Here is a 72,089-nt window from a genome sequence, read left to right on the forward strand (position 1 = left end):
GAAGCCTTGGAAACCATGTTGAGTTCATATTTAATAATATACATACAATTATTATTATTATTATTATTATCTTTTATTTATATAGCGCCAACAGTTTACGCAGCGCTTAATACAATACATAAATTCAAGGGATATGACAAGACAAGAATTGACAGACTAAGACAAACCGATACATTTGGTGGAGAGAGCCCTGCTCGCAAGCTTACAATCTAGAGGGAAAATGGGGTGATAAACATAAGGCATAGAGAAAGGGTGAGAGGTATTGTGGGGGTATCAATGACAAGGATGTTCTAGCAGCTAAGATGGTATGCTTCTCTGAAGAAGTGGGTTTTTAGATGTTTCTTGAATGTCGGGAGGGAGGGTGAATTCTGAAGGTTCCTTGGGAGCAGATTCCAGAGATATGGGGCAGCTCGAGTGAAATCTTGTAGACGGGAAAAGGAAGAGGTGATGGGTGAGGAGGAGAGCCTTAGCCCATGGGAGGAACGTAGGGATCGAGTAGGAGAGTATTTGCTAATGAGGTCAGAAATGTACGGAGGAGCGGTATTGTGGATGGCCTTATATGTCAGTACCAGGATCTTAAATTTAATTCTAAAGGTAATCGGAAGCCAGTGGAGGGTTTCACAGAGGGGGGAAGCAGAAGAGGAGCGACGTGCAAGGAAGATGAGCCTAGCAGCGGCATTAAGGATAGACTGTAGTGGAGAGAGTCGAGACAGTGGAATGCCAACCAGAAGAGTGTTGCAGTAGTCAAGACGGGAAATGATAAGTGAATGAACCAGAGTTTTTGTGGATTCTTGGGTGAGGAATGGGCGGATACGAGAGATGTTTTTTAGGTGCAGGCGGCAGGATCTGGCGAGGGACTGAATGTGAGGGATGAAGGAGAGGTTTGAGTCAAGGATGACCCCAAGGCATCGGGCCTGGTTAGTAGGAGAGATTGTTGTGTTGTTAATGGTGATAGAGAATTCAGGTAGTGGAGTGGAGATGGAGGGAGGGAAGATAATGAGTTCCGTTTTAGAAAGATTAAGTTTCAGGTAGTGTTGTGACATCCATGAAGAAATAGTAGACAAGCAGCTGGTGATCCGGGACATGAGAGATGGAGAGAGATCAGGAGAAGACAGGTAGATTTGGGTATCATCTGCATATAGATGATACTGGAGGCCAAATGAGTTGATTAGTTTGCCAAGAGAGGAAGTATAAAGAGAGAACAGCAGAGGGCCAAGGACTGAACCTTGGGGGACACCAACCGAAAGTGGAAGGGGCGAAGATGTGTTGCCTGAGAAGTTGACAGAGAAGGAACGGTTAGACAGATATGAGGAGATCCAGGAGAGAGCTGTATCTCGAATGCCCATAGAAGCAAGTGAGTCAAGAAGAAGGTGGTGATCAACAGTATCGAAAGCAGCAGAGAGATCCAGTAGAATTAGAATAGAGTAGTGACCTTTAGCTTTGGCAGAGAGCAAGTCATTGGAGACTTTTGTTAGAGCTGTTTCAGTAGAGTGAAGGGGTTTGAAACCAGACTGTAGAGGGTCAAGGAGGGAATTAGAGGAGAGGAAGTTAGTGAGGCGATTGTACACAATCCGTTCAAGCAGCTTAGAGGTAAAAGGAAGCAGAGAGATAGGGCGGTAGTTAGTCAAACAGACGGGGTCTGAGGAAGGATTCTTTAGAATTGGTGTGATTAGCGCATGCTTGAAGGCAGATGGTACAGATCCAGATGATAGAGAAAGATTGAATAGGTGGGTAAGTGATGGACCAAGGGATGGACATAGAGACTTTGTGAGGTGTGAAGGGATGGGGTCAAGGGGACAGGTTGTTGGGTGAGAGGAAGAAAGAAGAGTGGCTATCTCTTCTTTGGTTGTAGGGGAAAAGGCAGTTAGTATAGTAGGAGTAGAGAGGGTGGTGGTGAGTGGTGTAGGAGGGAGTTGTAAGGAAGAGAGGTCTTTTCTAATAGTCTCGATCTTCTCTTTGAAGTAGGTAGCAAGATCTTGGGCAGTGAGAGAGGTTTGTGGTGTGGGTGTGGAGGGACAGAGAAGGGAGTTGAAAGTAGAAAAAAGGCGTCGTGGGTTGGAAGAAAGAGAGGATATGAGAGTGGAGAAGTAGAGCTGTTTGGCGAGAGAGAGGGCAGAGTTGTAGGTGTGAAGCATGAATTTATAATGAGTAAATCATTACAATTTATAATAATAATCAGAATTTATAATAAATACAATCATTACAGATTTGAGCAGACTCAGAGAATTAACTCCTCTATTACCAGACATTACACACACAGTCACGCAAATAGACAAACACAGTAACACAAACTTCCTTGGGTCCTGCTCCATGCTCCCTAGCATGCAATCACTCCCACACCAAAAAAAATATTTGCCACACTGGATGCAGATTAGGGGAAGACTGTGAGAGGTCCTCTCCCTCGTAATCATCCCCAGAGTCCCTTTGCCCCCTTATTTACTAATCCATGCCTCTCATTTACTTACTCCCTGTAGTTCAGGTATAGATCAAATAACCAACACATTAAACAGCACTTGCATGTATAGATCAACTGAATAAGACATACAAACCCTATATTTGCAGGTATACATAAATAATGAATGGAAACATAGCATAGCAGGTATAGATCAACAGAATAACACAAAAACCCAGCTTTGCATGTATAGATGAATTGAAATTCACATGTGAACTCAGCACTGAAGGTATAGATCAAATAAACAAAATCAGACATACAAATCCTGTATTTGCAGGTATACAATAATAATAATGTATGGAAACAGCATTGCAGGTATATCAACTGGAAATCACATGTAAACTCAGCACTGAGGGTATAAAGGGTATATTTCACACACATTTACACATATTAATTAATGCATTCTTATTAATTCTGTCATTCACACCATTCATACACACATTAATTATTTCATTCTCTTACTCATTCACACAATTCATACACACATTATTTAATTCTCTCACTAATGCCCACTCTTTATTTATTTGAATATTCTTACTACCCCCTTTCTCACTAGCCTCTCCCCCTTTGTAAGTACCTTGTAGAGGTCCTGTGGTGGAAGATCGAGGCCTCTGTCTCGTTGCTCTGCCGCGGTGCACGTGCTTCACTGCTGAGCGCCGGCATATTACGTCATATTCCGGCGCTCAGAATGAAATGCCGGCACCGCGACAGAGCTACAGGCCTCGCGGAGGAGAGTGAGGGGCGCCGATCGAGCACTTGGCGCCCCTTTCTCTCGTCCGCACCAATCAGTGCTGCCTTGGCTCCCCCTGCCAGTGCCACTGATTCTGGGACCCATTGTCCCAGGTTGAGGCAATCCGGGACATGTGGTCACACTACCTTTCACATCATCCAGCAAAAAAATGACTGTATGCATGTTGTTTAGTGCAGGCTAATACAGGAATTGCACTGCAGCATGCAAGCAGCAAGTGGGGGCCCAATTTTCCCCTTTGTTAATCCGCCCCTTGGAACAGCACTGCGTATTTGTAGAAAACGCTAGAATATATTGAAACATATATAACTCCACAGATGAATGGACTTATTGTGGTTACTAATTGCTGGCAACAGAAAAAAGGAGAAAAGTATAAACAAAAAGGTATTATTGTGGTTAAATCAACAAAATCAAAAATATTAGTGACATAGGAAAGTAACATCTCTTTTACTTTTCCTTTTCAACCCATGCACATTTATGAAATGTTTTTATCATATTAATCGAATTCTTCTAATGTTTTCCAGTTGTCCACTCTCCATGCATAGTCTAAGTACCACAATGCCTTGCTAACCGAGCTTCTTTGTAATGGATTCAAACTCATTAATTTGCTTAGCATATCCATAGCCTCTGTTGTTAGTTTTTTCCAGTGCCGGGATAAATCTTCAATATTGCCAGTTTCCTGCCAAACAATAAAATCTTCAAAGAATGGGTCAGAGCGAAGGGTTTTCTCCCATGGGAAGTATCCTGTCATCAGGCAGAAGAGAAGCACACCTAATGCCCAAGCATCAAGGGTGAAATCGATTGGCATCCCTTCACCATTTTGTGTATTACTTAGTTCTGGTGCAGTATACGGGATGATTCCAGATACAAGTTTCAGCATTGTGCCTCTTGGGCGAGTTAAGCCAAAGTCTGTAAGCTTTATATTCTCGCAGTCTCTGCCAAAAATCAGAACATTTTCTGGTTTCACATCTCTATATACGAATCCACGACTATGGATGAAATCAAGTGCGCTGACTAACTGCTTGGTACACTGCTTAGCAGCTGGTTCCGGCACTCCTTCCTATGGTTGAAACAATTGTAAAGATAAAAGGTGGTGTATGGTACAATAAAATACCAATTAAAAATCACACAATAACCAATATGAAAATATTTAGAGTTTATTGGTCACACTTGATGTGCATACATGGGAACTTTCAGAAATGGTTTACCCTGAGACTCCCCCAAAAAGCCATATGTGTCTTATATAGTTGCAACACTTACGTGCAACTTAGTTTATTTATAATTTCATCAACAAAGTTGCCAATTGTCACGTTTTTCTGAGACTTTCAGCATGCCGTGGCATGTCCTGGGAAATTGGCAGTTGCTGGTGTCAGGTGTCCCAAAATTAAGGGAGCATGGGGTATGTTCCTTCAGAGTGTGTGTTTCGGGGTGTGTCAGTGTACATTGTTATACTGTGATATGGTGTTAAAGTGAGTGTGTATGTGGCAGTGGCAGTATACAGTATTAGACTGGATGGAGTGTCCATGAACAGTGTTTGATCTTAGACTGAGCATGTGTTTACATACAGTGTTAGAGTGTAGTGAGCACTGAGCAGTGAATAAGCTGTAGAGTGAAGGGGCAGCACAGTTATTTCCTGTGCCTGGGTCTGATGCATTATGTATACCTGGCATGCTGCACCTGCATAAAAAATAATTGCTCTGAACTCTCCTGTGTATAGCTTCTTCACTGTTTAATCCTGCTAGGCTTTAAAAATATTCTGATCTATGTAAAAGAATGGCGAGGTGTAAGAAAATATTCTTGTCCGGGGTGCCACTTGGTCAAGGATCGTCCCTCGGCGCCACTAAAAGAAAGGCCACTAAAACAAAGTTGAAACGGCTACATTAAAAAACAGGCTGAGGCATGGTAAGTGAGTGGCATGAGTGAGTGTTTGATTGTGTGTCTGGGTATGATGGTGTGTGTGTCTCTGTATGTTATTGTGGACGTGTGTTACTTTGTGTGTGTGTACATGTGTGACATGTTATTTATCTTAGTATTTGTGTGTTATAGTATGTTAGTGTGGACATGTGTTTGAGTATGTGAGTGTGGCAAAATGATTATGAGCAGGATGATGATGAAGAAACTGGTGCAAAAAACTTAAATAAAAAGTTAACAGTATGTTGTAGCTAGAAGAAAATTGCACGGATGTCCCCCATGAATGTTAGCATAAAAGAAAAGACTAATGCACACTCAAGATTGAATTATGATGTGGGTTATCACATTTGTAACCAAAAAAGTAAATGCAGAAGTACAAATAGGGTATATTGGTCATGGTCATGGTATATGGTCAGTCTGTGTCCATGTCCTGTTTTTGGGACATCTTTGAACCGAGCCAATTTGATTTACCCCATCAAATCATACATTTTTTAAAACATGACACCCCATGGGAATTTAACACGCCAGTATTTTAACTCTTTCCATGCAAGAATTTTGGTGAAGATAATAATGCTAATTTTAGGACTTGCTCTCCGGAGCGACCCCATCCTGGGGTGGGTGTTCGGTGTCGCTGAATGCCAAGCTATCGAGGCATTTCAGCAACACCATTGAAGTTTAGGAGGCGAAAAAAGGGCGTCCACCGCCATACAGTGTATGGCGGATGTTGACACCCTGGGGCCCCTGATCTCAGTGTTGCTGAATGCCTTGACATCGAGGCATTACAGCAACACCGTTTGGGTGCACAAAGCGAAGGTAGATCGCTTTCTGCACCCGTTTGAAATCATGACGGTCCTGGCACGTCAATTGTCGTAAACCGTTTGTTTTCATGTGGCCCATCAATTGTCATCAAGAGGTTAACACTTTTAATTTAACATTGCATTGCCAATCTGCAGTAAAATTTCATTTTTTGCATTTTAAACAAACACATTGCAGTATCTCAGTAGATGTATTTACCAGGGTATGTGCAACCAGGGTATAAACAACTGTTTATTTGTATTCAGAACACACCTCCTAGTACAGCAATATCCAACACGCATGATTATAGCATGTGTTTGGAATTTTGCAAGGTCAAAACTGAAACGTGCATTTCTATTTCTTCAAGTTTGGAAATGTGACAGATAACTTTCCTGGGTCCATGTCTCATTTGAGGATTGGTAAATCATTTTAAAAAACTAGACAACAAAGAGAATCTGACTAGGGAAATTTTTGCCTGTTCCATGCAGCTGATTACACACCAATGTCTTTCAAATTTAGTGGTTAAAAAATAAAAGCAGATTTTTTTGACAGATCACCTTACTGGGACAGTTGCCTTGTCCCTGAATGAGTAGTCTGAGTGAAGGAGGTCTCAGCCAATCAGGAGAGACTTCTCAACTCTCCGGATTGCCTGAGAGTTCAGAAGCATCTCCTGATAGGCTGAGTCCCTCCTTCACACAAACTCAGAGTAAGCTGCAGCCAGCACCGGGTATGTGTGTTTGTGTGACTGTGTTTGTCACTGTGTTTCTCTGTTTGTGTGACTGTGTGTATAATGTCTGGTAGTTAATTCTCTGAATCTGCTCATGTCTGGTAATAGAGGGGTTAATACTCTCAATCTGCTCAAATCTGTAATGATTGTATGTATATTATTAAATCTGGGTTTCCTAATATTTAACAGATTATCACACCGGGGCCCTGAGGCTTTTAGTTATGCCCCTGTGAATGAGTGTATATATATACCTGTGTGTGTAATCTCATCTGCTTCATAGTGTGTCCCTGAATGGCAAAAAAATATGTGGTCACCCTAGAAGACACATCTCACGCTGATGATTTGATGATTTCAAAGACACAGAATTTTGTGTCTCTATCTTTTCACAACTTGCCACTTGTTTGGCTTGGGTCCCTGTTTAGTCTGCTTGCAGCTACAGATCTCTTGCCTTTGCATTGCTGTGTGTTTGGGCCCTGATTGTGTTAAAACAGTCATTTAAGGCAGCAGGCTGCCTACCTTAAGCCGGAGTAATTTATTGCTCTGGTGAAAGGAAAATGCTTGCAACCATCAAGTTTACGTCTGTTAAGGACGGGAGACTTAGAAATTCAATCAAGATTGAAGTTCCTGAGAGAGAGAAGGAAGAGAAAGGAACAAAGTATGTTGTAGAGGAGGTGCTAATGAAAACACTTGGACTGGATCTTCAAAACATCTACTGCCTGCAAGACCAAGTTAGAGGTACATATATAGTAACATCACTGAACATCGGTGTGTGTCACAACATCTATAAGAATCTCAGAGAAAAGAAAGATGACCCTTGTTTGGATGGACTTTGCTTTACATTGCTGTAGGGCGGTGAGGAAATCCCTCTTACTGTTCATATGTATAACCCATATGTATCTGATGAAGCTGTCATAGCCTGGTTATATCGATATTGTAACAAAGTATCTAACCCACAGAAGGTATGGAATGAGATGGGGATTTGGAACGGTAAGAACAGGTGCCTTGTGCAGCTAAAGGAGCACAAGGAAGGGGTTCGTGGAATAGTGCATCCCCCCCAGAGTTTCCTATTCCGGCGCTCAACATGAAATGCCGGCACCGCGGCAGAGCGAGAAGACGGATGCCTCCCACTCTCACCGCAGGACTCCGGCAACAAGGTAAGTGAGGGGGGGTGTAGTTTTTAGAGGCAGAGGGGGAGGGTGTAGTTTGAAGGGGCAGAGGGGGGGTGTAGTTTAAAGGGGCAGAGGGGGGTGTAGTTTAAAGGGGCAAAGGCGGGGTGTAGTTTGAAGGGGCAGGGGGGTGTAGTTTGAAGGGGCAGAGGGGGGTGTAGTTTGAAGGGGCAGAGGGGGGGTGTAGTTTGAAGGGGCAGAGGGGATGTAGTTTGAAGGGGCAGAGGGGATGTAGTTTGAAGGGGCAGAGGGGAGGGGTAGTTTGAAGGGGCAGAGGGGGGTAGTTTGAAGGGGCAGAGGGGGGGTAGTTTGAAGGGGCAGAGGGGGGTAGTTTAAAGGGGCAGGGGGGGCACCAGAGGAGTAGTCCGCACAGGGCGCCACAACGCCTAAGGCCGGCTCTGGACATAGTCATAAGCTAGAGGGGCAAAAGTTTAATGGTAACATCAGAAAATATTACTTAATGGAAAGGGTAGTGGACGCATGGAATAGCCTTCCAGCAGAAGTGGTAGATGTTAATACAGTAAAGGCATTTAAGCAAGCACGGGATAGGCATAAGGCCAAGCTAGATATAGGATAAGGGCAGGTACTAAAGGAAAGTACTCAGAGGTTGGGCAGACTGGATGGGCCTACTGGTTCTTATCTGTCGTCACTTTCTATGTTTCTATAATAAAGCCGCTGGGGTTGGGATCCTTTTTAACCCCTTAACGACAATTGCCGGTCCTGGCACGACACGGAAAAGCATGTGCTTTACGACAATTGACGTGCCAGGACCGGCACGTCTTTAAACGGGTGCAGAAAGCGATCTGTTTTCGCTTTCTGCACCCAAAAAACGTTGCTGAATGCCTCGACCTCGAGGCATTCAGCAACGCCGCGATCGGAATGAAGGGGCCATCTCTGGCCCCTCCACGGGGCGTCAACATCCGCCATACTTTGTATGGCGGCGGACGCCCGTTTTAAAAGCGTTTAGGAGGCGATCGACGATCGCCTCCTAAACTTAAATGGTGTCGCTGGAATGCCTCGATCAGGAGGCATCCAGCGACACCAAACACTTACCTTTCGATGGGCTGTGACCGCTCCGGAGAGCGGTCACAGCCGCAGCTGCCGATGATCTTCGCCATCAAGCAAGATGGCCGCTGCCCTGTAACAGGAACCAACAAATTTTAAAAGTTCGCTAGATGGTCCAGACCATCTAGAGAACTTTGGCTCCACTTGCAGGTTGAATACAGGTACTGCATTCACCATGCAAGTCAATGGAACCCAGCTTTCTAATCACAGTGTGATTAGTAAAAATAAATTAAAAAATAAAATAAAATTAATAATAATTAGAAAAAAAATAGTAAAAAACTAGTAAAATGTAAAAATCATTTCCCACTGATGTCACTATCAGGGGAACCTCCAAGTTGAAAAAAAATGTTAAATTTTTTTTTTTAAAAAGACAAAAAAAAAATATATATATATATAAAAAATATATTTTTGTGAGCAAGTCCTAAAATTAGCATATTAGCTTAAAACAATTCTCGCATGGAAAGAGTTAAAATACTGGCATATTAAATGCCCGTGGGGTGTCTACTTTTAAAAAAGGTATGATAAATTGAATTGGCCAGGTTCAACAACGTCCCAATTAACACCGGGGGAAGGATGGCCACACACCTAATTTCCAATTAGAAAAATGCACACGTACCAAATGTGGCCTTTTAGTTCCCTCAAAAATGACAAACCCATGCATGTGGGGTATCACTGTACTCAGGAGATGTTGCTGAACACATTATGGGGTGTCGTGTGACAGCGGCATATACCAGGAGCTGTAAATTCATACATAAAGTAGGTGTGTGTGGGAAAAATACACACACAAAAATACTACTGCAAACTTTGAAAACATGCTGGTGGTAAAATGTGTGCATGCAAAGAGTTAAAATACCAGCATTTAAAATACCCTGTGGTGTCTAGTTTTGAAAAATATATGGTTTTGTTGGGCACACTGAAATGGCCCGGCTCAAAGATGTACCAAATAGGGCATGGGCAGTGGATCCCCAAATGCCAAAGTTCAACATTGAAAAATGCGCATGCCCCAAATGTGGCCCTTTTGCCCCCAAACGGCCAGGCAAAATCATTCATGTGAGGTATCGCTGTACTCAGGAGATGTTGCTGAACACATATTGGGGTGTTTTGTGATAGTGACATATACGAGAACTTTTTAATTCATACCTGAAGTAAAATGTGTGTGGAAAACCAAATGCAAAAAAATGACTACCACAAAGTTTGACAAAGACTGGTGGTAGATATGGTGCATGGAAATAGTTAAAATACTAGCATTTGGAATACCCTGGGCTGTCTAGTTTTCAAAAATATATGATTTGATGGGGTAAATTGCATTGGCCGGGTTCAAAGATACCCGAAATGGCACATGGGGGGAAGAATTACCAGATTTGGAAAAAATGGCTTTGAAATAGCAAAACGCTACCTGTACTTATTGCCCCATAATGGGTAGAAAAAAGCAAAAAAACATAAAAACATTGGGTATTTCTAAACTCAGGACAAATAGTAGAATCCATTTAGCAGGTTTTTTCATTACCTTTTATAGATGAGTAAAAGATTTTTCAACTAAAATTTAGAAACAGTCATTTTTTTCTAAATTTTTCACCATATTTTATACTTTTTTTAGTAGTAAATAATATGATACAATCAAAACAATGTCATCTAAAGAAAGCCCTTCTTGTCCTGAAAAAAACAATATCTAATGTGTGTGGGTTCAGTAAACGGGAAAGAAGAAAATTACAGCTAAACACAAGCAGCGCAGAAATGTTAAAAAGGCCATTGTCACGAAGGGTACAAAAAGTAAAATCAGCCTTTGTCACGAAGGGGTTAAGAACAAATATGTGGGAGAGCAATTTTAATTGATGTTGTTTTTAAAGGTTTTAATGTGTGTCTTCACCAGTTAAGAATGAAAGAATAGAAATTTTAGATCGTATCGTTTGCCACAGGTTCTTCCCCTCTTATAGTTGGAGGTGATTTTAATTGTATACTATCAGGCGAAAATAGAAGTGGAGGGGGTGAGAACCAGAAGGCAGATAAAACTTCTCGTCAGCTTAGAAATTTTATCATTGATTTTAAATTGAAAGTTGCGTGGAGGCATTTAAAACCCTCTGACCCTGGATATACATGGTCTAATGACCAGGTCAGCTATGGCATAGATATATGTTGTCCTCCTACTGGTTTTAATCTCTAGGACATGTTTTTAGAAGATAATATATTCTCACACCATAAGCTTTTAAAAACTAGATTTTTAATTCCTAATAAATAAAAAACTAGGAATGGTCTGTGGAAACTTAATGTATTATTACTAGAGGACGAACAATTCCGTAATAATTTTAAGGTCTCATATGGGCGATGGCGGCTCCAGACCTTAAAATCAGACCCAAGTCTGAATTTTTTGGACTGGTGGGAAACCATCAAGTCCAAGATTAAGAACCTTTTTATTGTTTCTGGCAAGAAGAAGAAAAAAGAGAGCAAGCATGTTTTTAAACATCTTAATGTGCATTTGCAAACACTTTTTAAGGTGAAAGAGGCTGGTGTAAGCAATACTGATGAGCTGATTTTTAGTTTAAATTTATGGCCAAGATTTTAGCTAATAGAACAAAAGCTGTCATAGATAAGGTTATTCATCCAGATCAGATCTGTGGTATCCCAGGATGTGCTATCTGGGAACACCTAAATGTAATACGTGATCTGATCTAGATTGTAAGCTCGTTTGAGCAGGGCTCTCCTCACCTGTTGTCTCTGTTAGTCAATTTGTTATGTTACATACTACTTGTTATGTCCTGTCTACCCAATGTACACCGCTACGGAATTTGATGGCGCTTTTATCGAATATAAGATTAGGGTTTTTTTACTGGGTCTGCTTTTTCCTGGTCCTCCTTAACCAACACTTGCTCTGAAAAAACCCTCATTTTATATTCAACTAATCGATAATGAAATTCGTTGGCACCGATTTTCATTATGGCAGTCAGATCTCTCCTTAGATCAAGAAGCTGTTTCCCCATAATTAAAAAATTATATCCCTGAATATTATGTTTTTGCAAGTATACATCCAATTGTTGTTTAAATGTCTCTCAGACTCTGATAAAACTACCTCTGCAGGCAGAGAATTCCATATCCTTATTGTCCTAACTGAAAAAACCCTTTCCTTTGCCTTCGACTAAATCTCCTTTCTTCCAGTCAAAAGGCGTGACCACGTGTCCTATGCATAGTCCTGTTTATGAACAGATTTCCACACAATGGTTTGTATTGGCCCCGAATATATTTATGTAATGCTATCATATCCCCTCTGAGGCGCCATTTTTCTAAACTAAACAGATTTAAATGTGTTAACCTTTCTTCATAACTAAAGTGCTCCATTCCTTTTATTAATTCTGTAGCCCGCCTCTGCACCCTTTCTAGTACTATGATATCCTTCTTTAGAATAGGTGTCCAAAATTGCACAGCATATTCAAGGTGCAGCATTACCATTGATTTATACAGAGGCAAAATTATATTTTTATCCCGCGAATTGATGCCCCTTTTTATACATGACAATACCTTACTGACTGACATTGCACATTGTTGCCTAGTTTGTTGTCTATAACAATTCCCAAAGCCTTCTCATTTGTTGTTATCCCTAATTCACTACCATTTAGTTGCTTATGCATTCCTTACCCCGAAATGCATAATTTTCTACATTAAATTTCTTCTGCCATTTGTGTGCCCAGTAGCTCAGTCTATCTAAATCCCTCTGCAGCAAAGTAATATCCTGCTCACATTGTATTACTTTACAGAGTTTAGTGTCATCTCCAAACACGGAAACATGACTTTCAACGCCTGTTGCAAGGTCATTTATAAATATGTTGAATAAAATTTAATGCATTAAAGTTTCTGCTTTTTCCTGGTCCTCGTTATCTAACACTCCCATCTCTGTTTTTAGTGTACCTACACATTCCTTTTTATTTATTTATTTTTTTTTAGAACTTATGTATTTAAATAATTTTTGGGGGTTGGTTTTGCTCTCTCTCATTTTCTAGGCTGGGCTTCCATTGTCCGACCTCTAGGACTAGAACTAGAAAACACTAGGCGAAAAAGTTCTGCTTTCCTAGCCGAGACTGAAAATGGAATGCCTCTCCTCGTTAATTCCGCCGTCAACACGTTGGGAAGGTGAGGCGACAACGTCTGGCGCAGGTGAACGGGGAATGGAGGACCTATCATCTTGTATGGATGGGTATAACATTCTATGAATATATAAAAGAAGCCTAGTCAGATATGTGATGGAGCCCTTCCTCACTGGGACCACTGGAGAGGCCTGAGAGCCAGCCTCCTCCCTACCGACTATGGGCCCTGGCTTTATAAAGAGTTCTGTGCCTACCCCTAGCAGCAACCAGGGAGTAACTGCCATTGTTTTAGTTTAATGTCAGACCCTCCCCCCCACTACTATGTGCACTACTACATTTACCCTGGCCAAGCCATCTCTGGAACGGATGTTGGCCAGTAAAAGATAGTGGAGGTTGAGACCCCATTGTATTGTTAATCCCTTTACTGACCCTGTTGTCTCTGGGAGGCAGATTAAAGTGGCGGTTTGTATCCCAATATCTTGAGTTATGTTAATGTGTGCTTTGTTGGCTATATCTAGCCATGTGTGTAAAAAATAAATCAGTCTTCGTTTTGGTTATACCCTACACTTAGTCTCGGCTAGTGACTGGGAAACCGGGCAAAGAGTGTGTTGTCCCAGGCTAGGGTAGTCGGTCGGACTATCCAGCTCAGTGACAGATTCCACAGGCCCTAGGACCTATATCTAAAACTAACTCTATAGCTACACAAGCTATGCGATAGAGCGGGATGAAAAACGTAGGGGGCCTAACTAACTAATAGCGAGGCACGAATAACTAGCTCGAGTGACATAACTTCCAAACGAGGAGGGGAGATAGCCTTGTGGTGGGGGGTGGTCAACTGACTAGTTCAAGGAGGCAGACTACCTGTGGTGACGTAACGAGATCTCAGAATTGCCTCCTTTCTAACTCACTAAACCTGACATTCTAAGGTTAAAAACCCTACAGAATTACCTGTTTCTGAAGTTTAGGAAGAGGGTCTGGGCTTTAATGACAGGAACTGACAATCAAAATTTTGTGGGTAAAGCAGAGAGTGAGATAACACCTGAAATAGCAACAAGAGGAAAAACCAGTACCTGAGGTGGCGGTCCCCTCGGTGACTGAGAGGTGCCTAGGTAAAGGAGACCTATCGCAGAATAGTACTGGGAGACCTAAAGCAACAAATACACAACCACATGACCTGGGAACTTAACCTAAATAAAGCACACCTAACAAAGGGTTAACCGCCTCATCAAAGCCCCCAAAACCTAACGCAACCCTATCTGTCCCTAGCAACAACACACAAAAGCACAGTGACACGTTTTAAAAGAGTATAAGAGGCGATCAATGATCGCGTCTTAAACTTTAATGGTGTCGCTGAAACGCCTCCATAGCGATGCATTTAGCAACACTGAACACTCACCCCAGGATGCACTGTGACCTCTCTGGAAAGAGCGGTCACAACCGCCACTGCGAGAGGCTTTGCCACTCGCAAGATGGGGGCGCGTCCTTAAAAACATTTAAAAATAATTATGCAGTGATGTCACCATCAGAGGAACCATCCAGTTCCAGCAAGACATTTTTAAAAAGTCCAAAAAGAATAAAATAAATAAATAATAAATAAAGATCATTATTATGAGCAAGTGCTAAAATTAGCGGTGCATCTTCCCAAAAATTTTGACATGGAAAGAGTTAAAATAAAAGCATTTCAAATACTCAAGGGGTGTCTAATTTAAAAAAAATAATGGTTTGATGGGGTAAATTGGAGTGGCTGGGTTCAAAGATAGGGCATAGGCACAGACCAACCAAAATGGGAGAAAAAGCGCACTTCCCAAATGTGGCCTTTTAGCTCCCAAACACCAGACAAACCCTACAGTGGTATCACTGTAATCAAAAGATGTTGCTGAACATATTCGGGGTGTTGTTGGACAGTGACATATACCAGGAGCTGTAAATTCACACCTGTACAATTTGTGTGATAAAAAATATTAAAAAATTACTACCACAAATTTTGACAAAGGCTGGTGGTAAAATCAGTGCATGGAAATGGTTAAAGTACCGCAATTTGAAATACCCTGGGGTGTCTAGTTTTAAAAAACCTGAAGTGCAATTTTTGTGTTAAAAAAAACACAAAATAAATTACTACCACAAAGTTTGACAAAGGATGGTAGTAGAATTAGTGCATGGAAAGGGTTAAAATACATTTGAAATACATTTGAAATACCTTGGTGTTTTTTTTTCAAAAATATATGGTAAAACTGCATTGGCCGACTTTAACTGTTGGAGCAGGGAGACCAGTGGTCTCTGTAGGCCAAGTTGCTGCACCAGGATTTTAAAAGTCTGTACGAGCGACTATTGGTCACCAGCAGGGGGCTCGTCTGTAATCAACCAATTGGTTGATGCCAGAGGTGACCAATAGGCTCACTCGCACGGCCCTTTAACCCCTGACAGTGAAACTTGGCTGGCAGAGACCACTGGTCTCCCTGCTCCAACAGTTAAAAGTCCATACGAACGACCAATAAAGTCGCTTGTACAGACCTTTAACTGTTGGAGCAGGGAGACCAGTGGTCTCTGCCGGCCAAGTTGCAGCACCAGGATTTAAAAAGTCTGTACGAACGACTCTATTGGTCGCCAGCAGGGGGCTCGTCTGCCATCAACCAATGAAGTACAGGTGTACTTCATTGGTTGATGGCAGAGGAGGCCCCTGCAGGCGAGCCAATAGAGTTGCTCGTACGGACATTTAAAATCCTGGCGCCAAAGCTGCTGCGTAGTCCGTACCGCGTTAACCCCGTATTAACCCCTTCTACAAAAAAAACGGCAAAAAACGAAGAACACAATGAATGTACACAAATATTCGCCCGAACCAAACATAGGAACGGGCGAATATTCGTGGAATACTAAGATTTTTCCCCCCACGAAGACGAACATGAAGACGAACACGAAGAGTTGGCCGGCGCCTGAGTCTAGTAAATACCAACATTTGGCCAAAACAAACTACGCCCCCAACATACATATTTAGTACATATACAGGAAAACATGCATAATTATACAAAATAATAATTAAGAACTTGTTTGCAGACCTGGCATAGTGGTCCAAATTAGTTTAAATAATTGCCAATGAATTTCATTATCGATTAGTTAAATCGATTTTATCGAATATAAGATGAAGGTTTTTTTCTCAAATAGAGGTCAGATTTAAACACAAGATCCAGATCCCCGCAGCGCTGCAGGGGACCCGAATCCTCCTTTCTGACAGCCGACGGGTATCTGTGCGATGCGCACAGACAACCTCCGCTACTGTCCTCCACTTCCATCGGGGCTTCTATGATGGAACACCAGCGTGACAGTACCGGCCAGCAGCGGCGGAGGTTGTCTGCCAGAGAGGTGGATCCCCCGCAGCGCTGCAGGGGACCTGGATCCTCCTCTCCGGCAGCCGGTGGAGGTCTGTGCGATGGGCGCAGACGACCTACGCTACTGCCGGCACTTCCACTGGGGCTTCTATGATGGATCACTAATGTCACATGACCTTCCGGTGCCCAGTCATAGAAGCTCCGGCGAAAGTGCCGGCAGTAGTGGAGGTCGTCTGCGCCCATCGCACAGACCTCCACTGGCTGCCGGAGAGGAGGATCCAGGTCCCCTGCAGCGTTGCGGGGAGGTTTATCTACGCGCCTCGAGCAGATCTCAACTGGCTGCCCCGACTAGACACAAAGGAGTATGGAGCAAGGAGGGTAAGTCGGGGGGGGGGGGGGGGTTGGCATATCAGGGGGTATAAGGCATATCAGGGGGCACAGTGGCATATAGGGGGTATAAGGCATATCTGGGGGGGAAGAGTAGCATATCTAGGGGGGAAGAGTGGCATATCAGGGGGTTATAAGGCATATCAGAAGGCACAATAGCATATAAGGGGTATAAGGCATATCTGGGGGGCAGAGTGGCATATTTGGGGTATAAGGCAAATAAGAGGGCACAGTGGCATATCAATCAGGGGGGTAATAAGGCATATAGGGGGTATAAGGCATATCTGGGGGGGGAGAGTGGCATATCTGGGGTATTAGACATATCAGAAAGCACTATGGCATATCTGGGGTATAAGGAATATCTGGGGAGGGCAGAGTGGCATATCTGGGGGTATAAGGCATACAGGAGGTATAAGGCATATCTGGGAGGCAGTGTGGCAAGCCTGGGCTCAGATGTGCATAACTGGGGGGGGGGCAGGTTGGGAAAAAAACCCAAGAAATGCATTGTGACGGCCCCGGGTTAATCGGTACCGTCTGTAATAATTATTGTTTGTGATACCTGCATTTCCCAGTATATGTTGTGATTATGGTGTGTGCTTTTGTTCCCCTTGTTTGCTACCCTGTCCAGGTGCCACATGTCCTGCCCCCTCCCCCCCTCACACAGACTACAGTAGAGACCCCCTACTGGGCTGAGTGCTAATACTCAGTCATATGCAAAGGAGGGCAGGATGTAATTCCCTTGTGTCTATTGGACGCAATTCCCTTGTGTCTATTGGACGCAATTCCCTTGTGTGTCTATTGGACGTAACTCAATCCCTTGTACTGTTTAAATGCCCTGTGTTCCCAAATAAAGGAAGTTCCTGTTTTACCTCACTACGAGTCCTGTCTTGTTATTGAGGTAAGCCTCGGTGCTGCCCTTATTAGGGCGGTAGGGTGCTGTATTGCTATACTTCGGTATACTACAGTACGGCCGAGGTTCCTGAAGAGCTGTGTTCTCTGCTATGATCGCGTATTGTCCTTTTCAGGACGATAGCCACCCTGTGTAGCTCAGTTTCGGCTAGCCACAGACAGAGAAGGGGTTAGTCTCTGGTGCCCCGGTGGCCATGGGGCGAAGGAAGCAACGTTCGGCGGGCGTACCCAGTCGGGGTACAGGTCGGTCCCATCACATTGGTGGCAGCGGTGGGATGCTTCCTCAGTACAGAGACAGCCCAACCACTACTGGGACTAACAGGCTTGCTGACCACGGAGGTACAGCCACATCGGCGGCAGCTATGGCAGAAGAACTGAGCCGGTGTCGGGAACAGGCAAGGAAGAAGTTCCGCAACAGATTACAGAGGAGGATGGCATTCTATGGAGCCACTCCATCTGCAGAAACAGTCTGTAGGACGGTAATGGAAATGGATCGGCAGTTCAAGGTGGACCTGGATCTACAGAGGAATGCGTCACTAGGAGCTGATGAGTATAAGTGGGAAGCTCCGTTATGGGACTTTGAGACTCGAGTTAAGGTCGCCCTGACGATACAGGGAGGGCCGATTCCAGAGGAAGTACGGCTGGAATGGAGAGCCCTGATTCGGCTAGAGCTGTGGGAAGATGCCATGGAAAACTGGTACAACTGCAGAAGCGAGAACCTGCCTACCCCAGAACAACGCTTCGGGGAGCTATTTAAGCTGCGGCGTCGCCGGATGAGATGGCAGCCCACCGAGGAGGAAGTAGCCACACTGGAGAAGTTGGTGGCGAAGGAGCTCGAGCTCGGGGACCTATACCGAGCATTATATTGGGCTGCAGCCCAGCAGGAGTGGGGGTCCGGAAATAACTATTCTCCGGAAGGTGAGGACCTCTATGTCCCTGGCTTAGATTGGGAAGCTTTTGAAGCAGAAGACGACTTTGGTAGTTCGGAGAGCTATAGGTTCTGGGACCTGTACAAGGACCGCGAGGAAATGCTGCCGCTTTCCCAAGAACTGACCCTGGCAGCTGACTTAGAAGGGCTAGTCTACAGGGAATGGTGCCTGGAGATGGAATACTTAGGGCTGCTGGAAGGCGGCCTTTCCATGACACGGGAGTCGACAGATCCTGCAGTTCCAGCTGAAGCACTGACAACAGGGCAGAGGGACGCTGTTCTCTGCCCAGCACCATGCGCCCCTCCTACTCCGGCTGAAATGCTGGCAGCGGGGCAGAGTGCCGCTGGCCTCTGCCTGCCCCACGGTGAAGGGTCCCCGCCTGCTAGCAGGGACCCACCAGGGCAGAGCAACGCGATCCTCTGCCCAGCACCGCAAAATGCCAGACCGGCAGAAGAGCCGGCCACAGGGCAGAGTGCTTTTGGCCTCTGCTCATCCCCCAGCACGGTGTCCCGGCCGGCTAACGAGGACCAACCAGCAGAAGCGCTGGCACCTGTAGAGAGCATCGCTGACATCTGTCCTGCATCAGCAATCCTCGCTCAGGCTGAAGCACCGGCAATAGGGCAGAATGCTGCTGGTGTCTACCTGTCCCACAGCGAAGGGTCCCCACCTGCTAGCAGGGACCCACCATCGGAAGAGCTGGCGACAGGGCAGAGTGACGCTGTCCGCTGCCCAGCACTGTTCCCCACACCAGCAGAAGCGCTGGCAACTGGGCAGAAAGTTGCTGACCTCTGCCCTGCCCCGCCTACATCCCCATCATCTGGATTTCCCCAACAGCCGTCACCAATCATGGGAGGAAGGGCAACTGGCGTCCTTCCCCAGCGGCTGGCAGATATCCCGGGAGATGCAGCAGCCGGCCCATCTCCCCAGCGGCAGAAGGAGCACCACGGAGGGGGTGCAGGCGGCATTCTTCCCCAGCGGCTGAGTGAGGACCCAGGAGATGGCGCAGCTGGTCAGTCTCCCCAGCAGCAGCTCACAGACCCGGGAGCGGAGGAACCGGTCCTCGCTCCCCAGCTGCTGATCCCAATGATGGGAGCTGAAGGTATCGTCCCTCCTCCCCAGCGGCTGGCAGATATCCTGGGAGATGCGGCAGCAGGCCCATCTCCCCAGCGGCAGATGGAGCACCAGGGAGGGGGTGCAGGCGGCATTCCTCCCCAGCGGCTGAGTGAGGACCCGGGAGATGGCGCAGCTGGTCAGTCTCCCCAGCGGCAGCCCACTATCCCGGGAGCAGAGGAACCTGCCCTCCCTCCTCAGCAGCAGATGATAGCAAGGGACACCGTTCCCTCCCCCCAGCTGCAGGCCGGACCCGAAGATCCCTTAGCCCCAGCAGAAGCGCTGGCAACAGGGCAGAGCACCTCTGGCCTCTGCACAGCACCTACAAAAGGGTTCCAGGGAGATAAGGCAGTCGGCTCATCTCCCCAGCGGCAGAGGGAGCAACAGGGAGGGGGTGCAGGCGGCATCCCTCCCCAGAGGCTGGGTACCCTCCAGGGAGAAGGGGCAGTCGGCACTTCTCTCCAGCGAATGGTATACACACCGGGAGAGGCAGATGTTGGCCGGGTAAGCGCTACCTTTGTAGGAGCAATCGAGCTAGGGGACTGTCACAGAGGCCTCCATGCCATGGGTTTCTGGAGGGGCCTGAGTGCCAGCCTTCTCCCTACAGACTATGGGCCCGGGTGCAGAGCGCCACACTCCAAAGACTGGGGAGCAGAGACAACCTAATGCCCACCTATCTTTCCCAGACAGCCCCAAGCCGACCCGTTAGGGGTCTAGCCGGGTCTGCCGGACTATGGGGGGGGGGGATGTGACGGCCCCGGGTTAATCGGTACCGTCTGTAATAATTATTGTTTGTGATACCTGCATTTCCCAGTATATGTTGTGATTATGGTGTGTGCTTTTGTTCCCCTTGTTTGCTACCCTGTCCAGGTGCCACATGTCCTGCCCCCTCCCCCCCTCACACAGACTACAGTAGAGACCCCCTACTGGGCTGAGTGCTAATACTCAGTCATATGCAAAGGAGGGCAGGATGTAATTCCCTTGTGTCTATTGGACGCAATTCCCTTGTGTCTATTGGACGCAATTCCCTTGTGTGTCTATTGGACGTAACTCAATCCCTTGTACTGTTTAAATGCCCTGTGTTCCCAAATAAAGGAAGTTCCTGTTTTACCTCACTACGAGTCCTGTCTTGTTATTGAGGTAAGCCTCGGTGCTGCCCTTATTAGGGCGGTAGGGTGCTGTATTGCTATACTTCGGTATACTACAGTACGGCCGAGGTTCCTGAAGAGCTGTGTTCTCTGCTATGATCGCGTATTGTCCTTTTCAGGACGATAGCCACCCTGTGTAGCTCAGTTTCGGCTAGCCACAGACAGAGAAGGGGTTAGTCTCTGGTGCCCCGGTGGCCATGGGGCGAAGGAAGCAACGTTCGGCGGGCGTACCCAGTCGGGGTACAGGTCGGTCCCGTCACATGCATTTTTTTTAAAGTTTTTTTATTCTGCTGTTTGTTTTTAACATCCAGTTATTTTAAATAAACGAAAAATTTACATTTATCTTTTTATCCGATTAATCGAAAAAATAATCGGCCAACTAATCGATTATGAAAATAATCGTTAGTTGCAGCCCTAATCTCCAACTCCAACTCTAATCTCCATATACGTGCTGCGATTGGAGGACATAATTAGTTGTTGCTATGCGGATAATACACAACTTCATCTTTCCTGATCAGAGGAAAGAAGATAACTTCACCAATCCTTGTTAAATGCCCACCCACCAAGTGTAAAGCAGTTTGTTTGAGTTTCAGGGATTCTTTTATTTCAGGCATAGTGCCCACAGATGGCATAAAGCCAATGTGGTGCCCAGAGCCGGCCTTAGGTGTTCTGGCGCCCTGTGCGAACTACTCCTCTGGCGCCCCCCCTCACTACCCCCCCTGCCCCTTCAAACTACCCCCCCTCTGTCCCTTCAAACTACCCCCCTCTGTCCCTTCAAACTACCCCCCCTGCCCCTTCAAACTAGCCCCTCTCTGCCCCTTCAAACTAGCCCCTCTCTGCCCCTTCAAACTACCCCCCTCTGTCCCTTCAAACTACCCCCCCGTCCCTTCAAACTACCCCCCCCTCTGTCCCTTCAAACTACCCCCCTGTCCCTTCAAACTACCCCCCTGTCCCTTCAAACTACCCCCCCCCTCTGTCCCTTCAAACTACCCCCCCCTCTGTCCCTTCAAACTACCCCCCCTCTGTCCCTTCAAACTACCCCCCCTCTGTCCCTTCAAACTACCCCCCCTCTGTCCCTTCAAACTACCCCCACTCTGCTCCTTCAAACTACCCCCACTCTGCCCCTTCAAACTACCCCCCCCTCTGTCCCTTCAAACTACCCCCCCTCTGTCCCTTCAAGCTACCCCCACTCTGCCCCTTCAAACTACCCCCACTCTGCCCCTTCAAACTACCCCCCCTCTGTCCCTTCAAACTACCCCCCCTCTGTCCCTTCAAACTACCCCCCCTCTGCCCCTTCAAACTACCCCCCCGCCCCTTCAAACTACCCCCCCCCTCCCTACTTCTCCTTATCCTAACTTACCTTGAGGAGTCCTGCCGGCATCTCATGTTGAGCGCCGGAATAGTCCAGCGCTCAACATGAGATGCCGGCACCGCGACGGAGTCACGGAGAGTAAGGGGCGTCGAGCGGTTGCTGAGAACTTCACGAGCAACCGCTCGGCGCCCCTGCCCGGGTCATAAATGAAAACATTGGGGGTTTTTTTTGTTTGTTTTAACTTTATTTAACATCCTCCATGTTAAATAAAGTAAAAAAAAAAACCTTTATTTAACATGGAGGATTTTAAATAAAGTTAAAAAAACAACAACAAAAAAACCCGATGTTTTAATCTAGGTCCAGAGGGGGCGGCAGTGGACCCCACAGCGGGGCGGCGGCGGCGTCGGACCCCGTGTTGTCGTCGGGCAGCGTCGGCGGACCGGGAGGCGGCGCCCCCTGCAGTGTGGCGCCCTGTGCGGTCGCACAGGTCGCACACCCCAAAGGCCGGCCCTGGTGGTGCCCATGTTTATAAAGGGATCTAAATCGTAGCCAGGCAATTACAGACCTGTAAATTTTGACATCTGTGGTGGGGAAACTGTTTGAAGGGTTACTAAAGGAACATATTCAAAATTTCATCTTGAACAGGAATTTCATTAGCAAGAGCCAACATGGCTTTGTGAAAGACAGATCTTTTCGAACTAACTAAATTGCATTAAATGAAGAGGTGAGTAGAGATATAGATATGAGTGCTGCAGTGTAGAGCCCTGCGCGGGACTGCTTTTTTAATCCCGCTCCCGCTGATTTTTTGACCAATCCCGTCCGCTCCCGCAATGTGGGTGTTCCACTCCCGCCCACTCCTGCCACATTTGTGGCCAATCCCGCCCGCTCCCGCCACATTTGTGGCCAGTTAAGCCTACCTCCTTACCTGAACTGCAGATTTCCCGCGCAGTCCCGCAAGGCTGCCCTCGAGTTGCTCCCTCACAGCATCTCTTCTCTTGCTCCGCCCAGGAACAAGGCGGAGTCACGGGAAGTGACGTCACATCACGTGACTCCGTTTTGTTCCTGGGCGGAGCAAGAGAGGAGACACTGTAAGGGAGCAGCGAGAAAGTAGCCTTGCGGGACTGCACGGGATTACCGGGACCCTCAGGTACAGTGCCTGACCGCCCACTCCCGCCCGCAACCCCAGCAAGACCTCTACTGCAGTGGATGTTTTATATTTAGACTTTGCCAAGGAATTTGATATGGTTCCACACAAAAGGTTACTGTGCAAATTGACTGAAATAGGTTTAGGGCCATATGTTTATCTCTGGATTGAGAATTGGCACAGAGAGTGGTGGTAAATGGGAAGTTTTCAAACTGGACAGATGTGATAAGTAGAGTGCCTCAGGGATCTGTCCTGGGTCTGCTTCTTTTTTGTTTATTAATGATCTCCCAGTGGGCATAGGGAGCCAGGTTTCAGTGTATGCCGATGACACAACATTAAGTAGAGTAATAAAGGCCAAACTAGATGTGTCTTCACTGCAAGATGATTTGGATAAATTGGGTAACTGGGCTGATAAATGGCAAATGAGATTCAATGTAGACAAATTTTCAAATTATGCATTTTGGGCATAATAATTAAAATGCAATGTATCATTTAAATGTTGTTTCCTTGGAGAAATCTACTAATGAAAAAGATTTGGGAGTAATTGTAGACAATAGACTTAGCAGTAGTGCACATTGCCAGCTAGCGTCTGCAAAGACAAATAAGATATTGGCATCTATTAAAAGTAGTATTGACTCACGGGAGGAAGATATTATTCTGCCTCTTTACAGGTCCATGGTAAGACCCCACCTTGAATATGCAGTTCAATTCTGGGCAGGGGCGTACCTAGAGTATTTGGCACCTGGGGCGGATCCTGTATGTGGCACCCCCCCACACACACTTTAAAACTGCATAGCTTCTACCGTTATATACCGGCGCAGACACTGAAGGTGGTACAGCATAACACTTACTGTTATCATTATATACTGAGGCAGACATTGACGGTGGTACAGCATAACACTTATCACTATATACTGAGGCAGAAATTACGGTGGTACAGCATAACACCTATCACTATATACTGAGGCAGACATTGACGGTGGTACAACATAACACCTATCACTATATACTGAGGCACACATTGACAGTGGTACAGCGTAATCCCTATCACTATACATTGAGCCAGACATTGACAATAGTGCAGCATAACTCCTATCACTATATACTAAGCCAAACATTGATGTGGTGTAGGCCTACCACTTCATTAGTAGTAGGGATGCACCGAAACAAATTCTGTACTGAAACCGAAAATGCAGCATTTACCTGGCCGAAACCGAATATGGGCCCACCCACACCATAAAAAAAAATCTAACACTTTTATTTCAAGTAAGTAACACACCAAAATAGGACAAAACAATTAAATAACAATATTAATATATATATATATATATGATTGTTAACAGCAATCACATTTCTATCATGCCCAGGCATACCCAGATTCCAGGATGTACTCGCAGACTTGGCATGATAGGAGTATGATTGGCCTATCTATCCCTTCTCACTCCCTTTTGTCCTACCTACCCCTTCTCACTCCCTTCTCCCTATCTACCCCCTATCCCCCCGTATCACTCCCTTCTCCCTATCTACCCCCTCCTAACTATCTACCCTCTCCCACTTTGAAGTTCACTTACCTTTCAGGAGTCCTGCGGTGGGGGTGCAAGGCCTCTGTCTCCCAGCTCTGCCACTGTATGGAACAGTATAGAGTGATGGGAGTTATGATGTACTAGAGCATAATTATATAATGAAAAATACATTGGAAATGGTACAGCATAACACCCATAACTCTCACACACTTACCAATCCGCACATATACCAATCCACACACATACCAATCCACACACACACCAATCCACACATATACCAATCCACACATATACCAATCCACATATATACCAATCCACACATATACCAATCCACACATATACCAATCCACACATATACCAATCCACACGCATACCAATCCACACGCATACCAATCCACACGCATACCAATCCAGACATATACCAATCCAGACATATACCAATCCAGACATATACTAATCCACACATATACTAATCCACACATATACTAATCCACACATATACTAATCCACACACATACACCAATCCACACATATACCAATCCACACATACCAATCCACACATACCAATCAACTCTCACTCACTGAATGCTTTCCTACCTTTCCTCTTTTCTCCTTACAGCTTCTTTTCCTCCTCTTCGCTCCTCTTCTTCAGTTCTTCTGTCTTCTTCCGGGTCAGAGGGCACGGACGGCAGTGGGCACGGCTTCAGTGTTGTGCGCCGGGATCTGACAACAAATCCCGGCACACAGCAGCTGTTGCCGCGCGGATCGCAAGGGAGCGATATCGGAGGTCTTTAACAGACCTCCGGCTCCCTTGAGTGGTTTTAAGCCGGGTTCAAGGGTTGAACCCGGCTTAAAATCACTCAAGGGAGCCGGAGGTCTGCTAAAGACCTCCGATACCGCTCCCTTGCGAGTCTGCTCCTCCAGCGGCGGACATTGCTGTCCGTCTCTGGAGGGGTGCCGGGTGATGGCAAGTTGGCACCCCCCTGATGAGCGGCACCCGGTGCGGACCGCCCCCCCCGCCCCCCGCTAGGTACGCTACTGATTCTGGGCACCTTTTCTTAAAGGGACATAATGGAACTAGAGAAAGTTCAGAGGAGGGTCACAAAACTAATAAGGGGAATTGAATATTTTAGTTATCAAGAAAGGCTAGAAAAGTTAAATTTGTACACATTAGAGAGACAGTCCCTTACGAAAAAATTACTGCAGTTTTTCTGAAGTAATACTGCAGTTTTTTGGACATGAAAAAACTGCAATACTGCACTTTTACTGCAGTATTACTGCACAGTTACTGCAGTTTTACTGCATTTGTACTTCACTGTACTGCAGTTATTTTTGTACGGAAGTACAAATGCAATAAAGCTGCAGTACATTGAAGTACAACTGTAGGTTTGCAATATAAAAAAAAAAGTGCAGTAAATGTGCAGTAACACTGCAGTACAGTGAAGTACAAATGCAGTAAAAGTGCAGTAAATGTGCAGTAATACTGCAGTAAAAGTGCAGTATTGCAGTTACTTCAGAAAAACTGCAGTATTTTTTTTGTAAGGGGTGTCTTAGAGGGTATATGATAATGTTGTATAAATATGAACAGGGCCCATACAATGGGCTCTCTAAAGACCTGTTCATTAATAGAACATAACAAAGGACAAGAGGTTTCCCACTAAGACTTGAAGTAATTAGATTTTGTCTTTGACAGCAGAAGGGATTTTTTTACAGTAAGGACAATAAAAATATGGGATTCACTGCCTGAAGAGGTGGTGCTAGCAAATATATTAGATGCTAGACTTGGGCACCAGGGGGCTCTTCGTGTTCGTCTTCGTGCTCGTCTTCGGGGGGAAAAAACCTTCGTATTCCGCGAATATTCGCCCGTTCCTGTCTTCTCTTCGGGCGAATATTCGCGGACATTCTTCGTGCTCGTTTAATCTTCGTTTCCTTCCCGGTTGCCTTGCAGGGGTTAATACGGGGTTAACAACACATCGGAGCAGCAGCAGCTGCCGTGAAGGAACGTGTGTGCAACTCTATTGGTCGTTTCGGCAGGGGGCTGGTCTGGCATCAACTAGTGAATTGCAGAACGCACTTCATTCGTTGATGGCAGGCCAGCCCCCTGCCGAAACGACCAATAGAGTTGCACACACGTACTGAGGTGTACTGTACACAAAATGACCTAGAGACAAATGCTCCAAGGAACTTGGCCTCCGTTTATCATACACAATCACACATCCATAGATGTTTAATAAAAGAATAGGGATTATTTTACATTTTTAAATTGATTTTGGACCACTTGTAATACATGCCTAACATTTGCTACCTATTTACAATGGCATACTTTGCAACAACCCAACATTTACTGGACAGGACTGGAAAAAAGCAGGACTGTCCACCAAAATCTTGGGTGTGTTGGCAGGTATGCGGATGGAAAAATGTTGGACAAGAACTAAAAAATAGCTTAGGGTTAATGTACGGTTATGTTTAAGATTAGTAGCAGTGCACTGCTTTGGTTAAAGATGTATTATGTCTAAATAATAATTTAATTTTAATGGGTTTTAAAAAAAAATTAGGGGTTTATTTAAATGTATTTTAAAGTTAGATTTATTATTTAGTACTTTATTATATTTATTTAATGTTTATACTAGTGCTACCTACCGAGCTATAACTACCAACGTGTATTTGCATACCTAGTTTAGCTAAATTAGATGGGACAGGACTGGAAAAAAGCAGGACTGTCCCTGAAAAAGTTGGGTCTGTTGGCAGGTATGTGGATGGAAAAATGTTATAGTATGAAGTGTGAGTTATAGCGTTAATGCTAGTGAGTGTAGAAATGAAGGCCAGGACAAATAACAAGAGGAAAGGTCCTTGTGATTTTTGCATTGTACGTGTATGTGTTATGTGTGTTATGTGTGTTGTCACTTGTCACTGTGTTATATGTGTTATGTGTGTTATGTGTTATGTCACTGTGTTATTTGTGTTATTGTGTGTGTTATGTTTGGTTGGTTGTGTATCAGAAGGAAAATAATGAAATGGAAATGGAAAAGGAAATGGGAAAGGCGAATGAGTGGGCAATTGGCGACCCACTCACCTGTTTCACCCCAGAGCAAAGCATCCAAACACTGTCAGTCCTAGACGTTTGGCAGCGGACTTCCAGAGCTCAGACACAAGGCCCTAGCGTAAGCTGGCCACTCCGGCGGAGGTAGCAGGCGTTGCCACACCGCAAACAGACGCAGCCAGAGGGGAGAAACTGCCCTTACCATTAGGGACATTTGAGGCATGACACTAGCCAGGAAGCGAACTGGCATCGAAGAGACGCTGGCATCACCACCAGCAGCAGCAGCAGAATTGGGAAAGGCGAATGAGTGGGCAATTGGCGACCCACTCACCTGTTTCACCCCAGGGCAAAGCACCCAAACACTGTCAGTCCTAGACGTTTGGCAGCGGACTTCCAGAGCTCAGACACAAGGCCCTAGCGTAAGCTGGCCACTCCGGCGGAGGTAGCAGGCGTTGCCACACCGCAAACAGACGCAGCCAGAGGGGAGAAACTGCCCTTACCACTAGGGACATTTTGGGCATGACTCTAGCCAGGAAGCGAACTGGCAGAGAAGAGATGCTGGCACCACCACCACCAGCAGCAGCATTGAAAAATGGGAAAGGCGAATGAGTGGGCAATTGGCGACCCACTCACCTGTTTCACCCCAGGGCAAAGCACCCAAACACTGTCAGTCCTAGACGTTTGGCAGCGGACTTCCAGAGCTCAGACACAAGGCCCTAGCGTAAGCTGGCCACTCCGGCGGAGGTAGCAGGCGTTGCCACACCGCAGACAGAGGCAGCCAGGGGGGAGAAACTGCCCTTACCATTAGGGACATTTGAGGCATGACACTAGCCAGGAAGCGAACTGGCATCGAAGAGACGCTGGCACCACCACCAGCAGCAGCAGCAGCAGAATTGGGAAAGGCGAATGAGTGGGCAATTGGCGACCCACTCACCTGTTTCACCCCAGGGCAAAGCACCCAAACACTGTCAGTCCTAGACGTTTGGCAGCAGACTTCCAGAGCTCAGACACTAGGCCCTAGCGTAAGCTGGCCACTCCGGCGGAGGTAGCAGGCGTTGCCACACCGCAAACAGACGCAGCCAGGGGGGAGAAACTGCCCTTACCATTAGGGACATTTAAGGCATGACACTAGCCAGGAAGCGAACTGGCAGAGAAGAGACGCTGGCACCACCACCAGCAGCAGCAGCAGCAGAATTGGGTAAGGCGAATGAGTGGGCAATTGGTGACCCGCTCACCTGTTCCACCCCAGAGCAAAGCATCCAAATACTGTCAGTCCTAGACGTTTGGCAGCAGACTTCCAGAGCTCAGACACTAGGCCCTAGCGTAAGCTGGCTACATTGGCGGAGGTAGCAGGCGTTGCCACACCGCAGCAAGTGCAACCAGGGGGGGAGAAACTACCCTCTCCATTAGGGACATTTAAGGCATGACACTAGCCAGGAAGCGAACTGGCAGAGAAGAGACGCTGGCACCACCAGCAGCAGCAGCAGCAGCATTGGAAAAGGCGAATGAGTGGGCAATTGACGACCCGCTCACCTGTTTCAACCCAGGGCAAAGCATCCAAAGACTGTCAGTCCTTGGCGTTTGGGAGCAGACTTCCAGAACTCAGACACTAGGCCCTAGCGTAAATTGGCTACACCGGCGGAGGTAGCAGGCATTGCCACACCGCAGCAAGTGCAACCAGGGGGAGAAACTACCTTAAACATTACAGATAAAAAAAATTAACTTTCCAAGCTAAGAGCTGGGTAACCCAACTTGGGCAGATTGAATTTAAGGAAGGCAATCTGCTCCATCAGATGAGGTGCCATGCGTGAGCGCTGTGGACTCAGTATGTTTCCAGTCATAGAAAACACGCGCTCACTTTGAACAGTGGTTGGCGGACATGATAGTAGCTGCTGCGCAACCCATGAGAGTGCAGGCCACACACTCTTCTTTTCATCCCAGTAGCTAAGAGGATCAACATTAGGCGCAGAGGGAACTTCACAGAGGTAAAGTTTGACCATTTCAGCAGCACTACTCTCCTTTCTGCTGCTAGCTCTGTCAGATGGTGCAACTATACTCCCAAGTGCCTCTTCCCAAAACGCAGCTGCTCCACTCAGCTGTGTTGTGCTGCTTGTGGCACTGCTGCTGATGCTGCTGCTAGGAGTAGCAGACCACATCATCTCTTCCTCCTCCTGCACCTCTCCCTCCTCGGACAGCATTCCCATTTTACGCTGCCAGTCACGCACCTTGTTGACCAATTGCTCCCGGTAGCTACTGAGAACATTAAATTTCAAAGCTAGCTTTCCCTTAATTCTTGGATCGCAAAGGCACGCTAGCATCATTTCGGGACTCTCTTCCATTCGTTTGCGAAGGTGTACTTTTAGCAGATCCTTCAGCTTCCTGACTATGGCTGCTATGTCAGGATGTAGAGTGCCACCTTGAACAGCCTCACGGTTTCCAAGGAACACATCCATCTTGCTGCCTAGATGGGAGAACACTGGGATTACCTGGGCCAGACTGGCAGTGTTTGAGCTTAAATTTTCTGTGGCATCCCTGAATGGTTTAAGGACTGCCACTAGCTGGGCGATCACTGTCCAATCCTCCCTATTCAATGGAGAGGTAATCCCAATATTGTGCTCTGAGGCAAGATTATGGATTGCCCTCTGCTGCTCCAAAATCCTCTCGAGCATGTCTAACGTGGAGTTCCACCGTGTACTGACATCCTGACGTAGGCAGTGTACGGGAAGACCTGACCTCTCTTGCTCTTCCCTCAAAAGTTGGCTAGCCTTAACACTATGGTGAAAGTGCCCAGCGATCTTTCTGCAGCGGGACAGAACTACTGCTGCCACATTAGTTCCTTCTGACATTGCTGCCTTCACTACAAGATGGATGATGTGGGCTGCACAGCGCACACCAACAATATGACCATCTCGCAGCGCTTTCACCATATTGGCACCTCCGTCAGTTACCACAAAACCAACTTCAACATTGGTGCCCGCCTCTGCTCCCACCCAAAGGCTAAACATTTTCCTCATCGCATGCAGAATGTTTTGGGAAGTGTGCTTTTCATCCATCACTTCTGCATGGAGAAGGAAAGATCGGTAGCCTGCTGCAGCAGCTTCCTTAGACACACCGGGCTGCCACCAGTGTGCTGTCAAAGAAAGAAAGGCATGCTGGCCGCTAGGTGCACTCCACAAATCTGTAGTGAAATGAACAGACTGACCAGCAGCCTTGGAAAGCTCCTCTTTCACTGCTGCAACACAGGACCGATACAATGAGGGGACAATGTTCCTGCTGAAAGTGGAACGTGACGGAACTGTATATTGTGGAGCCACAGCCGCCATCAATTGTTTGAAAGGCTCCCCTTCGATCATAGAGAAGGATGCCCCTCCAACAGCAATGAACTGACCAATCAGTCGCGTTACTTTATTGGCCTGCTGTTTGGGCATTGACCTTTTGGATTGGAATGCCACAAATTGTTCCAGGGTGGGCTGGACATGCAGTGCTCCAACCTGCCTTGGTCTCTGGCTGCCAGCACTAGTTGCTGCTGCTGCTGCTGCTGCTGCTATTGGCTCAGAAGAAGAAGCTGTTGGGGTTTTTCCACGGCCACCAGCTATGCTGCCTGCACTAAGTTTTCCCTCTGCATCTTTCCCCAATAGCACAGCGTTGTGTTGAGTGCTGAGGTGATGCTTCATGCTAGCACTGGTAAAATGGCCAGACACTTTCCCTCTGCTTATTAGCTTCCCACAATGTTTGCACTTTCCATAGCGCCCTTCTTCAACATTTTCAAAGTGCTCCCAAATTGGGGCGCGCATAGCCTTGGAGTGTGCCTTGGGTGCTGCTCCTACTGCTCGGGGTGGATGAACAGAGGCAGAACTAGTAGTGGTGGGACTGGTGGTAACAGTACTGGCCATAGTGGGACTGCTAATTGCTTTAGATTTGCTAGGTTTTGCTGCTGCTGCTGGTGGTGGTGGTGGTGGTGATGATCGTAGCGGAGAAGGTGGAGGCTCAGGGGAAAATTGTGCACTAGTCATTTGGACACTGCTCCCTGAGGAATCTGATTCCTGACCACTCATCTCCTCTACTTCCTCTGGCTCATAGTCTAGCTCTTCATTAGCCAGATCGAATGGAATTCCTGCTAGGCTGGAGCTAAGACTGATATCGTCGTGAGACTCGTGACTAGTAGTAGTGCGAGCAGGAAGAATAGACTCTGCACTTGGCCTCTCAGTCTCAGGCTCCTCTGCTACCTCGCTAGGTGGAGTTCCACTATGTGTAGCCCTCTCTCTGTCTTTACAAAAATTTTGTAAGGACTTGGTGGCTTGCTAGAGGTACTAGGAGGACATGGCGTGGCGGTACCAGTGGGAACAGTAGGCGCAGCACTAGTGGTGGTAGAGGCGGTAGAGGTGGGGGTGGTGGTGGTGGTGGTTTTCCCTACAAAGGAATGAGATCGCTTTGGTTTGGGACCCCTCTGAGTCTTGCTGCTAATTTGGCTCTGCTTGGTACCTTGCATGCTGCTGGTGGATGGGGAAGATGCTGCTTGGGGCAAAAGGCACTTCTTTTTAGTCACTGGGCTGGTACTACTTGTGCTACCCTTTAACTTTGAACGTGCTTCTGGTGCTTTAGGCTTTCCGTAAAAAACCATAGAGCTTGTGGGCCTAGCTGCACTACTACTGCCTGCTTTTGGTGCCTTTCCTTTACTTGATGATCCTTCAAGCAATGCTTCCCCAAATGATAAGCGAGAGCTTGGCCTACTTGGCCGACTAGACTGACGCAAAGGCTGCATCTTAGAACTGGTGGTGGTGCTGGTGGTGGTGCTGGTGGTGGCGGTGGTAGATGGAGCTTGTCCCTCCTTAGTCCCAAAAGGAGGATCCATTTCAAATTTTGTGTTGTGTGTGTAGTGTAGTGTAGTGTTTAAAAAACTATAAAAAAAATAAAAAAAAATAAAAATAAAAAAAAAGGAAAAACGAATTAAAGACAAAAAATTAGAGGAAGTTCTCTTCAGTGCTACTGCTTAAAAAGTAAAACTATGCACTACTGCACTGTGCTGTGTGCAATCTGCCAAAGTGCTAAAGTTATTTAAATTATTAACTCAAGATTAACTATTTAATAACTAGCAGTATTTTATTTTTAATTTGAATTTACATGGGCCTAAGAGCTTAGCCTACTACTATGCTAGCCTAAAGCTATATTTCCTTACTATAAGTCTACCTCTAGGCAGACGCTCTCAAACCCACTAAGCTAAAGTGAGGTTAAATCAGATTCAGTATATGATTTATTAATTAATATTAAGTTATATAATATTAATAGATTAGAAATAATTTACTTATATATTATGTATTATAGATAGAAGAATACAGATTATGAATTAGAATTTAGAATTAGAATTACTTATATTATAGATTATGAATTAGAATTTCTATTGTTATATATTATTTATAATATATTATAGATTAAGATTAAAGAAGATTAGAATTATTTTAGTACTACAGCTAGTAGCTTGAAGCTTTGCTTAGTACAGCTCGTCACAGTCAATTTTTCTTGAAAAGAATTAGAAATAAAATAAAATGTCACAGCAAAACAGTTAGCTTCACTGCTGGCTGCACTCACTAGCCCAACAAGTTCACTTCACTGATGGACTGAGGTGAGCAAAACACTAAGGGTACTTTTAATAAAATTGAAATAAAATGTAAAATAAATGAGAAAATCTTTGCAAAACAGTTAACGTCACTGCTTGCTGATCAAAAAAAAACACAGCACTTATGCGGCTGCACTCAGTAGCCCAACAAGTTCACTTCACTGATGGACTGAGGTGAGCAAAACAAATGAAATAAAATGAAAGATTAATTAAGAAAAATTGACTTGGTCTCTTGCTGTTGCTAAAACAAAGCACAAACTATAGAGCTGCAGCACCAGTACTAATAAGATTAGCTGAACTATACGCTAGTAGTAATTATTTAATATTATTACTTTTATTTATAGCTAATTTAATTAACTATTAAGACAAGAAAGAATTATAGAATTATTGATATTACTGATTTTAGATTAGACACTAGTAGATGTCTTGAATGTCTACAGTACACTCTACACTAGTATACTATTACTAACTATAACTGACAAATATATATATAATTTTATAATGAATTCAATTATTAATTATATTAATTAATATTACTGATTTTAAATTAGACACTAGTAGATGAATGTCTACAGTACACTCTACACTAGTATACTATAGAATATATATATATATATACGACTGACAAATATATATATATATAATAATGAACTATTAAATTATAGATTCTATTAAATTATTATTTATAAATTCTATTTAATTTATTTAAGCAGGACAGGCAATAGGCACTAGTGCCAGCCCAGGGCAAGGGCACCCCAGTGCCACTGAGGCACTGGGTGCACTGTCAACTCAACAGCACTTACACTACAGTTGATGACAAATTAAATAAAAAAAATTAAATTAATCAAATTATTATTATTAATTATATTAAGTAGCACTGAAGTGAGGATGAAGTACACTGTGAGAAATGGCAGGCTAAGGCTTACCAGTCTCACACAGAACAGAACAATCTCTCTCTGTAACGCTCGGATGCAGCACAGCAGTGTTGCCAAAGCAGTCACAGCGAAAAATGAATGGATCTCTCAGGCAAGCTCTGGTCTTATAAAGGCGCCTTCAGAATTCAAAAAACAGCAGCACAGGCATTGGACGAGACCCTTAGCGTGACGGCACAAGAGTGAGCTGATTGGACAGACGAGATCAGCTCACTCCTGTTTGAAATTTTGGCGGCTGCGCGGCAAAAACGAAGACGATCACGAAGAATCTTCGATTCTTCGTGGTTGTGAGTCTTCGTCTTCTCCTACGTTTTGCCGGCACCTTATTCTCTTCGGCGTGTCTTCGGAACGAACAAAAAACGGCCTCTTCGTGCTCGTTTTCATGTTCGCCCGAAGACGAATGCGCAAGTCTATTAGATGCCTTTAAAAGGGGCCTGGATACTTTTTTAATAAAGCAAAGAGGGCTATGTATGTAGTATTGAAATTAATAGTTATTTGGTGCTTGTTGATCCAAGGAGAAACCGGATTGCCATTTGGAGTCAAGAAGGAGTTTTTTTCCCCCATTGAAAGCACAATTGGAAATTTCTCACCTAAGGGTTTTCGTTGCCTTCGTTTGGATCAACAGCAGTTAACAAGGAATAGGAAAAGGGTTGAGCTTGATGGACGCAAGTCTTTTCTCAACCTAAAATACTATACTACTATACTAAAACTCGGTGATTCAGAGCTATCCAGATCAAACGAAGTGTGAAACAGCAGTTTGTCACTTAAAAATCAGATTTCTCTTGTGACAAAATCTGCCTTCTTTCATCTGAGGAACATAGGGAGGATAAAGCGCCTAATCCCACCTGAGGACACTGCCACCCAAATTAATGCTTTTGTGACATCTTGTCTGGATCACTGCAACACACTATACCTAGGCTTCCCAGAAAAAGAACTTCATCGCTTACAGATGATCCAAAATGCAGCAGCCAGGCTATTAACAAATCAGCACCACTTATGTCATATAACGCCTATTCTTCACTCTTTGCATTGGCTTCCTACTAAATGGAGAATCTATTTTAAGGTGGGCTTGTTGACATTTAAAGCCCTAAAGAATCAGGGCCCCTGTTACCTGAAAGAGTTAGTCACACTACATCTCAACTCACCGTCTTCCATCTACACATCTTCTTCCAGTGTCCAGAGTGCGCAAAAAAACAGGCTCCAATACATTCTGCCATTCAGCTCCTACACTCTGGAACTCTCTGCCACATTCAGTCAGGGAAGTTCCATGTTTAGATAATTAAAAAGAAAGACAAAACTCATCTTTTCTCCCAAGCATTCAGCTAATTCACTTTTATCCACATTAATGTCCAATTATGTAACTATATTAAGTTACTAGATATTGTGGAATCTTAGGATGTGGAGAGAAAGGTTAAATGTTTTCTGCATTCTGGTGATAAAAGTCTGATGCTCTGGGAGGTAGTATTCTTCTGTAGAAGAACATGATATATATGGTAGAGGGTAGAGGGGACCATTAGTGTAGACTCGGGGTCAATTTCAGGGCACAAGATGTCTGCTTAATATTACTGAAAACCCACCCATGTCATACATATTAATGTTCTAAGCTTTGCCTTTTATGGTAAAAAGCAGAGTTATTCTAATTGTGCCAACCTTTAGTAGGAGTGTACTTATTTTCTTTTGTGATCAAAGTATATATATTGTGTGATCTCCCTGCTTTTGTGCAGATCTCCCTGCAGCTGCTTGTATCCGGAATAAACTTTTATACATTCAAAGAAGTCTGGTGGTCATCACAACGTTTGATTTCCACACCAATATGTTATATCCCTGTGAAGCGCTTTGAGTCCCACTGGGAGAAAAGCGCTATAAAAATGCCTGTTGTTTGGCATAGAATTTCACAACTGAATTAGGAAGGGAAGACCAAAACACCTGAGCTCCCCACCTAGGGGGTAATTTTACATGCACTAGATAACATAACTGTTCTATTGTTTGTGCATAATAGCTTGCAATGGTTGCAAATAAAGTTTTTTTCTTTGGGACTACATCTGAAGCCACAGACATTAGACCGAACAGAGAGCTGTGTGAGCTATATGTATAGTCTGAACAGCAGCAAACAAAGCTGCAATTTTGTAGGAAAGTACTAAGCCCTAAAAACCTCTATATGGTGTCTGGATTCAAGCTTTATGAACCACCTAAGGTTCTTTAACAGATCTGTTAAAGATCTGTGGAAGTGGCTGCAATCAGACAGTTGTATAAATAAGGGATGGACATCACCCCTGGTGTCTCGAGCTGCCTTTACTACCTCAAATGCTTTTTGAATACATCTGGGAAAGATGAAAGGCAGAACTGCAGAGACAAAAACTGAAGACTCTAGGGTCATCTGGAATCACAATTCTCAACAAACAGAAAAGTGGAAGAAAGAATTGGACATGTATATACTGTATGTGTCCTGCAGAACTAAAGTTAATAGGGGGAGACACTGTCTGAAGAAAAGGCCTAACGGACAATTGGCATCAGCACTGAGCATATTTGGAAAGGTGAAAAGTATGGCTAAGGTGTTTGTTTTGCTGTTTGCATGACTTGGAAGCTCTTGTTGTGGATATTATCTCTGCAGGAACGAAGGACTTTTTTCTAGCATGTGTCATGGATCTATTGCATATTCTTAGTTTTTTCAGTCTGTAGATCCAATCTATAACCAAACAGTGTTAAAACTTCAAATGAAATAGGAACACAGCTTACACTTAGCTGTAGAGTCAGTTTCAACCAAAGAACATGTTGAGCCACAGCAGAAAGGGTAGATGTCATAGCTGACAAACACAGGGACTAAATATATGCACCAAACATGCAATCTGCAGCCAAATGAATATTATAGAGGGATTTTAGTAGATGATCCCTAGATGTACCAGGTGTAATGGCAGATTTCAGCTGACTCAGAGTGACATGGTCACACAGGTGGTGATAGCTACATATTACTGTAGTACATAGGATCTTTAAGGCTGGCACAACCCTCAGTAGGGATTGTAGATCTATGGGATAGAGTAGCAACATGGAAATCTACTCTAGGATACCCCAGCCTATCTAAGTAGGAAAAGTAGGAAAAAAGCCTTAGGTCTTCTGGACATTATCATTTTCTAATTAATAGGTTTTTATTCCCTCAATCATACCCATGATCATATCTCTCATAATCTCCTTTCTGATGATATCATGCACAGAAAGACACAATGGAAAACAGTTCATGAGGTTAACTAAACTAGATTCTCTAATTTCCCTAACTAGATTTTCCAAATTTCCAATAGAAGAAATGCACTTTTCTCCTGAGGTTCAAATGACAAAAGGGACTCAAGAGACTCATAGTATCAAGTATTATTATATGTAAAAGAAGACAAGTTGTTATGACTTCAGCTATGACATAAACTGTACAACTGAAATAGGACCATCACTGATCAATTCATCAAGTAGACAATAGGAACATAACTTTTTGATTAGGTTTTTGGCTGCTTAGTGCTATAATCCATGTAAATAGGACTCTGAGATGTGGTAGCACTAGGTGGAGGCTACACAACTACAATAAATTAGTTTAATCAGAAGCTTTAAACCTTAAATAAACATTGATGAAATACAGTCCTGGGTCCCAAATCCACACCTACTGGCAGCTGCGCGAACAATTATGCAGGCTGCAGGAAAGTCACTGAAAAAAAGTGCTCACCAATCCTCTTCTCCCCTCTCTTGCCTCACTCCTGAACCTACTCCTACTTCAGCTCCTTCCTCTTCCAGCTGGCTTCCTGCCCGTCAGTTCCTCTTCCAACCCTCACTGGTTGCAATTTCATTTTGAGTCATGCAACTCATCTTCATGGACACTATCACAGGTGAAGCAAAGGCTGATTCTGTGCAACGCATATCAGGATGGGATAAGGTTAGCTGAAAAACCTATAAGCACCCCTTTAATCCCATTACTAAGACTATGGAGGAGCTGAGCTTGAGCACACTGGCAGCTCCCCATTTGTTTGTGCTCATCTATTTCATTTCTCTATATCTAGAAGAGTTAATAGTTACATACTATATGATTAAAAGTTACATTTTATGATTTTCCTTTTTCATCTAGTTGTTGATAAAGATTGGGATGGTCTGTTAAACTAGTATAGTATAGTTTAGTAGGTTGAAAAAAGACTTTAGTCCATCAATTTCAACCTTTCACACATACCCACTTCTAAAGTTGATCCAAAAGAACGCCAAAAAAACCCCTACTTGGGGCAATTATCAATTATGCCATGTAACAGAATGACCTGTCATACAGAGCCCCGAGGTAGTCAGAGATGGCTCCAACCTGGCTGCCAAACAGGCAGGAACTCCATTGTTTAATTAATCCCATCAATAGGATTGCTGCCTGGGGATTAAAGGTTGGGTTGAATACATGTATCTGTTAATTTATGTTAATGAAGTTCTCTGGATATATGAGTCTATGTTTTACATCAATAAACTGTTCATTCCTGCTGTACTCAGTTCAAGGTAGTTGTGTCTACTTATAGGGTACACATAGCAGGGTTCCAAGGTGCGCATGCTGACTGGTGCTGGAAGTGATTCCGGGGACAACAGGAGGATACATGTGGGTGATCTCTGGGAGTTACTACAGCTCTCTTGGTGAACCCGTTACATGCCATAACAGGGAAAAAATCCTTCTTGGATCAAATTGCTAATACTACTGTCCTTTTAACAGTTGTAGCCTTTTATGTTATGCTTAACCAGAAAAGCATTAAGACATTTCTTAAAAATATCCAGAGTTAGATAATACAACATCTTTAGGCAGATAATTCCATATTCTTATTGTTCTTACTGTGAACAACCCTTTCCTATTCTGATGCTGAATTCTCCTTTCCTCAAGTGTCAACTGATGACCCGTGTCTTTTGTAGAGACCTTTTGGTGAACAGATCACTAGAGAGCAGGGGCGTACCTAGAGTATTTGGCACCTGGGGCGGATCCTGTATGTGGCACCCCCCCCCCACACACACACTTTAAAACTGCATAGCTTCTACCATTATATACCGGTGCAGACACTGAAGGTGGTACAGCATAACACTTACTGTTATCATTATATACTGAGGCAGACATTGACGGTGGTACAGCATAACACCTACCACTATATACTGAGGCAGACAATGACGGTGGTACAACATAACGCCTATCACTATATACTGAGGCACATATTGACGGTGGTACAGCGTAATCCCTATCACTATACATTGAGCCAGACATTGACAATAGTGCAGCATAACTCCTATCACTATATACTAAACCAAACATTGATGTGGTGTAGGCCTACCACTTCATTAGTAGTAGGGATGCACCGAAACGAATTCTGGACTGAAACCGAAAATGCAGCATTTACCTGGCCGAAACCGAATATGACCCCCCCCACACCATAAAAAAAAATCTAACACTTTTATTTAAAGTAAGTAACACACCAAAATAGGACAAAACAATTAAATAACAATATTAATATATATATATATATATATATATATATGATTGTTAACAGCAATCACATTCCTGTCATGCCCAGACATACCCAGATTCCAGGATGTACTCGCAGACTTGGCATGATAGGAGTATGATTGCCCTATCTACCCCTTCTCACTCCCTTTTGTCCTACCTACCCCGTCTCACTCCCTTCTCCCTATCTACCCCCTCCTAACGATCTACCCTCTCCCCCTTTGAAGTTCACTTACCTTTCAGGAGTCCTGCGGTGGGGGTGGAAGGCCTGTCTCCCAGCTCTGCCACTGTATGGAACAGTATAGAGTGATGGGAGTTATGATGTACTAGAGCATAATTATATAATGAAAAATACATTGGAAATGGTACAGCATAACACCCATCCCTCTCACACATTTACCAATCCGCACATACCAATCCACACACATACCAATCCACACACACACCAATCCACACACACACCAATCCACACATACACCAATCCACACATATACTAATCCACATATATACCAATCCACACATACTAATCTACACACATACCAATCCACACACACACCAATCCAGACATATACCAATCCACACATATACTAATCCACACATACCAATCCACACATATACTAATCCACACACACCAATCCACACATACCAATCCACACATATACTAATCCACACATACTAATCCACACATACCAATCCAGACATATACCAATCCACACATACCAATCCACACATATACTAATCCACACATACTAATCCACACATACCAATCCACACACACACCAATCCAGACATATACCAATCCACATATACCAATCCACACATATACTAATCCACACATACTAATCCACACACATACCAATCCACACACATACCAATCCACACACACACCAATCCACACACACACCAATCCACACCAGTGGCGTCGGCAGGGGGGGGCCAGAGGGGGGGTTAGAGAGTCAGAAGAGGTAGATAAGAAGTGAGAATGGGTAGATAAGGATAGATTGGGAGGGAGAGGGGGTAGATAGGATAGATTGGGAGGGAGAGGGGGTAGATTGGATAGATTGGGAGGGAGAGGGGGTAGATTGGGAGGGAGATGGGGGTGGATGGGATACATTGGGAGGGAGAGGGGGGTACATAGGATAGATTGGGAGGGAGAGGGGGGTACATAGGATAGATTGGGAGGGAGAGGGGGGTACATAGGATAGATTGGGAGGCAGATGTGGTAGATAGAGAGGCAGTTGTGGTAGATAGGGAGGGAGAGGGGGTAGATAGGATAGATTGGGAGGGAGAGGGGGTAGATAGGATAGATTGGGAGGGAGAGGTCTTTATGGGACAAAAACGGTGTACGTTCAGCTGTTTGGGGACAAAGTTGACATAATGTGTAACTTAGGTGCTGGTCAGGTTCTATGTGGGCAGTGTGGACACCAGGGTTGGCTTTGGGGTGTGTGACCAGTGATCTATGCCTGTAATTTAGGGGGTTTTATCTATACCTTTAATGCAGAGTTTATATGTAATTTCCAATTGATTTATATCTGCAAAGCTGGGTTTTGTGTCATTCTGTTCATCTGTATCGGCTATATTTCCATACATTATTAATGTTTACCTGCAAATATAGGATTTGCATGTCTTATTCAGCTGATCAATACCTGGAGTGCTGTTTCCATGTGTTGATTATTTGATCTAAACCTTCAGTGCTGAGTGTTCATGTGATTTCCAGTTGATCTATACCTGCAATGCTGGGTTTGTGTGTTCTGTTGGTTTATACCTGCAATGCTATGTTTCCATACATTATTTATGTATACCTGCAAATACAAGGTTTTTTTTAATCTCTTTCAGTTGCATGTGCTGTTTCCATGTGTTGTTTATTTGATCTATACCTGAACTACAGGGTGTAAGTAAAAGAGCGCTATGGTTTAGTGAATGAGGGGACAAAGGGACTCTGGGGATGATTACAGGGGAGAGGACCTCTCAATGTCACGGTGCAGTCAGAAGGAGGGAACACTGCACTGACTCTCACTGTCTTCCCCTGATCTGCAGTCAGTGTGGCAAATATATTGGCTGCAGGGGCTAATATTAATATATATCGGAAGCTGGGACTAATGTTTATATATATCGGCAACAGGGGCTAATATTAATATATATTGGCTGCAGGGCCTATTATCAATAAATATTGGCTGCAGGGGCTAATATTTATATATATTGGCTGCAGGGACTAATACTATATATCGGCAGTAGGGGCTAATATTAATATATGTTGGCAGCAGGGTATAATTTCTATGTATATCGGCAGCAGGGTATAATATAAGTATGTATCCGCAGCAGGGGCTAATATTAATATATATCCGCAGCAGGGGTTAATATTAATATATATCGGAAGCAGGGTGTAATATTTCTATATATCTGCAGCAGGGTCTAATATTTATATATATTGTCAGCAGGGGCTAATATTAAATAATGAAAAATAACTGTCACTTTAGCTGTTATTTTGAAATCATATTTTAATCACGGTCTTTACTTCAAAGAGATAAGTGCATATTATGTAGTTAAAAATGCACGTCTAACGTGTGTGTGTGTGTATATATATATATATATATATATATAGTGTATATGTACCGTTTTATAATTGGCCCCCCTACTTTGGTCCCTGGCCCCCCATGTGCCCCCCCTAAATATGAAACCTGGAGACGCCACTGATCCACACACACACCAATCCAGACATATACCAATCCACACATATACTAATCCACACATATACTAATCCACACATACCACACATATACTAATCCACACATACTAATCCAGACACACACCAATCCAGACACACACCAATCCAGACATATACCAATCCACACATACCAATCCACACATATACTAATCCACACATACCAATCCACACACACACACCAATCCAGACATATACCAATCCACATATACCAATCCACACATATACTAATCCACACATACTAATCCACACACATACCAATCCACACACATACCAATCCACACATATACTAATCCACACATACCAATCCACACATATACTAATCCACACATACACTAATCCACACATACCAATCCACACATACCAATCCACACATACCAATCCACACACATACCAATCCACACATATACCAATCCATACATATACCAATACACACATATACCAATCCACACATACCAATCCACACACATACCAATCCACACACATACCAATCCACACACATACCAATCCACACATACCAATCCACACATACCAATCCACACATACCAATCCACACATACTAATCCACACACATACCAATCCACTCTCACTCACTGAATGCTTTCCTACCTTTCCTCATTTCTCCTTACAGCTTCTTTTCCTCCTCTTCGCTCCTCTTCTTCAGTTCTTCTGTCTTCTTCCGGTTCAGTGGGCGCGGCTTCAGTGTTGTGCGCCGGGATCTGACAACAAATTCCGGCACACAGCAGCTGTTGCCGCGCAGATCACAAGGGAGCGATATCGGTTGAACCCGGCTTAAAATCACTCAAGGGAGCCGGAGGTCTGTTAAAGACCTCCGATACCGCTCCCTTGCGAGCCTGCTCCTCCAGCGGCGGACATTACTGTCCGTCTCTGGAGGGGTGCCGGGTGCCGGCAAGTTGGCACCCCCCCTGATGAGCGGCACCCGGTGCCGACCGCCCTCCCGCCCCCCGCTAGGTACGCTACTGCTAGAGAGCTGTTTATATTGACCTTGTATATATTAGTGATGTCCAGTTCATGAACATATCGTTCTTTTGAACCGATTCTTTTCAATGAACCGGATGAATCAGTTCAGTAGACTGAACAATTTATTTGAAACCGTTCAGTCTGTGAATCATTAACTGCACTGGTAATGATCCTAGAGTGAGTCATCTGCACAGCACACAGACTCAGGTATCAGGTTACAGCTGAGCTCATCAGTTCACGGAATAGTTCAGAGCAACTATGAGTCATCAGTTCGCTGAATCGTTCAGAGCAACTCTGAGCTACCAGTTCATTGATTCAGACTTCAGAGCACATTTAAGTCATCAGTATACAGTACACTGACACTATTATACTTTTATAACTAAATACAGGATTAATCTTCACTGCCTCCAGGATTTAGATTCCCCTTAGTTTGCAGCCCTTTACCTCTAACTGCACCTTAAGTTAACCTTATTAAATTAAATTAACTCCTCAGTCCTTACCGTTAAATTAACCCTAAAAACCCCATTGACCGTAACTGTCCCTAAATTAACCCCCACCTCCCCTAACTTTCAGCACCCCAAATATTAATCTTATACTTTCTGTGAGTTTAGTTACTGAGCAGTGTGGGCACATATTACATTGCTGTAGAAGGCATGAGGATTCATAGACTATAATAAAAGGGGCGGGGCCAATTTTTAGTGTGACTGCAGGGAGTGACTGGGAAGCAGCAAAAGGAACCGATTCACTTTACTGATCCAAACTTCCCATCACTAGTATGTATTTGTACAATGTGATCAGATCCCCCCTTAGATGTCTCTTTTCAAGTGAAAACAAGTTCAATTTTTCTAGGCTTTTTCTAGCTCTATAACATCCTTTTAAAAAACTGGTGCCCAACATTGCACTGCATATTTAAGGTGGGGCCTCACCATTGCTTTATAAAGAGGTAAAATGATATTTTCACCTCAATATTTGTCAGTGTCTGCATACCGGACCCCAACAAAGTCACTCACCTGAGTACCCGCTATCTGTGAGTACCGGATCCAGCATTGTGTCTCCAGTGGCTCCAGCTCCTCCGGCTAACGTGTACTGGACTACGCTACATTTGGTGAACTTGACCCTGTCGATGCTTCCTGAACTGGGGTTATCCTGCATACCGGACTCCTCCATCTCCCAAACCTTACCTTTTTTAATACTCCTCTTTATGCATGTCAATACCTCACTGACTTTTGCAACCACTGACTGGCACTGCACTTTGTTGTCAAGCTTGAGAATTTACCATTAACAACAACTCTTTGCACGCTGTCACTAAGCCAACTTCTAATCCAAACACAGGCATTTTCTACAAGATCGATTTGTCCTAGCTTATACAATAACCGCTGGTGTGTAACAGCGCCAAATGCTATTGCAAAATCTAGACCGACAACATCTACAGAAACACCCTGATCTATACACATTTACTCACAACATCATAGAACGCAATTAAATTGGTCTGACACGATCTGTCCTTCACAAAACTGTGCCGACTCCTACTGAGGATATCATTGTTTACAATATATTCCTGTATGCCAACTCTCAAACAATTTCCCCACAACAGATTTAACAGGCTCAGGTTTGGATCCTTTTTTAAAAAAAGGGAAACACATCAGCTGTATGCCAGTCATTTGGTACAATTCCCAACTGGAAAGATTTTTTGAAAATCAAAAACAATGGTCTGGCTATTTCTTGACTAACTTCCTGTAGTATCCGTGTGTGTATCCCATTTGGCCCCGGAGCTTTTTCTACTTTAAGCTTACTTAATTGTTTAAAAACTTTACCTTGAGTCAGCCATTCCCACGATTGATTTAAGGTTACTGTAGTGCTGTTGTGCTGAATCAGCAGATAATGGCTCTTCTTTGTTATATAAATGAGGGGAAAAAAGGCATTTTTAATTGCTGCCTTTCTTGATCCTCACTAACTAACTTACCATCTCCAGATTTCAAAACACCTACATTGTCACTCCTAAGTTTTGTGGCATTAATGTACATAAAAAATCTTTTTGGATTTGTTTTGCTCTCCTTGGCTATCATCTTTTCATTGTTAAATTTAGAAACACGACTTCTGTCTAGGGGCGCTTGAAACTCACAATCTTAATCACTCAGATAAAACAAATAACATATACGAAAAAATATAGTGTGATAAGGTAAGACACTTTGGAACTTCAGGACAAAACATCAATGGTTGCACTCACAATATGCATAAACCTTTTAAGCCTTCAACAGCCAACTCCTTGGTGTGTGTGTGTCAATTCGTCAACACGGACATGGAAGAAAAGAAATCTACTTTTTCCGGCGAAACGCGTTGAGAAGAATTTTCTAAAGGGCTCTTTTTACTTATACAGACTTTTTAAAGTCTCTTTTATTTTCTTAATGTCTTGTATGACGAAATAGTACCTCCTACTGAGGACTATTTGTATGGTTATCTTAATTCCAGAATAAATTACTATTTTTTAGCACACTATTTTGGTGCAATAGTAGTTATTCACTTACCTGATATTTGTCAACACCACTGCAAGGAGGGGGAGAATCCAGAGAATTCTGAAGAAGCACAGAAAGACCACAGAACTACAGCATCTACAGGCATGAGACATCTTTGCTAACTGTAAGTGCAAATCTAGTCTGGCGTGTCCAATCACACAACAGTACCACACCATTGTGTTTTCTGTATGTTTGTGCTTCCTCCTACATATACTCTGTTGTCGGACCCCGAGGTGTTGATTCATACAAAGCTTGATTGATCCATATACACTGTGAGTGCATATATATTCACCATAGGATCATTTGTGTCTACTACTACTCCATCATAGTTTTCTTTTTATTTTTTTACATCTTGGAACCGGTTTACAAGAGCGCCCCTTAGTGTTTTGTTTCTGTATGTCCAACACCGGGAGAGTGTTGTAAAGGGTTGCAGCCAAGTATCCGGGCAATAAGAGAAAGGAAAGTATATATTCATATCCTATAATCACTTCTTTATACTGGTTTTCACAACCCTTAGTTTCTGCTGTAGCACCACCTGGTCACTTCCTTCACCAAGGCCCTCCCAGACCTGTGACCCGATACCTTTGGGTGGGACTAGCTAAATGGGCCCAGTTCTTCCCCAGGTGGTTCTGCTTTAACCCATAACAGCTCAGGGGTGCACAAAAAAAACATACAACAAAATATTGTTTTGGTGGCCTGGAACAACATGAGGAAATTATGTCAGATCCTGTGATGCTTGTGATCATCGTAAGGAACCCTGGACCGATCCTGCCAGTTTTCTCCAACTACATGATATCCCCACCAAACCTTGACTTTTATTCTTCAAGTACCTTTTGCACACAAACATGACCCCACCATAGTTGTGGCAGACTTTCTGACCAAAATAGCCAATATTCTTCCCCCAAAGGGACAAGTGAGAGCGGAAAAAAACAGCCATTAAGTCTTTAAGGGCGAGTTTGAATTACATAGTATTCAACTAGATTCTGTCTTGCCTGCTCCATCTAACTACTTGTTTGGTCATGCTTTGGTATCCTCTCAGCTCGTCTGTTGGTGTTCCTGTCTCCTGATTTACATAGTTACATTGTTAACGAACATGCAAAAGACTCAACTCCATCAAGGTAAATCTTTTCAAGGTAGTCCTATCTATGTATATTTTGTCTCCTTGCTTGTTGATACTCTAGTTCTGACCCAGCCTGCCCCTAAGATGCCCTGCCTTTGCAGCTGTTGCACGAGTTTCAGTTTACCCATAGAAGTTGCTTACAAAAATACCTTTTAGTGGACCTGTTAATACGATTAACTATAGTGTATCATTTCAGACCCTTGAAAATGAATTCAGATGTAATATGCAATTTGATGGGAAAATATATATATGAAGTTATAAATTAAGTTTCAGATCAGACTAAACAAGAGCTCCCGGCGCAAAGTGTGTGTGTGTAGAGCGTACATACAAGAACCACAAAAACAAAACAACAATGAATAGCTGCCAAATGTGTAACTGTCCTGTCTTTGTTTAGTTCTTCTGGTAACCCTGGACAGAGAGCTACTATATGCTGTTTGCCTTGACCCTTAACACTAAGGAAACATGGATGGTGCTGAGGGCACTGAGCTGAATCAAGCTTAAAACAGCATCCCATGTAAATACATCTTGTTTTATAAATGTATATGTGAAATCTGATGAGTGTGTGATGAGTACTGATCTCAGTCTCTAATAATCTGTTTATACTGCAATATATTTTTCTTTATATTGACATTTTAGTTTCAAATAAAATTAGTGCTTACTCTAGGCTTTATGATGGATATCAAATCCCTTTGCAGAGCAGCTTCATAGAGAAAACCGTAATGCTGTGTTGATTCAAATGCTATACCGTACATTCCAATGATATTAGGATGAGCTGAGAGAGAAAGAGCAATACAGTATTCATATAGGAAGTGGTGCTGTTTTGTGCTTGTCTTTGGAAGGAGTTTTAATGCCATGGGTGTCCCTTAAAAATAATGATAAAAAGACATTTGTGAGAAGAACAGAAACAAGCTTGTATTACCAACATGTAAGATGTTCATGTTACAAAATTCCATTAATCCTTTTGAAAGTTACACATTATTTGCTAAGTTTACCTTTCTGTCGATGGATAACTAGTGTCACTTGCCCATATTTTCCCTTTCCAAGTTCTTTAACGACTTTATAGTGATCAGCTATCTCCATTCTGATTAGGCTCTGGGCAGTAAGTTGAATCATTTCCTCGAGATTTCTGGCTGCCTCTGAACCACCACTCATATTCATGTTTTACTAATCCTAGCAGAAAATTAAAAAAAACTTAATAAATAACACTTAATAAATACTACTTTTGCAAATGTAACAAACTGTAAAATAATTCATAACAGTTTCTTGTTTTTCCAACAACACATTTAGCATTGAAACATAGACTGTGTCGGCAGATAAAAACCATTCAGCCCATCCAGTCTGTCCAACTTTAGAATACTTTCCTTAGTCCCTGGCCTTATGTTATAGCTAGGATAGCCTTATGCCTATCCCATGCATGCTTTAACTCTCTACTGTACTAACAACCCCCGCTGGAAGGCTATTTCATTCCTCTACTACTCTCTCTGTAAAGACATATTATGACTATGTCCTATTTATTTGGTAGTTTTTCTTATTTTAAATATACTATCCTCCTTTAATCATGTTGATTCCCTTTATGTAATTAAACATTTCTATCATATCCCCTCTGTCACCAGGGGAGGGCTGGCAGCCTAAGGCCTGGGGGGCAAGTCTAGTCAAGTGGCCCGTTGCGCCACCCACTCAGCACACCATCCATGCCCATCTTTTCCTGATTTTCTAACGCATATTGATGTAATGTGAAGGGACTGGGAGTAAAATAATTTATGTTTAATACATTAAAAAAACAGCTAATCTTTATAATAAAAAAAATATTTAAATATGGAAAAATTGGACCCTAGGCATTTTCTTGGGCCCCTGCCACACTAACTATTGATTAGGGGAAAACTGAAAGTCAGTACAGTCTTCTCTCCTCCTGACCCTACTGTGACATTGAGAGATCCTCTCCCCTGTAATCATCCCCAGAGTCCCTTTGTCCCTCATTCACTAAGCCACACCTCTCTTTTACTTACTCCCTGTAGTTCAGGTATAGATCAAATAAACAACACATGTAAACAGCACGTGCATGTATAGATCAACTGAATAAGAAATACCTGTATTTGCAGGTATACATAAATAATGTATGGAAACATGGCATAGCAGATACAGATCAACAGAATAACACACAAACCCAGCTTTGCAGGTACAGATCAACTGGAAATCACATAACAACTAAGGATTAAAGGTATATATAAATTACAGGCATAGATCACAGGATGCACACCCCCAAAGCCAGCCCTGGTGTCCACACTGCCCACATAGAACCCGACCAGCACCAAGATAATATTAACAAATTACAGTCCAGAGTGAGCCAACTTTGTCCCCAAACAGCCCAGCGTGAGCCAATTTTGTCCCCAAACAGCCTGCCCTGACACCAATACAGGCTCTGCAACACCGACACCCAAACACACACACCAGGACAGGCTCGGCCACACGGACACCCAAACAGACACACCAGGACAGGCTCTGCCACACTGACACCCAAACACACACACACCAGGACAGGCTCTGCCACACTGACACCCAAAAACACACACCAGGACAGGCTCTGCCACGCAGACAGCCAAACACACAGACACCAGGACAGGCTCTGCCACACCGATATCCAAACACACACACACCAGGACATGCTCTGCCACACCGACACCCAAAAACACACACACACACACACACACACACCAGGACAGGCTCTGCTACACAGACAGCCAAACACACAGACACCAGGACAGGCTCTGCCACACCGATATCCAAACACACACCAGGACAAGCCCTGCCACACCTACATCCACATCCAAAATGCTTTCCACACTGGTTTGCTATTTGTTTGTTTTTCCCCCTTGTGTATTGATGTCCCAGCCAACCATTTGAATATGGCTCCCCTTCCGCCTATTACCCCAACTATTTTTTTTATTTTTTAATACTTAAGTTTTTGCTGCCATCCTTCACTGCTGCTATCCTCCAACGTGCTCTTCTAGCTGTCCCATCTCATTAACGAAGTGACGTGCCGCTCAAAGGGGGGCGGAGTCACACGGAACAGGACACTGGGCGGCACTGTGCAAGCATGCTGGCCGGCCCACTGCGGATGCTGCGGGCATTAAAGACGGCCCTGGCGTGGCTGAATCGGCCACGCGGGCGGCCGCGCGGCCCAGCCCGCCCCTGTCTGTCACGTCTGTGACATACATTATGTATGTATATTTAACCTTTCTTGGTTGGTTTTATCTTCCAATCCATGAACCAGTTTAGTAACCCACCTACAGTTGTGTGAAAATGAAGTATGCCCTCTTTGAATTATATGGTTTTACATATCAGGACAAAAATGAGGTTGTATTTACCTCATTTTTAGACCTGCTAAAAATGAGGTAAATACAACCTCACATGAACAACAATACATGACATATTACACTATGTCATGATGTAAAAAAAACCTAAAAAGTACACATTATGATTCAGTAGTTTGTAGAACCATTTTTAGCAGCAATGACTTATTGATCTTGATTTATTTATTATTTTAGTCACCCTATCAAAAATCAATAAGATTAGTTTGGGGGGCGTGTCCGGCCGTTGGAGAACATGGCTGCTTGAAGCTTGGGCTCCGTTGGTCCGTTTATTAGCGCTTTCACGCCATAATTAGCAACCATGGTAAGAAACAAGAGACAGTCCTCGACCCAGTCGTTTCCTGGAGAGGGCACCAGCTCATCAGCGCCATCCCTCCGGGAGTTTTTTCGCACCCCAGCGGTGTTGGCCTCGCAGACGCCGGAGGACCACGAGGCCGCTTCGCCCTCGAGTTCCCACGATTCTGGTGACAGAATGGGGGAAGCTGTGGCGGGAGGCCCGGGTGCACCTACCTGCTCTGCAGAGGTTCGGCGGCTCTTCTCTTCCGCTCCCTGGTGGGAGGATTTCAGTACCCTGCTCTCAGAGCTCAAGCAAACCGTGGCCGACGCAGTTGCTGGCCTTCGGGCAGACCTGGATCGGGTTGATCGTCGGCTCACAGCCAGAGAAGCAGACTCCGCTCAGCAAGCCAAGAGGACCGCGGAACTGGAAGCTTCTTCTGTCCATCATGCCTATTACCTGGCTGAATATCGAAGGCGTCTGGAGGACCTCGACAATAGGGGTCGCCGGCACAATATCCGTCTCCGTGGCCTTCCTGAGTCTGACTCTCGTGACCCTGAGGATGTTGGGGGTCTTGTGGCATGCTTCTTCAATAGCCTCTTGGGGCGACCCCCCCGAAGCTGTGTTGTCCCTGGACCGCGCTCACCGTGCTCTGCGGCCTCGGGGTCCCCCAGCTTCCACGCCGAGAGATATCATTTGCTGTGTCACCAGCTTCCAGCTGAAGGAGCAGATCATGGGTCGCGCACGGGAGGTGGGTTCCTGGTCCTACAACGGCGCAGAGGTCACTCTATATCAGGACCTGTCTGACATCACACTTTACACCCAGAGGGTGCTGCGGCCTCTCACAGCTGAACTCCGGCATCGGGACGTTCCATACTTCTGGGGCTATCCTTTTAGCCTGAATGCGAGGCTTAGGGGCTCGATTTTTACGCTCCGTTATCATCGGGAGTTTCCTGCATTCCTCCATGACTTAAACTTACCTGCTATTCAGCTTCCCGATTGGAGCCTGCCTGATCTTCCGGTGGATCGTGGGGCTGTCCGTGGGGGCCCGAGACCTTCTTGGTGAGGAACTGGTGGCTGGTCGTGCCTTGCGTTGAGGGAGGATGACGGCGAGGATCCCAGAGGCGGCGGCCCCAGAGGACTGAGCGCCTTTCCGTTGCGCTCTCTCTCCGTTGCCTTGGAACCTGCGGTGGTGGCTCCGGCCCTCGAGCATTTGGCCTCCGGGCCATGCATTGGATTCCTGTCTTCCCGATGCGGGCATCGTCCCCCCCCCCGTCTGGTGGCTCTGCGCCCGGGGCTACTTGACTCGTGCCAGGACTGATTGCTCTATGGCTGTAATTTCCTGTTCGTTTGTTTTTTTTTTTTTGTTTTTTTTTCCCGTGGGCTGTGGGATGTGGGACTTGTGTGATTCCTGTCCCTGTAGCCCGTATAGTACTTGCTGACCGTTTAGCCCCCTCCACTATTGTTGCGGTTTTGCTCTTGTAGTTGAGCTCGCTGAGGCTCTGAGCTTTGTAATGCTGGTGGTGGGGGTTAGGTTCCGCTGGGCTCAGTTAGCCGTGTCTGGGTGGGGGGGGGGATTGTATGGGCGGGGGTGGGTTTCGGCACTTTTGTTGGGGGGAGGGTTTTCTTTCATGCTTATTTTTCTTTGCGTTGTTCTGCTAGCTCCGCACTTGGAGGCATGCTTTGACATTGTACGGTGTGGAGGGCTGTCATGTGGGCGGTCGTGGAGCATTCGGCTCCTTTCTCTGGGTGCAATGCCTCCTCTTAGCCCTGTATCCGGGGTTGTTCTCCCAACAGTTGTTCTCTGGGGGGGGGTCGCCCGGGGGGGGGTGGTTACACGTGTGGGTGGTGGGAGGGATATAGGTTATTGCCATGATGTGTTACTTCTGTACCGGGGTCCGATGGTTGGTCCCATTTAGTTTTGGTTCTTCTGTTCCATTCTTGTTTTTCCGGCTGGGACTCCGCTCCTTACCGTAGGCGTCGTGACGTGCTGGTGGATCGCCGCAGTCCTGTTGTTCTTGGGCTCTGCAGTGTGTTCCTTTCCGGCTGACGCCCTTGGTATTTTTCTTTTGGGAGGGTGGGGTTTTTTTTTTTCTTTTCTCTCTCTCTCTTTCTCTCTCTCTCTTCTTTCCTCAGGGGGCTAGCCTCCAATCTGGTGGTTGGGGTATTCGTGTCACTTACTACTTTTAGCAAGATGTCTTATCAGCCTACCGATCTTACGGTGTTGTCGATTAATGCTAAAGGGCTTAATTTGCCGGAGAAACGCTCGGCCCTGTTTTGTGATTTGAAGCGCCACCGGATCTCCGTGGCATTTATCCAGGAAACTCACTTTTGGGGCTCCTCCCTTCCTAGTCTCACTTCTCGGGACTATCCTGTTACGTTCTTGAGCAATTCCTCCCAATCTAAATCGAAAGGGGTAGCGATCCTGTTTTCTCGACACTTTCTGCTTACGGATGTGGTTCATTTGGCTGGTCCGGAGGGGCGTTTTCTTTTTGTTAAGGGGAACGTCGCTAGTCAAACCTATACGTTTGCTAATGTATATGTCCCTAATGTCAAACAACATGTGTGGCTCTCTAAGACGTTGAGGGTGCTGCATAGTTTTCAAGATGGTTTATTGCTCTTCGGGGGTGACCTTAATGTCGCTCTCCACCCGAGAATGGTGCCTCCCGGACACCCCCTTCGGTTTTAAAGCGTATTCATGCATTGTTCACCGCTGACCAATTGGTAGACTGCTGGAGGGCCCTTTACCCGACGGGTAGGGATTATAGTTTTTACTCTGTCCCGCATAAACGGTATTCGCGTATAGATTGCCTTTTTCTTGCCCACTATCACCTGTCTCTTTTGAAGGCGGCCAGGTATGGCTCGATAACGTGGTCTGACCACGCCCCTTTGACATTGACCCTTGCGTCCCCATTGACACGACCCACTCAGACTTCGTGGAGGTTGAACGAGTCCCTGCTATCCAATGTGGACGCTTTGGACTCGGTGTCTACGACTCTTAGTGACTACTTTCTCACTAATGTGACTCCTGATGTGCCTCTGCCTATGATTTGGGAGGCGCATAAATGTGTGGTTCGTGGTAGATTCGTTCAGTTGGGTGCAGAAAGAAAGAAGGTTTATATGCAGAAGCTTAGTGATCTTTATAGGCAGATAGCGGATCTTGAAAAGGTTCATAAAAATACTCTGCAGGATGGGGACTTTGGGCGCCTTCTTGAACTTAGGGCCGATCTGGCCTCTATCCTTCACAGTCAGGCTCAGCGGCACTATGGTAAACTTAAAGCCCTGTTTTATGAACACGGGCATAAGCCAGGGAAATACCTGGCCCGTGCCCTCCGTCGCCAACGTCAGATGTCCTACATACCCAAAATAAGCTCACCGTCAGGTTCTATGAGATATCTCCCTTCTTCTATAGCTGATGAGTTTGTGGCTTTTTACTCCTCCCTCTATAATCGATCTCCCACGCATGACAATCCTGGAGAGGTTGAGAATCGTAGGTTAGTTATTCGCCGGTACCTATCGCGGTACTTGTCGCGCCGTTTGTCCCCAGCCGACTCTGCACAACTGGAGGCTCCGATTTCTCTGGAGGAATTGACTATTGCACTTAAGCTCACTAAGCCTGGGAAGTGCCCGGGACCAGATGGTTTCTCTCTGGGTTACTATAGGGCTTTCCTCGGGATTCTCGGGCCTCAGTTGATTAAGGTGTTTAACTCTATCCTGGAGGGCGCAAGCTTTCACCCTCACACATTGGCGGCTACGATCTCTGTTATTCCTAAGGAGGGTAGAGATGCTGAGGTATGTGGCAACTATAGGCCTATCTCCCTGTTGAACGTCGATCTCAAACTTTTCTCCAAGATTCTGGCTTTGCGCTTGGGGAGATGTCTCCCGGGCTTGGTGCATCCTGACCAGTCGGGGTTTGTGCCTGGTAGGGAGTGTAGAGATGGGACCCTTCGGGCGGTGAACCTGATCCATCTGATTAAGCGCTCCGGTACTAAGGCTATCTTGCTCTCCACTGACGCCGAAAAGGCGTTTGATCGGCTTGATTGGACGTTTATGCTGGAAGTGCTGGCTGCGTTGGGGCTCGGCACGCATATGCTGGGATGGGTGTCTGCTTTGTATACTTCCCCGTCGGCCAGGATCCGCATTAATGGTGCGCTATCGGCCGCCTTTCCCATTTCCAATGGTACCAGGCAGGGTTGTCCCCTGTCTCCCATGCTCTTTGTCCTTTCCTTGGAGCCCTTTCTGGAAGCCATCCGGGTTAACCTGGATATTACAGGTGTTGTTTGTGGTGGCCTTCATCATAAAACCATTGCCTTTGCAGACGATATGTTATTCGTGCTTACGAATCCCCATGTATCCCTCCCTGTGTTACTCGACGAGTTTCATAGGTATGGCAGTCTTTCTAACTTGAAAGTCAATCTCTCGAATTCTGAGATTTTGAATGTGTCCCTTCCTAGGGTGGAGGTGGATTCGTTGGCCCCCTCCTTCCCGTTCCGCTGGTGTTTACATAAGAAGAAACATTTAGGTATTTGGTTGACGGATGTATGTTTCTCCTGTATAGGTTTAACTTCCCTCCCCTCCTCGACTCGATTCGGAAGGACCTTCGCTCGTGGGGTTCCCTGTTCATCTCCTGGATGGGTAGGGTTAACGCTCTTAAAATGAACATACTCATACCTCATGAACTGTACTTCCTCCAGGCGTTGCCGATAACTTTACCTAGTGCATTCTTCTCCTCGTTACGCTCTATGTTGCTTTCCTTTGTCTGGGCTGGGAGGTCTCTGAGGCTCGCGTTGACACTACTGCAGAGACCTAAGGGAGCAGGGGGCCTGGGTCTTCCCTGTTTGCACCTTTACTACTCTGCCTGCCATTTATTGCGTACCCTGGAGTGGAGTTATGGTCCGGCCCACAAGCTGTGGGTGTCCCTGGAGGCTGTCTCTGCATCGGTGCCTCTGAGAGTGCTCCCCTGGATTGAGCCATCTGTCGCTCGGAGGCAGGCGGGAGGGAATCCTTTTATTTTGGCGACCCTTCGGGTTCTCCATTCTGCTTCCCGTAAGTTCGGGATCTTAACATATCCTTCGCCTCTGACTCCGTTGCGCCACAATCCTGATTTTTCCCCTGGCCTGTCCGGTGGGTCTTTCTTGTTGTCGGCTCCGGACGAGGACCCAACGCTGCGGTCTTATATGCACTGTCGTACGATCCGGCCCTTGTCCGACCTTCTGCGGGGTGCTGTCCCGACTGCGTTTCATGCTCTGCAATATTTGCAACTTCGGGGATACATTGCTTCCATTCTGCAAAAGCACAATCTCGACAGGGATCCCACCCCTTTGAGGCGTTATATTTGAAGGATGCTTTGCCCTCTCATGGGATTTCTCTGCTGTATAGTCTGCTTCTGAATGCGGGGGTACCTACCTTGCCGACTTATGTGGGGAGGTGGGAATCAGAACTTGATGTTTCGCTTACTAGAGCGCAATGGGAAAAATTTTTCACATTGACACATGGTTGTTCCCTAAGCACTAGATCTCAGGAATTATCCTATAAGTTGCTCACGAGGTGGTACCGGACCCCCTCGCGCCTGCGCACCATGTTTCCTGATCTTTCAGATGTTTGTTGGCCGTGTGGTGTGTCGGTGGGGTCGGTCCTTCATATTTGGTGGGACTGTCCCCTTGTTGTCCCTTTTTGGAAGGCTTTCCTGAACGTTCTCCCAAATTTCACTGATTCCCTGCCCCCTTTTGAGCCTGCCTGTTATCTGCTTCATCACACCTCCCTTCCTGTTTCTGTGTATAGGAAGTCGGTGGTCAGACATTTGTTGGATGCGGCCAAGGCCTTGATTCCCTTACACTGGGGTTCTGTTTCCCCTCCATCGTTTAGGGATTGGGTGTTGAGGATTGAAAGCATTCGGGCTTTGGAGGAGTTGGTGGCCAGTTCTGACCGGTTGGGTGAAAGGCATAGACGGACGTGGTTTTACTGGTCACAATATGTGTTGAACCCCTCTACTCCACTCGTACCGGCCTGATGGCCCTGGGTGTTGGATGGGCGGCTCTGCAGTGATATGGGGCTGTTTTACTGTTTGCTGACATGACCTTGTGCTTCCCCTGCTGCGTTAGGGACTCATTGTGTTTCTGTGACTGCTCGCTGCCCCCCCCTTTTGTTTTTCCCCCTTTTTTCTTTCTGTTCTTCCCCGCCCCCCCCTTTTTTTTCTCCCTTGTTATGTTATAACAAACACAAAATAATAAAATCTTTGATTTAAAAAAAAAAAAAAAAAAGATTAGTTTGGCATGATCTCCCTATAGATGTTCAACAATCCTATTCTTTAACATAGTTTATATTAATTTCCCCACTACCTTACTTGTGAATGGCACAACATTCACTAATGTCCAATCTTCTTGTACTACTCCTGTTAATACTGATTGGTTGAATACATTCATTAATAATTTTCCTAGTAGACGACAAAGCTCTTTTAATAACTTTGGGTGTATCCCCATCAGGCCCCATCAACTTATTTGTCTTCCTCTATAATCTCACATGTATCAAATGATTCATTAGTCTTTTTTCCTAACTGATGTCCCTTTCCTTCATTTTCACCTGTAAAAACCAAACAAAAATATTCATTGAGCTAGACCGATATCATCTTCTACATATCTTCCGCTGGGGCTTCTATGATGGAGCACATGACCTTCCAGTGTTCAGTCATGGAAGCGCTGAGTAGCAGAGGAGGTTGTATACGTGCAAGTCTCGGGGTGCACTGGTGAGTCTGGGGCAGAGTGGCATATAGGGGGTATAAGGCATTTCTGACGGGCAGAGTAGCATATAGGGGGTATAAGGCATATCGGGGGGGGGGCAGAGTAGCATATCAGGGAGGCAGAGTGGCATATAGGGGTTATAAGGCATTTCTTGGGGGCAGAGTAGCATATCAGGGAGGCAGAGTGGCATATAGGGGGTATAAGGCCTATCAGGGGAGCAGAGTGGCACGTAGGGGGTATAAGGCATAGCTGGGGGGCAGAGTGATGTATCAGGGGTGCAGAGTGGCATATAGGGAGTATAAGGCATATCTGGAAGGGCAGAGTGGCATATAAGGGGGTATAGGGCATATCTGCGGCAGAGTGGCACGCCTGGGGGCAGATGTGCATAACTGGGGGCAGGTTGGCAAATAGAAGGAAATAAGAACAAATGCATTTTCCTCAATCATAGTTTTGATTAAATATGAAATAGTTTACATGTGAATTAATATTTACTAGTAAAACATGTTTCCTATTGGGTAGTCTTATATTCAGGCTTTTTCTCTTTTCCTAAAGTAATATTCAGATTTTGCAAATGCAGTAATATGGCCTCCTTCACAAATTGGATCCTCAACTACTCAATAATCCCAGTAGGGAGTTTAGAATATCTGCACTCTGGGCACAACCAGCTACTTTGGTTTTCCAGTTCAGATTAAACATAATATTCAGGAATATAATTTTTTAATTATGGGGAAACTGCTTTTTGATCCAAGGAGAGATCTGACTGCCATGCTGGGGTCAAAAAGGATTCCCACCCCCTAGTTTGTTGCAAAATTGGAAAGAGCTACAAACTGGATTTTCATTGCCTTCTTTTGGATGAACAGCAATTAACAGATGTGGGAAAGGCTGAACTTGAAGGACGCATGTCTTTTTTTCAGCCTATGTAACTATGTAACCCATGATTATAACTTCCCCCTTCACTGTCATTTTAGCTATTTCCTCAATTAGTAGATTATCTAGCTCCTCTACTTGTCCAGGGGTCTATAAATTATCACCTACACGAGTTACTTTCCTTTTGCCAAATTGTACTGTAACCCAAACCGACTCTATGTTCTCCTCACCAACTTGTGTTAAGTTAGATTTTATGTTCTTTTTCACATATAGGGCAACTCCTCCCCCTTTCTTGCCCTTTCTGTCTTTTCTATATAAAGAGTACCGGTATTGATATGTCCCATTTTTCTCATTATACCATGTCTTAATGATAGGCACTAAATCAACACTCTCAGTTACCACTATTAATACAAGTTAATGCATCTTAATCCCTAAACCGTGAGTATTTGTAGACATTGTGACAGAACCCTCCATCACTGGGGCCCCTGGAGAGGCCTGGGAATTGGATCATGTGATATTTGTCTTGCCCCTTTTCTTACTTGTGTATATATAGATCTGTCTTTGGTTTAAATAAAGGAATCCTGTTTTCACCTCAACATGAGTGTTGCCTGATGTTTGGGGTGGGCTGTAGCCACACTGTGTAGCTAAGCTTCGGATAGCCACAGTGCCAATGCAGCTCCGGTGCAGCGACGTCCCCCCTTCTATCTACAATGGGGTACAGGTCGGTCCCGTCACAGACATGACCTTTAGCTTGTCATTCAACACACATGCGTCAAGCCCTTTCTTGTTTTGAAGGGCAAAATATATGCTTCTCCTGATTATCTGTACAAACCAAACCACTAGATCCACCCACCTGGATACTAACTAAAACACCTTCCCTTTCATATACTGTCTAGCGTGTGTTTATTTCCCCCCATCTCCTAATTTAAAATTCTCCTCCAACCATCTAGCCATTCTCCCCAGCACATTGGACCCTCTTGCATTTAGGGGGGGGGCGGGCTCACACGGATCAGCTCCTCGTGACAGCTAGAATAGCATGTCGTTGGAAAGCTGTCTGCAGGGAAGAAAGGCAGCAGAAAATGAAGTATTAAAAAAAAGAATAGTTGGGGAAAGGTGGAAAGGTGGAGGGGCGCCGAGTGGTTTTCGCTTATCAAGTTTTCATTACCCGCTCAGCGCCCCTCTCTCTCCTCTGCGAACTCTCTAGCTCGGTCTCGGTGCCGGCTTGTAATGCTGCGCACCGAAATATGATGTCAGCAGTAAAGCAGCACGCACCGCGGCAGAGCAGGGAGACTCTCTAACGGTGAGAAGTTAGGATGGTAGAGGGGTAGATGAGAAGGGAGGGAGAGGGGGTTAGGTTATGGGGAGGGAGAGAGGGGTAGATTATATTGAAATATATTGAAATGAATAAAGAGTGAGATTGAGTGAGAGAAAACATGAATTAGTGTGTGGATGAATTGTCTGAATGAGGGAGATAATTAATGAATTTGTGAGAATGCATTAATGAATATGTGTAAATGATTTGTGTGAGTGAGAGAATAAACAATTATGTGAATGAAAGTGTGAATTAGTGAGTGACTGTAAAAGTGTATCATAGATGGATTTGTGTAAGATGGCACAGGCAGGGTGTTTCTGTGACAAAGATGGCACAGGCGGGGCTGTTTGGTGAAAAAGTTGACTCATGCTGGGTGCTTGTCAGGTTCTATGTGGGCAGTGTGGATGCCAGGGCTGGCATTTTGGTGTGCAACCTGTGATCTGTGCCTGTAATTTAGGGGGTTTTACCTTTATTGCTGAGTTTTTATGCAAATTCCAATTGATCTATACCTGCAAAGCTGGGTTTGTGTGTTTATTTGATCTATACCATCAGTGCTGAGTTTACAAGTGATTTCCAGTGGATCTATACCTGCAATGCTATGTTTCCATACAGTATTATTGTATACCTGCAAATACAGGATTTGTTTGTCTGATTCTATGCCTTCAGTGTTGAGTTCACATGTGCAATGCAATGCGATGTTTCCATACATTATTTATGTATGTAGTTATGTAGGTTTGTGTCTTATTCAGTTGATCTATACATGCATGTGCTGTTTTATGTGTTGTTTATTTGATCTATACCTATTTTGTGGTGCTGGAGCGGAGGGAGTGATCGCATACTAAGGAGCGTGAAGCGGGGCCCAAGGAAATGCTTTTCAAATTTTTCACTATAAAATGTACTGACAGCAAGGTCTAATAGTTATATATATATATATATATATATATATATATATATCGCCAGCAGGATATAAAATTGATGCATATTGACAGCAGGGGCTAATATTTATATATATATTGGCAGCAGGGGCTAATATTAATATATATATTGGCAGCAGGGGCTAATATTAAAGAAACTGCACAGTTCAGTTGTTAAGTCATATTTCAATCTTAGTCTTTACTTCAAAGACATAAATACATATTATGTAGTTAAAAATGCATGTCTAGGGGGGCGGAGTTGGCGCTCGAAGAAGATGGCCGCTTAAGCCTCTAGCTCCGCTCACCGTCCGACTTTTCCGCTTATTTTAGCGCCTTTCCCAACCGATGGGGAAAACTAACCGTGTGGGGAGCACCCCACGATCTTCGGGGACGCGAGATAGACCGTCTAATCCTTCTGTACGGTCCTATTTCCAAGGTCCGCCCGACCAAGACTCCCGAGACTCGGAGCCCAAGATGGCGCCGTCTCCCGCCAGCCAACAGAGCGAATGCTCGGAAGAGGGCTTTCGCGATCGGGATGCAGGTTCTCCCCCTCCGCTGGCGGCTGGATCGTCCTGGCGAGAGGCTTTGAAGGCTCTTCCCACGAAAGTGGACTTAGTAGCCGTGATCGACTCCTCGCTGGACCAGGCCCTTCGGGGCGTGCGGGCCGACCTCGTGGTCATTAAAAACGACCTGAAGCAATTGGGAGACCGCGTGCTTTCACTGGAGGAGTCCTATACGACCACTTGTGACCGAATCGACTCTCACTCTACCACTCTACATGCACACACAGATACCATCCACCAGCTCAGGCGACAGCTAGAGGACCTCGACAACCGGGGGAGGCGAAACAATCTCCGTATCCGTGGCTTACCTGAGTCGGTCCCTCCTGAGCAAATTCGCATGGTGCTGCAGCAGGTGTTCAACTCTCTTCTCGGCTTGCCGGAGGATACGTCGATCCAGTTTGATAGGGCTCACCGTGCCTTGCGGCCGAAGGGTTCTCCATCTTCACCTCCACGGGACGTGGTGTGCTGTTTCCATGAATACTCGGTCAAGGAGGCGGTGTTGAAGGTTTGTCGTACCGCCGACGCTGTGGAATATGACGGGGAAAAGCTTTCCATCTACCAGGATCTCTAGCCGCTCACTCTCCAAAAGCGCAGAGCATTGCGGCTGGTTACAGCAGCGCTTCGAGAGGCTGGTGTGCCCTACCAGTGGGGCTTTCCGTTTATGCTGATCGCCAGACGGAATGGCGCTACCTTTACCCTGCGACACCCGGGTGAGCTGAAATTTTTCCTGGAGGATCTGCGTCTTCCAGTGGTGGAGGTTTCCGATTGGGATGCAGTTGCCGTGCCTTTGGACCCTGTACTCTAACCGTCGGAAGAGGTCCCGCCGCAACCCTGCGACTCCAGAGGACACCGGCTGAGCTTCTTCTCTCCGCGGCTCCCTGATGGCTTCAGCTTCATTATGGTTCTTTTCGGCGCGCGAGTGTATCCGACCTTCTCCCGCTGAACTTTGCAGTCCTCCGGTTGTCATCACGGTCTGGACTTTCGCACTCGTTCGGGTATTTCGTTTATCGTCCCTTTTTTTATGTTTTTCCCGCTGTTTTTCGATCCGTCTCGGTTTTTCGGCGTTTATTTTTAGTTTCGCATACACTACACATACACTGTCAGCTGCTCCCTCGCTGCATGTCGCCTACACTTGGTGTTAGTCGCCACTTTGGGCTTTGACATATGTGACACGTACATGTATGCTTTACCTGCCCTGCTGGCCTAACACTGATTGCCCTGTTCGCCTGTCCTTGGCGTCAGGCTTGTGGTGCCCCTTATTTTTGGGGGTCACCTCATTTATGCTGTTTCTGTGCTGTCTCCCCGGTCTTCTTCTTCTTCCCCATGTTCTCCTCTCCTTTCGCTCATTTTTATTACTCTTGTCCTGTTTGCCTTCTTTCTTACCGTGTGTCTCCTCTTCCCCGTATGGCGCCTTACGCATCCCTCCTGCGGGGCTGTGAGGGATTGCTTGTCCCTCTCCCTGGTCCTTTGTGTTTGGCGGGGGTTTCCCCCCCCCTATTTTCTGCCCTGTGGGGCGGTGGCGGAGGTCCTTTTTCTCCTTTCTCGCTCTCTCCTACTCCTCCTGTCTTCTTCCCTTCTTTGTTTGCCTTTCCTTCCTATCCGCTTTGGTGGGCCTTCCCCCCCCCCGAGCTCTCCTGTCCTCCTGTGGACAGTGATTTCGGGACTCTCCGTAGTCCCTCCGCTCATTAGTCGTCGACACTCGTAATGGTGTCGTAATGGTAGGTGCTTCCAAGCCCTACTTCCACTTCACACTTTGCACCTCATACACGTTTTTTTTGTTGTTGTATTTTATTGTTTGTCATTTTTGGTTTATTTGACCTGTGGTGGCTCAATAACCTACTCTTGTTCTATGCAAGCTCCGACTATGTCCTCTAACCATCTAAATTTTGTGACGCTTAATATAAGGGGCTTAAATAAACCAGAGCAACGCTCTAAACTTTGCTCCTTTCTCCGTTCTTCTAAATCCCACATTGCCTTTATTCAGGAGACCCATTTTAAGCAGGGCTCTGAACATCGGCTCTATGATCGGTCCTTTTCTCACGCCTTTTTTTCCAGCTCCCCTTCCTCGAAAACGAAAGGTGTGGCTCTCCTTATACATAAAGTGGTCCGCTTCCAATTCTTAGATGAATGGGCGGACGACGAGGGGCGCTGCGTGTTTGTCAAGGGCTATGTGGGTTCCCAGAAGGTCACCCTGGCGAATCTGTATGCCCCCAATAAATCTCAGGGCCGCTCCATCATTGCAATACTTAATAAACTGGCGGACTTCCAGGAGGGGGTTACTGTCCTGGGTGGGGACTTTAATATGGTCTTTGACCCTCTAGTGGATACTTCCTCTGGTAGGTCGCGCCTCCCGTACTCTAATATTCGCAAGGTTCTCAAACACCTTAAATTCAACCAGTTTATTGATGCTTGGCGTACCCTGCATCCTGAGGAGAGGGATTATACACACTTTTCTGCTCCCCATGCCACCTACTCCAGGATAGACACCTTCTTCATTTCCCACTTCCATCTCTCCTTCCTGCGCTCTGCTGTGATCGGCCCTTCTACTATTAGCGATCATGCCCCGGTGTTCATTAGGCTTTCCCTGATTGCTCTTCCCAGGCCCCGGTGGAGTTGGAGGCTTAATGAGTCCTTGTTGGATGATCCGGGCAATTTGTCGGCTCTGTCGTCCCATATCACTGACTACTTCGCTGAGAATACCACTCCGGACGTTCCCACCCCAGTTGTATGGGAGGCCCATAAGGCGGTTGTGAGGGGGTGCCTGATTGGTATGGAGCCACGGCGAAACGGCGGCATTCGGATGCTGTCCTATCTCTGGTTAAACAAATTGAGTCCCTGGAACTGCGGCACAAGGCCACTCTCCTTCCGACGCTTCAGCTTCAGCTTACCACTCTTCGCGCTCGGCTGGCGACTATGCTAGACACCCGTATCAAACGTAACTTTTTGCTGACGCGACATCTTTTTTATGAGTTCGGGGACAAGCCGGGCAAGTTGTTGGCGAGGGCTTTGAGGGCGAAAAGGGCTCAAACTTATCTAACTAGGATCCGAGATCGGCATAACAAGCTGCATTTCCACTCGCATAAAATTGCTGAGTGTTTCCAACACTACTACTCCTCCCTTTATAACCTTCCCCCTGAATCCCGCCCTGGCCTGGATATCCATACTGCTACCTCCGACTTTTTGGGCGCTCACCTTACCCGGGTTGTTACTGCGGAGGATAGTGCGGCTTTAGAGGATCCGATAACTTTGTCTGAAATTGAATTCGCTGTCAAAAATTCCCCTCCGGGCAAGAGCCCAGGCCCGGATGGCTTCACGGCCGTTTATTATAAGAAGTTCCTCCCGCTTTTGGGCCCACATTTGGTGACTCACTTCAACGCTATTGCCAGTGGTGAGCCCTTTGACCCCCGAGCGCTCGATGCCAGCATTGTCGTGCTTCCTAAGCCTGATAAAAATTTGGACCTCTGCGGCAGTTATCGGCCGATCTCGCTGATCAATGTTGATGTCAAGTTATTTGCCAAGGTCCTTACCAACCGCCTCTGTCCCCTTCTACCTGGCCTGATTCATCCGGACCAGGTGGGATTTGTGCCAGGGAGGGAGGCGCGAGATAATACGATCAAGGTCCTTGATTTGCTGTCACATGCACACCACTCTGATACCCCTCTAGTCTTAGCCTCGATGGACGCCGAAAAGGCATTTGATAGGGTCTCCTGGCCCTATCTGTTTCGAGTCCTGGAGGGCATTGGCCTGGGCCTTAGATTCCTAACGTGTATATGCGCTCTATACTCCTCCCCGGTCGCCCGGATTACAGTTAATGGTTTACAGTCTGATTAGGTCGTTCTCTCCAACGGTACGAGGCAGGGCTGTCCCCTTTCCCCCCTCTTGTTCCTCTTGGTGGTTGAGTCCCTCGCGGTGGCTGTCCGCGCTCACCCGGATATCAAGGGGGTTGACGTGTCTGGTCGCTCTCACGTGATCTCCCTGTTCGTCGACGACATCCTAGTGACGCTCTCTGACCCGGGTCGATCCCTCCCTGCATTGCTGTCGGTTCTCGACCACTTCTGCTTTATCTCTAACTATAAGATTAACCTCTCGAAATCGGAGGTGATGGGGTTTCGTTTAGCGCCGGAGTTGTCCCATCGCATTCGCACCACTATGCCTTTCCGTTGGAAGGATGATTGTATTAAGTACCTGGGGGTTCTTATCAGTGGCGTCTCCAGGTTTCATATTTAGGGGGGGCACATGGGGGGCCAGGGACCAAAGTAGGGGGGCCAATTATAAAACGGTACATATACACTATATATATATATATATATATATATATATATATATATACACACACACACACGTTAGATGTGCATTTTTAACTACATAATATGCACTTATCTCTTTGAAGTAAAGACTGTGATTAAAATATGATTTCAAAATAACAGCTAAAGTGACAGTTATTTTTCATTATTTAATATTAGCCCCTGCTGACAATATATAGAAATATTAGACCCTGCTGCAGATATATAGAAATATTAGACCCTGCTGCAGATATATATTAATATTAACCCCTGCTGCGGATATATATTAATATTAGCCCCTGCTGCGGATACATACTTATATTATACCCTGCTGCCGATATACATAGAAATTATACCCTGTATACATAAATAATGTATGGAAACATAGCATTGCAGGTATAAACCAACAGAACACACAAACCCAGCATTGCAGGTATAGATCAACTGGAAATCACATGTACACTCAGCACTGAAGGTTTAGATCAAATAATCAACACATGGAAACAGCACTCCAGGTATTGATCAACTGAATAAGACATAGAAATCCTATATTTGCAGGTAAACATTAATAATGTATGGAAATATAGCCGATACAGATGAACAGAATGACACAAAACCCAGCTTTGCAGATATAAATCAATTGGAAATTACATATAAACTCTGCATTAAAGGTATAGATAAAACCCCTTAAATTACAGGCATAGATCACTGGTCACACACCCCAAAGCCAGCCCTGGTGTCCACACTCCCCACATAGAACCTGGCCAGCACCTAAGTTACACATTATGTCAACTTTGTCCCCAAACAGCTGAACGTACGCCGTTTTTGTCCCATAAAGACCTCTCCCTCCCAATCTATCCTATCTACCCCCTCTCCCTCCCAATCAATCCTAACTATCCCCTCTCCCTCCCAATGTATCCCATCCACCCCATCTCCCTCCCAATCTACCCCCTCTCCCTCCCATTCTATCCCATCTACCCCCCTCTCCCTCCCAATCTATCCCCTCTCCCTCCCAATCTATCCCCTCTCCCTCCCAATCTATCCCATCTACCCCCCTCTCCCTCCCAATCTATCCCATCTACCCCCCTCTCCCTCCCAATCTATCCCATCTACCCCCCTCTCCCTCCCAATCTATCCTTATCTACCCCTTCTCACTTCCTATCTACCTCTTCTGACTCTCTAACCCCCTCCTAACTTTCTAACCCCCCCTTTGAAGTTCACTTACCTTGGGCTTGTCCAGCGGTGAGATCGCGAGGTCTCTGTATCCCTGGTTCTGCCGGCTTCACTGCTGGGCGCCGGATATGACGACATATACCGGCGCTCGGCTTGAAATGCCGGCACTGCGAACCAGGAAGAGGCCTCGCGGTCGCGGAGAAGAGTGAGAGGCGCCGAACGGTTGCTGAGAACTTATTCCTCAGCAACCGCTCGGCGCCTCTCACTCTCTCCTCCGGGTCTATTAAAAAAAAAAAAAAGCCTGCGTTTCAATTGGGGGGGCACACCGGGGGGCACAGCATGATGTAGGGGGGGCCATGGCCCCCTCTGCCCCCCCTGCCGACGCCACTGGTTCTTATACCCGCGGACCTGTCCCGGATCCGGTCCCTCAACTTTGATCCCCTTTTGAGCTCCCTCCTCTCTGATCTCCACAAATGGGCCTTCCCCCATGTGTCCTGGTTTGGGAGGGTCAGCGTCAAAGATGAACGTTCTCCCCCGTTTCCTGTATCTGTTCCAGACGCTGCCTATTTTCCTCCCTCGGTCGTATTTTCGAAAATGTCATGGGGCCTTTCTCCGCTATATTTGGAGGGGCAAACCGCCTAGACTCTCTTTCTCCTACCTGACGAGACCTAAGACATTGGGGGGGATGGGCCTTCCTAACCTGGAGCTCTACTGGAGGGCTGCTCATCTTCGTCGTGTGGTGGAGTGGTCTGTTGGTGCGCGTTGTCTCTGGGTGTCTGTGGAGGCTGCTGCGTTATCCTGCCCAATTGCCGCTCTCCCTTGGATTGCTAATCTTCAGCGCTGCATCTCTCACGTTTCGCACCCCTTGATAGGCCCCACCCTGAGAGCCTTTGGGCATGCTGTGCGAATGGGGGGTCTCGTGTCTGTTCCCTCACCCCTGTTTCCCATCTCGGGTCATCCGGATTTCGCCCCGGGCCATGATGTGGCCCGCCTAGCGCCTCTTCTACCTGCCGGTAGAAGAGGTAGAGTCTTCACTCTACGTGTATGCCATGTGACGCGGGGCCCCACTCTCAAACCCCTGCCTGAGTTGACTGGGACGGCGACTAACTCTTTCCTGACCCTTTTTCTGTACCACCAACTCAAAAATTTCCTCTCCTCCACCGGGGCCCTGGGTGGGGGCCCTTGCGTGCCCACTGTTTTTGAACAACTATGCCTTGAGGCGCAGGAACCTCCGCACCTGCTCTCTGCCTTATACGCTATTTTACTTTCCCCGGCGGTTATTACTAAACCCTATTATTTCAGCCTCTGGGAAAATGATCTGGGCCTTTCTTTCTCAATGGAGGATTGGGAGAGGATGCTTATGATTGTGCAGGAAACCCTCTTCAAGATTGTTACCCGGTGGTATAAGGTGCCCCTTGATTTACATAGGTTTCTGCCTCAGATCCCCCCGACGTGCTGGCATTGTAATTCCCATCTGGGCTCCCTTTTCCACATCTGGTGGACTTGTCCTGGTATTAGGCCCTTCTGGGACAGGGTTGCCGAGGTTATTCGGGTGGTGTCGGACCCTACGTTTACGGCTACTCCAGCCGCTATACTCCTCCACTATAACTCAGTCCCGTATCAGGCTTATAAGGGCTCAATTAAATTCCATTTGATCAATGCCGCGCTTACCACCCTTCCCCGCTCCTGGAGGTCCGTCGTTCCTCCCTCTGTATCTGCCTGGTTCCGCCGGGTGGAATTTATCTACCAAATGGAGGTCCTTTCGAGCGCCTCCAAGGGCCAGGACCACACGGTGGAGCTTAAGTGGTTCTATTGGCGATCATTCATATCCTCCCTGGATGGTCGCTCGGACCCCTCTCTGACATGATTCTCTACACTCTTTACCCCTCCACACCGGGTCTCTGATGTGATTTGTTCTACATTTCTTTTTTTATTCCTTTTTATCTGCCGCCACGCAGGTCTTTGTTTTGGTTTGGTTTACTTTGTTATCGTAAGTACCCGTCTAACCTGGGTCTTCTGACTCGATTTTACTGCTGTTTCGGTATTGCTGTATTCCGGAGCTTGTTGCTCTCCCTGGGTACTGTGTTCATTTCCTGCTCCGTATGCGCGTATTGTTGCCACATGTTTGTTACACAATTCTATCTGCTATTGTCTGTACCTGTAACCACCTATTGTCGGGCACTTTGCTGTGATATCCTATCAGACTGTATTTGTGAGGGCGATTCTCGCTCTTATCGTGGTGCTAACTGCCTACCTTACTTGTGCCTTTCTATTGCTGTGCCGCTGTGTAATGTCATGTTGTTCTTCAATAAACGGAGAATTAACAAAAAAAAAAATGCATGTCTAACACGTATATATATATATATATATATATATATATATATATATATATATATACACACACACACACACACACATCTGACACTGTGACAGATATTTGATCCGTGATCCCCGTGGGTGAGCTCTCACTCTTTGAAAAAAACAAACATTTTATTATTATATTATTTTATTGAGTTGGGTTAATTCCAGGCTGAGCCTGGACATTATTATGTTATATTTCACCTTTCTTTTCACTCCGCTGGACTTTTTGCGGCACTTTTCTGGCACAATGTCTTGGGCCGGCGCTGAAGGGGACCCATATTCAGAGGGATGGGGTTCCTTGAGACAACAATTAAATACAAAAAGGGGGTGGCTGGGGGTATAAGTACACAACAGGGTGGTTGTGGCATCGCATAAACCAATACACAAAGAGTGGTGGGTGGCTGGGAGCAATACACATGGGTACATTAACCAGTACAAAAGGGGGCATCAATAGACAAGGGAGAGGGGCTGGCTGGGGAAATCACATAAATCAATACACAATGGTGTTGGGGCATAAATGCACATGGGGCAATACACAAGGGTGTGGGAGGAATACATTAAAACCAAAGGGGGGCTTGGCTGGGGCATCAATACACAAGGGGCGGAATACACAAAAAACTAACCAGTGTGAAAAGCATTTTTTATACTTTGTGTAGATGAATTCGTACTGATGCAGGTGTCAGTGTGGCAGAGCCTGTCCTGATGTGTGTGTCTGGGTGTCGGTGTGGCAGAGCCTGTCCTGATGTGTGTGTCTGGGAGTAGGTGTGGCAGAGCCTGTCCTGGTGTGTGTGTTTGGGTGCTGGTGTGGCAGAGCCTGTCCTGGTTTGTGTGTTTGGGTGTCAGTGTGGCAGAGCCTGTCCTGGTGTGTGTGTTTGGTGTGTCCATGTTGCAGAGCCTGTACTTTAGCTGTTTTTTCCTATATTTACTGTATTAAATGTACATTATTTTTACCAGTGTTTCAAGTTATATATTATTGTACTTGTTTGCAAAAAAAGAGATGGGGAGAAAGTGGGGTAGGGGATAGTGAGGAAAGAGGTATCTGATGGAGAAAAATGCCCATTTTATACCCAGATTTTGAGGGGTTCCTACACCCATGCTGGTGTGTGTGTGTGTGTATTTAGTCATCTGTTTCCTGGCACTTTATTTTCTGTAGGAATAAATTGAACAAATAAAATTTTTACTTATCCAGAGATAAAATGCCCTCTTGAATTTGTAGTCACTTCAGAGGACAATATTTTCTAGGCCCAGAAATCAATGGGAGGAAAAGTAAAGGTTTTGTGTTATTTACTCTATTTCAATTTGCATATTTTATTAAAAAGAATTAGTGGCGGTAAATTGTGGCTTCAGGCATCACGTGTATGATGACTTTTTTTAGCGTACTGATGTACTCCCAATCCCATCACATTACATCAATATGCGTTAGAAAATTGGAAAAGATGGGCATGGATGGTGGGCTGATTCGGTGGCGCAACGGGCCACATGACTAGACTTGCCCCCCCCCAGGCCTTAGGCTGCCAGCCCTCCCCTGCCCGGGTGCCTGGGTTCGGCATGTTGCAGACAGAGTGGATAGATTATTGGGAGGGGCTGGTAAGGATCCAGCTGTCTTGGTGCACATTGGCACCAATGACATAGTAAGAGGAAGATGGAGTGTCTTAAAAGGTAATTTTAGGGAGTTACGGAGTAAGATTAAAAAAAGGACCTCCAAGGTAGTATTCTCAGAGATATTACCTGTGCCATGCGCTACACCAGAAAGGCAGCGGAGATTAGGCAGCTAAATGCATGGCTGAAGTCTTGTAAGAAGGAGGGCTTTGGGTTTTTAGAGCACTGGGCTGATTTTGCTTTGGGGTACAATCTCTATAGTCGTGATGGGTTGCACCTAAATGCAAGAGGATCCAATGTGAGAAAATTGACTGGGACATATCATTACCGGGGTATTCTTTATATAGAAAAGACAGAAAGGGAAAAAAGGGGGAGGGCTGGCCCTATATGTGAAAAAGAACATAAAATCTAATTTAACACAAGTTGGTGAGGAGAACATAAAGTCGGTTTGGGTTACAGTACAATTTGGCAAAAGTAAAGTAACTCATGTCGGTGTGATTTATAGGCCCCCAGGACAAGTAGAAGAACAAGATAATCTACTAGTGGAGGAAATAGCTAAAATGTGAAGGGAGATGTTATAATCATGGGTGACTTTAATCTCCCTGATGTGAACTGGAAAACCAAAGTAGCTGGTTGTGCCCGGAGTGCAGATATTCTGAACTCCCTACTGGGATTATCTTTAAAACAAGTAGTTGAGGAGCAAACTCGTAAAGAGGCCATATTGGATTTAGTGTTTACAAATGGAGATTTGTTAACGGATATTTCTATAAGTGAAAGTTTGGGATCTAGTGATCATCAGTCTGTGTGGTTTAATATATGAACAGTGAATGAGTCACACCACACAAAAACAAAAGTTTTAGATTTTAGAAAATTTGACTTTTCTAAAATGAGAATATGTGTAGAGGAGTCATTATCAGACTGGGGCAATTTAAATGATGTCCAGGAGAAATGGGATTATTTAAAAATTGTATTATTGAAGATAACAGAAATTTGTATTAGGCTGGTCAGTAAGAGTAAAAAAATAAAGAAACCGCGGTGGTACTCCGCAGAAGTGGCCAAAATCGTAAAAGACAAGAAGTTAGCCTTTAGTAAATACAAAAATACCCAAAGTATAGACAGATCTATAAAATTAGGTAGAAACAAGCAAAGAAAGCCAAATCACACGCAGAAGAGAGATTTGCCTGTCAGTAAAAAGGATAAAACATTTTTTAGATATATATAAATGAGAAAAGGAAAGTAAAACAAGGATTAGTTAGATTAAAAACAAACGAAGGAATGTATGTAGAAGAAGATAAAGGTCTAGCTGACTGCCTATTTTGGTTCAATTTTTACAAATGAAAATGAGGGAATGGGACCTCAATTAGGAAAAAAGAGTCATTTGAAATATGTGAATTTATTGAGGCGGAGGTTCTACTTCAGTTGTCTAAGGTAAAGACAAATAAGTCGATGGGGCCTGATGGATACACCCCAAGTTATTAAAAGAGCTTTATGGTGTACTAGCAAAACTGT

At 45.3% G+C, this 72,089-nt stretch overlaps 1 pseudogene; it reads right to left on the bottom strand.

Moving 5' to 3' along the window:
- Positions 1-3,696: 3,696 nt before the first annotated feature.
- On the bottom strand, positions 3,697-48,287 carry LOC149286356 (serine/threonine-protein kinase SBK2 pseudogene; annotated as a pseudogene).
- Between the last annotated feature and the right edge of the window lie 23,802 nt (positions 48,288-72,089).

This window comes from Sceloporus occidentalis, unplaced genomic scaffold (genome assembly GCF_023333645.1).
Source record: "Sceloporus occidentalis isolate IW3139 unplaced genomic scaffold, rSceOcc1.0.p SCAF_70, whole genome shotgun sequence".
In the NCBI taxonomy this organism is placed as follows: domain Eukaryota; kingdom Metazoa; phylum Chordata; class Lepidosauria; order Squamata; family Phrynosomatidae; genus Sceloporus; species Sceloporus occidentalis.